Below are 72,089 nucleotides of genomic sequence, written 5' to 3'. Positions count from 1 at the left end.
ATTAATGATTTCATAATAAAATGGGTTTTATTTACAGGAATTTGAAAATTGGTTTTCAAAGGTACCATACATTTGAATGCATGCAAATGGAAGGTACATTAAATAGTTTTCCAATCTAGAATTTTGAAAACTAAAATCCCTTTTAAAACGAGTTGAACACCATCCTTTTATACGACACTTAAGTCACTTGTAGACTTGATGTGGAGTAAGGGTCACCTAACCACATTTAAGAAAACTTGTGATCTTAAGTTGATTTTACAATACTTTTGGGATGAGGGTCACCTAACCACTTGTATGTGTAAACTCACTCGTGTGTGTAAGTAGGACGACTTGATTTAGAAACCATGTGAATAGGGTCACTGACACATGGCTTTCAAAGGTGTTGATGGGATTAAACATGCCAACATAACATATGATGTTTAACCGATCCCATAAAACTAGAAGTTGCAAAGGGTTGCAATTGTCAAACGTTGACTACCTTGTTAATTTGAATAAGTAGGATAAAGGTCACCTAACTACTATTTGAATGAAGCGTTGGGTTCTAGATTTTAATCATTAATTGTCTTGGAGACATTAAATGGTATTAAAGATTAAAATTTATTGATATCAAAAATACTAAACTGAAATTTGTTAAATTCTTTTATAGATGGCCACAAACAATCAACAGAACGCTATTATCCCTCACGTGCATAATCTATCACTAAGATCCATTATGGATAAGGATCGTCTAAACTTTAATAACTTTATGGACCGCTATCGAAACTTGAGAATTGTTCTCAAGCAAGAGAAAAAGTCCTATATATTAGACGATCCTATTCTTGATGAACCCGACGTCAATAACTTGGATGCCTATGCGGATTGGCTAAAATACACCGAAGATTCGGTGCAAGTTTCTTGCCTCTTGTTAGGAACAATGATTCTCGAGATCCAAAAGGATTTAGAGAATCATGGGGCGTATGACATGATAACCCAGCTTAATGAAATGTTCCTTATTCAAGCTAGGGTGGAGCGCTTCGAAACGGTTCGAGAACTTCATGCATGTCATATGGAAGAAACCCAATCCGTATCATCTTATGTGCTTAAGATGAAAAGCCACATTGATCGGCTTGAACGGCTTAACTGTCCCGTCTCAAAAGAGTTAGCCATGGATTTGATCCTGAATGGCCTAACTAAAAGGTTTGAGACATTCGTCATGACTATAACATGAACGTATGGGACAAAAGCATTGGTGAGCTTCACGCAATGCTTAAGACAGCCAAAGCCGGCATGGGTAAAAAGGTTTTACCCGTACTCATGATCAATGAGGGTGGCTTGAAAAATAGGCATCACCCGGAACCAAAGACAAAGGTTGTCGTTGGTAAGGGGCAAGTCAAGAAGGGATTCAAAGGAAAGGCAAAGGCAGAACCAAAACCCAAGAAGCTAAAGGTTAGCGCTGAGGAACCGTGCTTTGGTTGTGGGGAGATAGGTCACTGGATGAGAAACTGTCCGACCTATCTCAAAGAGTTGAAAGCTAAGAGGGATGCGGGGCAAACCTCAGGTACAACTTTCATTTTCCATATTGATCTTAATATTGTTTCTTCTAACACATGGGTATTGGATACCAGATGTGGATCTCATATATGCAATTCATTGTAGGGGTTCAAAAGAAGAAATGATTTCAAGAAAGGAGATATAAGTGTCTTCATGGGCAATGGAGCAAAGGTTGACGTCCAAGCCCGAGGAGATTATGTTTTGAAGCTTCCAAATGGTTTGGAAGTTATTTTGAAAAACATTATGTATTCTCCTAGTTTGACTAGGAATATTATCTTTGTTTTTTTATTAAGACAATTTGGTTATGATTTCAAGTTTGTAAACAATGGTTTTTATGTATTCATGAATGATGTATTTTATTTTAAAGCAATGCCGTTTAATGGCATTTATGAATTGGTTCATGATAATACATCCATTGATAACTCGTTGTACCAAGCTAGCACCAAAAGACTCAAATTGGATTTGAGTAAAACATTTCTTTGGCATTGTCGCCTTGGTCATATAAACAAGGATCGCATTCATACACTTCAAAAGAATGGTCTTTTGAAATCAAGTGATGATTCATTTGATGAATGTGAATCTTGTTTATTGGGAAAAATGACCAAAGAAACATTTAGTGGAACTAATGAAAGGGCGAAGGACTTATTAGGTATCATACATTCGGATGTATGTGGTCCTTTTAGGACAATAACAAGGAATGGTGAAAGATACTTCATTACCTTTACCGATGATTATAGTCTCTATGGGTACGTGTTCTTGTTAAGGCACAAAAATGAAGCCTTTGAAATGTTCAAAGTTTTCCAAAAATGAAGTACAAAATCAACTCAACAAAACAATCAAAGTACTGCGTTCCGATAGAGGAGGTAAATACCTCAATGATGCGTTTCTAGAACATCTTAGGAGTTGTGGGATTGTCTCACAACTTACTCCACCTGGAACACCACAACATAATGGTGTGTCTGAAAGGAGGAATCGAACCTTATTGGATATGGTTCGATCTATGATGGCTAGAAGCACATTACTTCTATCATTTTGGGGTTTCGCACTGATCTCTGCTGCCCGTATTTTAAATATGGCACCAACCAAGAAAGTGGAAAGGACACCTTTTGAAATATGACATGGAAAGGTTCCATCACTGTCATATTTAAGGGTATGGGGCTGTGAGGCTTATGTTAAGATCTACACCCCAGACAAAGTTGAAAGCCGATCCACTAAGTGTATCTTTGTAGGATATCCCGAAGATTCAATGGGATATTACGTCTAGAATCCAAATGAGCATAAAGTGTCTATAGCTCGCAAGACTAAGTTCTTGGAAAGGAGGTTCCTTATGGAAGGAACTAATAGAACTATGGAACTCGAGGAGGATCGAGAACCACAAGCCGATACACGTTTGGTTGACACTAGCGATCAACAAGAGGTTGTTGATAATGATCAATTGGTTGATCAACCCACACAAAACGTTCGCAAATCTTGTAGAATTAGCACCCCACCTGAAAGATATGGATTTTTTATGGATGGATGCTATGTGGTAGATTCTGATGAACCAACCACATACCGAGATTCAATGTCACAATCTGATTGTGAAAAATGGCTGGAAGCCATGAATGTTGAGATGCAATCCATGCATGACAACCAAGTATAGGACCTGGCTGCTCCACCTCTTAATTCCAAACTAGTTGGAAGTAAGTGGGTTTTCAAGAAGAAAACTGATATGCATGGAAACTTGGATACTTATAAAGCTAGACTTATAGCAAAGTGTTTTACTCAAACTCAAGGGGTTGATTATGATAAAACTTTCTCGCCTGTGGCGATGCTGAAGTCTATAAGGATATTGTTTGCCATAGCCGCATATTATGACTATGAGATATGGAAAATGGATGTCAAAACTGCTTTTCTAAATGGGCATCTTAATGAAGATGTCTATATGGTTCAGCCTGAAGGTTTTGTCGATCCACAACATTCTAACAAAGTATGCAAGTTGAAGAAATCAATCTATGGATTGAAACAAGCCTCTAGAAGTTGGAATCACCGTTTTGATGATGAAGTTAAAAAATTTGGATTCATCAAAAACGTTGATGAAGCGTGTGTGTGTGTATAAGAAAGCTAGTGGGAGCATCATTACCTTTCTGGTATTATATGTCGATGACATATTACTGTTTGAAAATGACATTCCAACCTTGGAAGGTGTAAAAACCTGGCTTGGAAACTGTTTTTCCATTAAGGATCTTGGTGAGGCCACCTATATTCTGGGAATAAGGATCTATAGGGATAGATCAAGGCGGTTGATAGGTTTGAATCAAAGTGCATACATTGACCAAAATCTTGAAAAGGTTCAAGATGGACAACACTAAGAAAGGTTTCGTACCCATTCAAAGAGGAACAATATTGAGTGCTTTTCAATGTCCAAGCTCAAAGGATGAGCAAGACAAAATGAATAGAATCCCATATGCGTCTGCTATAGGATCCATCATGTATGCCATGATTTGTACCAGACCGGATGTGTCATGCGCTTTGAGCATGACAAGTAGATACCAACAAAATACGAGAACCAGCCATTAGATGGCTGTAAAGAGCGTATTGAAATACCTTAGGAGGACTAAGGATATGTTTTTGATATATGGCTCTAGTGAGGAGGAACTCGTTGTAAAGGGTTACACTGATGCGAGTTTCCAAACTGATCGAGATGATTCTCGATCACAATCGGGATATGTCTTCATTCTAAATGGTGTTGCTGTATCTTGGGAGAGCGCAAAACAAGAAATGGTAGCCTTGTACACCACTGAATCATAATACATCGCCACCTCCTTGACAGCTCAAGAAGCTGCGTGGATTAGAAAGTTCATTGCTGATCTAGGGGTAGTCCCTACCATTCAGGTTCCTCTAGAAACCTTTTGTGACAACGAGGGTGCGATTGCTCAAATCAAGGAACCCCATGCACATCAAAAGACTAGGCACATTGAGCGGAGATTCAACTACATAAGGGATGAAGTTGAAAAGGGAAAGATATTTATTCGCAAAGTTCAGACTGATCAAAACATTGCAGATTCACTCACGAAGCTCCTTGAAAGGCCCAAGCATGAGGGTCATACTTGCGCCTTAGGACTTCGATATTCTAGTGATTGGATTTGATCTATTTTGTATTTGGATATCGGAACAATTGTTATTTTGGCTCATTCATATGATTATGGTTTATGATTATGCTTTTGAGTTATGTTCCATTTTAGCATGTTTAAATCCGTGAATAATTAGATTATTCTAAATGTCTGTAATAGATCATACTTGTGGGAACAAATATGAAAGTAAGACTATTATGAACTTGGATTGGTAGATATTCATAAGGTATGGATATAGCAAAGGGTTTGCTGCCAAGGTTCATAGATATTTATGGGATAAATATTGGATTGACCCGCCCTCAAATTTTACTGCATGGAATCCTTGTGATTTGTGATCATAAGTAAATTTGAGCAAAGGCGAACATCATAGTATCCTCCGACCTGAGATACATATTGGGTCTTGATATTCGCCGACTATTATACTTTGACTTAGTTATTCGCTGCTATGAAATATGTCAGTACATAAAGCTAAGCTTAAGTATAGTACAAGGTGATAGTGAGAGACATATGTAGTTAATAGGGGATTTGTCCCTCTTATTTGTTGAGAGTTAAATGTCTAAGGCCTGATTAGTTAAATAAACAGAGAATGATCACTCTGTGTCTCTGGATTTAACATGACATTTGTGGCAAAAGGATAAATGATAGTTTCACCTATATCATTTTCAAGTATGGGACTTGAAGGGGATGATGTTATTGAATGACACTTCGTCATGCATATTAGGGATAGTAAACCGTTGTTACGCGGTATTTTCTATTTGCATCAATCTTATATGTACCTTGTGCAAGTGGGAGATTGTTCGAATCGATCTGCCCAAGACACATATTAGAGTTGATGTGGCTAGTACGTATTGATCCAAGTCGGGTCATACCCAATAACAAGCTAGACAAACGCCACTATAATTATTATTAGATATGATCTATGATTATCAACACTTATAATATTTGGAAATTGGGTTTTCTAAATATTTGCATTTGTGTGTTAAATAAATTATATGGATAATTTATATTTTGAGAGATGTTATTTAAATTGGTTAAATAACATATTGCATGTTACTTATGCTATGTTTTATAACATAAACATTATTAGTAAATAAATTGTAAGTAATTAAAAGGGGATTTGAATTTTTGGGTGGGAAAAACCTTTTCCCTCTTCTCTCTCCTCCTTTTATTTTTTTCAAGACATGCAAGAGAAGGGATTGGAAGATCATTATTCTTGGGTGAATAATAATTTACACCTTCTCTCACACACACATCTCTTTCTCTCTCTCTCTTTTCTCCCTTTGAGGCCGAGAACAAGAAGAAGAAAAGGAACAAAGGTTGTTCTTGCATCAAGTGTTAGGACCCTAGCAACCAAGGTGTTTGTTAGAGCTCGTTGGGTATACAAGCTTGAGGTTTCCTCCATTGGAAGATAGCCGTTCATATCTTTCATCCTCTTTATCTTTTGGACTTGAAGGAATGATTCATGCAACACTCTATGGTTGTTTGATAGCATGTATTTTGTATATGGATCCGGGCATTGGATTAATCTATATAAGATTGGTTTTATATTTATCACTAACAAGATTTAAAACTTTATTATCCGCTACGTTTTAACATATAATGGGTTATATGGACTTTGATAATCTTGTTAAAACCCAACACTTTGACTTAGCCCTAGAAGCCACTTAGACCTATCTCGGTAGATCTTGATTCCCAGAATATAAGCAGCTTCACGAAGATCTTTCATTGTGAAACAAGATCCCAACCAGTGCTTAACTTCCTTAATCATATGAATGTTGTTTCCAATGATCAGTATATCATCCACATACATGATGAGGAATGATATAGTGCTCCTACTAGCCTTTCTGTAAACACAAGGCTCATGTTTATTTTTGATAAAACCAAACTCTTTGATTTTCTTATCAAAGTGAAGATTTCAGCTGCGAGATGCTTGTTTAAGTCCATAAATGGACTTATTCAATTTGCAAACCCTATTAGGATATTTTGGATCGACAAAACCTTCAGGCTGAACCATATAAACATCTTCAGAAAGATATCCTTTAAGAAAAGTGGTTTTGACATCCATTTGCCATATCTCGTAGTCATAGTACACGGCTATAACAAGCAATATCCTTATTGACTTAGTCATAGCAACGGGCGAAAAGGTTTCATCATTGTCAACTCTGTGAGTTTCAGTAAAACTTTTCTCTACTAGCCTTGCTTTATAGGTCAGTACATTTCCATGCATGTCGATTTTCTTTTGAAAATCCACTTGCTCCCTACTGCCCAACCATCATGGGGTAACTCAACCAAGTTCCAGACTTGATTGTCATACATAGATTGCATCTCTGCGTTCATGGCTTCTTGCTATTTCTCAGATTCCGTATCTAAGATAGCAGATTTGTAGTTAGTAGGTTTGTCATTTGACTCGGCTACTAATAGGACTTCGGGACCATCCAGATGCCATAGGTATCTAGGATTTGGTATGGGAGTCCTAGTACTTTTGCGAATGCTCGTGTTTATGTCTGATGTATCAACAACACCTTGTTGATCAGACGCTCCAACTTCCTCAGCGGTTGTTTGTGGTTCTGGAATTTCTTCAAGATCGACAATATTATTCCCATTTCCTCGATCGAGAATTTCTTTCTCGAGGAAGTGGCCCTTCCTTTTGATAGAAATCAAATTTGTATCAGAGTGGAAGAAATAATATCCGCTTTGGTTATAGTATCCGACAAAAATAACTTTTACGCCGAGGGGATCGAGTTTGTCATCAGAATCACTGGTGACATATGCATCGCATCCCCGTACTCCAAGAAAAGAAAATTTGAGTTTACGCCCATGCCATATTTCATATGGGGTTTTGTTTACATTTTAGTTGAAACCAGATTAACAATGCGGGTGGCGGTCATAAGGGCAAAGCATCAAAAGGAGTTAGGCAAGTTAGTTCTACACATCATCGATCGGGCCATGTTTAGCAAGGTTCGATTTCCCCTCTCACTCACGCCATTATGTTGGGGTGTGCCGGGTGGAGTGAGCTGTGAAACAATTCCATGCTCTTTTAGATGGTTGATGAATTCAGAGCTGAGATATTCTCCATCTCGATCTGATCGAAGCAATTTAATGGTTTTTCTGAGTTGGTTTTCCACTTTGTTTTGAAACTCTTTGAACTTTTCAAAAGTTTCATGTTTGTGTTTCGTAAGATACACATAAGAATATCGACTATAATCGTCAATAAAGGAAACGAAGTATTTTTCATGGTTTCTAGACATGGTTCTGAAAGGGCTGTATACATCTGTATGTATAAGTCCTAACAGATCCTTTGCTAGTTCACTTTTATGAGTGAATGAGTCCTTGGTGAGTTTTCCAGCTAAACAAGACTCACAGTCATCAAAAGAGTCGGGTCCTGTGGATTCAAGAATCCCTTCGGATTGGAGTCTTTTAACTCGTTTCTTGCTTAAGTGGCCAAGTCGACAAAGCCGTAGAAACATATAATTGATGCCAGATCTGATACGTTTAGAAAGATTAACTACGTTATTGTTATTTTGAACATCAATCTCGTAAATACCATTTCGAGGTTTAGCCTCAAAATAAAAAATATCATTCAAGTCGGCGAAAATAGCAATACCATTAAAAGCGTACTTAAATCGTTGTTCAAAAAGTAAAGAAACCGAAATAATGTTCCTAGTCAAACCAGGTGAAAACAAACAGTTATTCAAAGTAACTACAAGGCCAGACGGACAACCAAAATGATATATGCCAGTTGCAAGAACTGGGACTCTCTTCCCATCACCAACGATGTGTTCCATGCTGCCTTGTTTCAGTTTCTTCCAGTTCTCAGGCTCCTGCAAGACATTAACGATGTGGTAACCACATCCGGTATCAAATACCCATGTGTTGCTAGAAACAGTGAAAAGTTCAATAACGTATATGGAAATACCTTTAGAGGAGCCTTCACCATTGGCCTTCCTCTTTGCTAGCTCAGATAGATGCTCGGGGCAGTTACGCATCCAGTGCCTCATCTTGTTGCACTTGAAGCACTGGCGTTCCTCAGAAGGCGGCGGTGGTGCATGTGCAACATTTCTGTTGGTGGCATGCTTGGCAGCAACAGTAACCTTCTTCTTTCCTTTACCGTTATAACCCCGGTTATTAGGTTTAGGCGTTTTGACACCGGCAGACCGAATCATCAGAACTTGATTAGTTTTAGCAGCAACGTTCATCTCAGCCATTTTGAGCATACCATGAAGCTCCGGCACTGTCTTCACCCAGGCATTCAAGTTAAAATTCATTACGAACTGGTCGTAAGAGCTGGGAAGAGAGTTCAAGATGAAGTTTGCTGCCATTTCATCTGACAGGGGATAATCAAGTTTCTTCTGTTGGTAGATGTACCCTTTCATCTTGACGACATGCAAACTAACAGGGGATCCGTGTTCCATCTTGCAGCTGATAAGTTGTTTCATGGTGTTGAAACGTTCTTGATGGGTTTGTTTCTGAAACATGGCCGTGAGTTGCTCAAGCATCTCATAGGCACCAAGATCTTCTAAGCCTTTAGTAAGCTCAGATGACATGGTGGCTAGCATAATGCAAGCGACTTTACTGGAGTCGTCATTATACTTATCAAGAACCCTTCTGGCAGCAGCTGTATTGTTTTCAGGCTCTAATGGAACCGGTCCATCGAGAACATAGAGCTTCTTAGCCATTTTGAGAACAAGTCTCAAATTGCTGTGCCACTCAAGAAAGTTAGTGCCATTCAGCTTTTCTTCTCAAGAATAGTCTTGAGGGTGAATGAAGATTTATTTTCGGTTGACATCTGCTTAAATAAGCAAAAGTAATTTAATTAGTATTTTCGATGTTATTATCCTATTATTAATGACCCAATTAACATTAATAAAAAAGGATTTGAGAATCTGGCTTCAAGTTAGTAATGGCAGCTGTAGCACACAACATTAGTAACTGGTTAGGCAGACTGACAACGATTGCCAGTTGAGAATAAAGCACAACTCCCGGTTATAAGGACTATTAAGACAACAATTGCCTAAGTAAATACGTTTAGTCTCATCTGTGCCCACTTTAGTCTCCCTAGTACAGACACGTGTGAAAGGATCAGATGTGTCAACGAAACCCTATCACCTTGAAATGATAGGCTAGAAAACAAGTTCAGTGTTGTAGCTCCAAACACTTGAAATTTCGCAGTATGCCTTAGGCATTAACTATTGATTTTAAAATTGGGATTAATATTAGAATTTACCGAAAAGAGTAAAAGTCCAGTTTTACTGTATTAATCGGGACAACTTGATGAACCCTTTCATCTCTCAGGACACATAGTTTTAAATAACCTATTAAAACTAAGTTCGTCGCGATATGACTAACCAATTTTAAGTTAATAGTTAAACTATTAAGTTATAAGGTTTTGGAAAATCAAATTTAGTTTAATTTTGCAAAAACTTAATCGGTTAATTAGAATTTTATTTTAATATATTTGGTATTAGGTTGGTGGTATTATAACCTATTATAATCAAGCAAGCAACCACAATAGCATACAAGAATATGTAAATCTTAAATGGCCAAATGTGATTGGTCTTGCTAGAGCCTATTAGAAAGACTAATCGGGTCAAGGGGTCACAACATAAACAACCACAAGGATGGACTCTTGGTGCATCCCATCATCTTTGCTAACTTCCACTGACTTCAAGAACTTCGGAAGCTCGTCCTCGGTTTTCCTTCAGGTCTTCTTCATTACAATATTACAAATATATATATATATATATATATTTATATATATATATATAATGAAAAACCAAACCCTATCTATTACAATTTTGAACCATCAAAGTGGCCAAAAACAATAAAATAAAACCAAAAAATAAAGTACAACTTTGAACCATCCATATGGCCAAAATCAAAACCAAACAACCAATCACACAAGGTCGGGTTAGATTTACATATTCAATAAAATAAAAATTGAGCAATATTTTGGTCAAATAAAATAAATAAAAATAGAGAAAACCAAGATTGCTCTAATAACTTATCTAGATCAAAATCTTCAACTAGCTTGAAGTTTATGATGTAGATCCAGTGAAAAGACCGGATTCGACTCGTATGTTGTAACCAAGGCTCTGATACCACTGTTGGGTTCTAGTGGTGATCAGTCAACGATTTAACAATTAAACCCGGTTTTAATTGGTTTCATAATTATTTATCAAATTAATAATAGACAAGAAAACGCATCGGAATATAAAATCGAGAAATCACCATAGAACAGAACCGTACAAGATCCGGTTACATACAATACGAGTACGATTCGAAACAACCAAAGAAACATAAATATTTAAACGACAATACTTAAGTTTACCTCGGTTAATAAATAACCGGTTGAGACACCGAAAGCTAACGAACAACGCTATGTGACCGAACGAGACAACAACCGACGATGGCGGTGCACAATGACAACTGGCAGCAACGGTGGTGGCTGGGCAGTTGGCAGACAACAGCGGCAGCAGCAACGCAGCGGCGGTGGTGGCCAGAACAGACAGTGGCTGCAGCGGCTACGGCGGTAGCACGGGACAGTGGGGGCGGCAGTTCTCCGGCGACCAGAGTGTGGTCGGCGGCTAGGGTGGAGTGCAAGAGAGAGTTTGGACTTGAGGTGGCAAGGGTTCTATCTCACTTAGGTTTATGATAATAATAAATATTATATAAAGCTAATTAGGTTTAAACCAACTAGTTAAACCCAACGGGCCACCAAGTCCATCTCTAACCCCAAAGCCCGTTCCATCCATTTATCTCGTTATTTAATCACTCTCGGTTAACTAACTTAAGCGGGTGTTTTAGGTCGTTACCCACGGTGTAACTCTCACGGGTCATAACCCGGTTGGTCGCGTTGACTTACCCGAACTGGTCCATACTTCCAACATTAATTTCGAACCGGTGGCATGTAAATAGTACTATTGGTTTGACAAACCCAATTGACATGGCTATTGGAGAGTACCGGAACATTACCCAGTTGCACAAGACCATATAACTATACAAGCATACATGCTATGTGGTGTTAACATAGTACTACTTGGGGAATGTGGCAGTTGAGGCCACGAGGAGCACGTGGGCAACGAGGGGCCACGTGATAAAAGCACGTCAAGGGTTGACTTTTGGCTTAGTATAATTACATCTTATACATAAAAAACATAAATACTATGATTTCGTATACTGGTTCCGTTTAAACTTTTGAAACTCACCAACAATTCATAGTTGACGCTTTTTAACATGCTTTAAAGGTATACCAAAATTGTAGTAATGTGTTTATATGCTACATGTGTTGGAAGTAGATAAGACAACTATAGATAGAAGCAAGTATATTAATAAAGGATCAAACTGTTGCGAACTTGTTAATATTGTGTAACGCCTAGTTTGTAAACAAATTTAGAATGATGTAATATAATGTATATTAGTTTGTTAATATTTCTTTATAAACAATGTGGTTGATACCAGAGGTGTCTATTACATTCCCGTATTACGTTTCCGCTATCATAGTCGGGGTGTGACAATCATACTCAACTATATTTCAAGATTTTTTTAATGCAAAATTCCACCATACCTTTTTTGCAAGGATTTTAACCGACAACCTTATATTTGTGAAAGAAAATACTAAACCACTAGACCAATAAATCATGGTGATTCTATCAACGAAATACTCCTCTCTTCCTCTCCCTTTCCATCTAAATTAAATAATAATTTAATATTATTAAAACTAGCATAATATAAAAATTTAAGTATATAAAATGACACTAAATTCATTGAAAAATTTATAAAATAATTAAAAATAAGTGGTACATAAATTAAGTTTTAAGAAGACTAAAAATAAAATAAAGAGTACATAAACTAAAAATAAAATAACTAAAATGAAACCACTTACACTCGTGTATGTTTTTCATCCATGACACTGATGCCCGCCATCAGGATTCTAATATCATCCTTCGTCACAGCATTCCATCCCGCTTCTTCATCTCATCTATCATTGTCTCCCTCATATGAACTTTCCGCTTCTAACTATATAGTTGATGTTTAAAGCATCTAATATGGTGAACAAATCTTCCAATGTTTCGGCTGTTAGATTTGATGAAGAACTTTCACACCATTCTCTTTTGTCCCTCCTAATAGGTCGGATTGGTCCGGTGAGGCCGGAATGTCATGTCCTTCACATTGATATCTTGTGAACAACAAGCATCAAAGTCTAACTGAGACACACTCATATTCATCCTATATATTTGGGCGTTTTCAACCACCCGAAATTTTAAAAAAAACGTCGGGCACCACATGCCATTTTGACTTATCCTTCACAACGTGCTAAAACGAAAAATGGTTAAAACTTGCTCCCTCGATTCTTCGTATATTTGTTGTGCCTTTTTTATTATACCGCTTTCACTCCAACAATTTTTCAGTTATTGTAGATATCGTTAATTCTCCGGGCTCTCTTAGTAACATCACACCACTTTGAGTTGATTTGACGATAGACTTCTATGTGTTTCACGATTTTGAACTACATGAAAATGCTCGGTAACTCGCTTGTATAAAGCACCTCATTTTTGTGAGGTTCCTTTAATCAAACAAAAATAAAACTAATATTAGCCAAACACCATAAATATAAAATACAAAAGTTATTTAACGTAAATCTTACTATATTAATAAAAAAAATGTTGAAACTTAGGTGTCAAGCACACATTTCTCGTAATTCCTAATTTTTAATCTCGTTCATTCTAAGTATTCATGGATCTTGGGTCAAAACCATTTTCTTAATGGAGTTATAAAATAGTGTGGATGTTATTCATTATTGAGTTAAGTGACATTTTCATACATGACGTTTGACCAACTACGCAACTTTAGTACATTTTTAAAAGTTTTGCAAATCAACCTCTGACGTTTCCAAAGTCATGTTATTTTATTACTTTTCGTTAACCCTGTTTGTTTTTCAATTAAGCTATGGATAAAATAGTATTTTTTTATTTCTCATTTACTTAACCTTGTGGTCGAAAATAAATTAGTAGAACTACTTTTTTAACAAAACTAAATGAAACGGAGTACTTTTTTTAACAAAATAAATGAACCGACCTACTTTTTTTTAACAAAAGTAAACTAATCGAACCAGTTTTTAACAAACATAAATGAACTACTTTTTTAACAAAAATAAACGAACCGAACCACATTTTTAACATAAATAAACGTACCAACTACGTTTTAAAAAAACAAACAAACGGAACAACTTTTTCTATCAAAAATAAATGAACCGAGCCACTTTTTTTTGCAAAAATAAACAACCCGAACCACTTATTTTAACAGAATAATAAGCGAACAGAACTACTTTGTTAGAAAAAAAAAGTGGTCCAGTCGTATATTTTTGCTAAAAGAAGTGGCTCGGTTCATGTATTTTTGTTAATAAAAGTGGTTTGGTTTGTTTGTTTTTTTAATAGTAGTTCAGTTCTTTATTTTTGTTAAAAAAATGTGGTCATGTTCATTTATTATTGTTAAAAAAAGCAATTCGGTTTGTTTATTTTTGTAAAAAAACTGGTTCGGGTCATTTACTTTTGTTAAAAAAATTGATTCGTTTATTTTTGTTAAAAAAAGTAGTTTGATTTGTTTCATCAGTTTGTTAAAAAAGATGTTTGACTCATTTATTTTTGGAAAATTGGCCTCATATAATCTAAACTGTGCCCAATTGGCGAATATAAGTCCCCACTATTGAAATGGCAAAATATAATCCCAACTACGCATGTGGGTGCAAAGTTAACGGAAACTTAACCAGCCGTTAGTTTGGTGACGTGGTCGTTGACTTGTCATTAATCAGCTAACGGGGACGATGACTTGTTAATAACTTTTATATTTACAAAACCATTTACTTAAAAAAAACATTTTAATTTAATATACATATATATATTAAAAACAATATACCCAACACCACCTCCCCTCAACCTTTGTTCTGTCCACCACTGCCACAGAGGCTTCCTCTTCGACAAGCCGCCACCACCACCACCATCTCTGACTGTAACTGTCGTGGACCACCTATATCATAGCAGAAAACAACCACAGCTTCCCACCCCATCTCCTCCTCTATTGTTGGCACCCACGCCCATCTGCAAATCGTCGTCAACCCCACCAAAACATCACCATCACTTGCCATAACAGTCTTCCGGATTGTTGGGTTTCAACGGTGGTAAAAGAAACGGTTTAACGATTTAAACCCGGTTTTAATATTCGTTTAATATTTATTAATCGTATTAACAAATAAACGAGATCTAAACAACCAAATAGCGTTAAACATAAATAACGGTATTTAAATTGAACCTCGATTATACATAGCCGGTAGAGACAAATGAGTAAGAAACGGAGCTAGAAAGCAACACAACGAGATCCAACCAAAATTCCGGGATGTCACAGCGGTGGCACAGCAGCGGAGGGTGGCTGTCGGTGGTGATCAGAAACGGACAGCAACAACAGCGACAAGAAAAAGCCGGAAAACCGGGCTGCCGGAAAACGGAGGCGGCCGGAGGTGGCGGTGCCGGAGCTGAGTGGCGGCCGGAGGACGGCGGCCCCAGTAGTGGTGGCGGCAGTGGCGGCTAAAGTGGTGGTGGTGGCTAGGGTTTATTTTTGGTAAGTCTCACTCCATATTATAATAATAAGGGGTATATATAGGAGGATTAGTGTTTAATCCTTCATTAAACCCAATGGGCTTTAACTCCAATCACCACATAAAAGCCTTAGTCCACCAATAATCTCATGCTAATTGTGTCTAGCACAATTAACCTTTTTAGTGGACTTGAAGTTCGTTATCCTCGGTGTAACTCTTCTCAGGTCATAATCGGGTCGGCCCACGTTGACTTGACCCGAACCATTCATATATCCAATAGTCTCCCACTTGGACGGTTTTGGATCAAGTAGCACAACGCTGATAGCTAGAGGTGTTCTAACTACACGTAGTTGTCCCCTGTTGGTACATGATGTCAGTAGTTCAGTATATTGTGTCTGTAATCGTGTTAGTTGGTTTTGTTATGTTTTAGAGAAGTTATCTCACAAGTTCGCCTCTTATAAGCGAACTTGAGGAACAAGCGAAGTTATCAACAACTTCGCCTAGCCTGTAAGGCGAAGTTGTCGATAACTATATATGTTTGATGTACGGGTTATTTTAAAGTAGTTGATTAGTACGTGTAATTTGATTTGCATATCACGTGTTAAAGGAGTTGCAATACAACGTGTCTTTTAAGTATTGTAACGTGTATTTGTACTTGGGTTTAACGTATATCGCATCCTACGCTCGTATCGTCTTACGTAGGGATTCCGCACCTACGTAGTACGAGATACTTCCGTGTAGATCCGGCTGGGAACATACAATTGGTATCAGAGCATTTGCTCATGATTGTGTGGTTCGGGATTATCACACGAGTGTAGAAATCGTTCTGTTCGACTATTCACGGGACGAGTTTACGTTAAAATACCGGGTTTTTGTGTCCTAACCATCTCCCACTATCAAATACAACCCATTACATCTCCACATACCTCGAAATACGTCAAATTAAAACCTGCAAAAATCTTTTGTTCATCAGGCGAAGTTGCCGCCACTGTTTGTAGGGTTTAGGCGAAGATATAAGTTTAAGCGAAGTTATCTTTAACTTCGCCTGTCTCACAAGTTCGCTTGAATTAAGCGAAGTTGTCATTAAGCGAAGTTGTCATTAACCGAAGTTAACAACAGGCGAAGTTAAGAAGTAAGCGAAGTTAAGGTTTTAGCGAAGTTGAGTATAAGCGAAGTTAAGCTTAAGCGAAGTTAAGCATAACTTCGCCTACTGGGTACTGTTCAGAATAATAAAATATTATTTTTGGGTTTCTTTGTGTTTTCGAGTCGTATTTTCAAAGATGACTTCTATAAACATTACGGAACTGGTGAAAATGGAGGTGGAAGCAGGTTCAGCTACTAAGGCTCCGAAAATGCTTAAGGGTACCGATTTTGTTGCTTGGAAAGATCGGTTTGAGCAGTATGTTAAATACCAAGATGCTAAGATGTGGGTGTGCATACAAGATGGATACATTCCACCAATGGCCTTGTTTGAGGGTCGTGATCAAATAAAGAAGTACAGTAAGATGGATGAGGAGGAGAGGAAAATGTATGAGGCAGAGAGTAAAGCTCATGCGGCGATCACTATGGCTCTTCCACAAGAGATTCTTCACACCTTCCGGAAATACAAAACCGCTAGAGAGCTATGGGAAGCGCTAGAAAATCGATATGAAGGTAATGTAGGGATACGTGCATCCAAAATTAAGCTACTAAAAACCCAATTCTCGGTGTTCAAATATTTAAAAAATGAATCACTTGATGATATCATCACAAGATATTATCACCTAATGACTGAACTCAGCAATTACTCCATTGTATACAAAGAAGAGGAGATAGTAGAGAAACTCCTTGATGCTCTTCCACCGAAATGGGAAATGTACACGGTTTTGATGAGAGAAGATAAAGAGTTTGCCGGTTTTGATTTGGAAACAACAGTCAATAAATTACGAACTTTTGAACTTAACATGGTTCGGAAAGAGACACCAACTGATCAGGTTCAGGATCCGGGTATGTACGGTGCAAAATTTAGTTCAAGTTCAAGTTCAAGATCAGTATCATCTGCTTACTACTCAAAGGGAGACTCAAGCTCAAACTCAACTCATGATGGTCATGTGACTCGCAACATGAATGGTGATGTATGTTTTGTAGATGGAGGAAGTAATTCTTCAAAACCTCAAGCCACTACTGGTAACTTCTCATCAAATGCTCAAATCAACAAATACTCACAGATGCCCATGAGTGTTAAATCAGCTGAAAAGCAGTTTGCCCTCTATGCATCTTTCATTGCATCTTATGAGAATTACATCAAAGGTAAAATAGTCGATCCCGAAACTTTGGATGAAGACTATGATCAGATTGATGCTGATGATCTGGAAGAGATGGATCTGCAGTGGCAGATGGCGATGATAGTAAGAAGAGTTAAAAGGTTCATGAAGAAAACGGGTAGAAAGTTCGTTGGCGAAAGACCAGGGTTTGATAAGTCAAAGGTTCGATGTTATAACTGTCAACAGAATGGTCACTTTGCTAAGGAATGCACAAATGAAAGAGTCGAACGTAGTCAGAACAGGACTACACAACAGAATGGGGGAGGTAGTGAGAATAGGGCGATGGTATCCAGACAGAATGGGGGATACAGCTGGAATTTGCAAGTTGAGGAAGTGTTCGAACAAGCCAACTTGGTAAACATCAAAACTGGAGGGAGCGACAGAGAGACGGGAGAAGATCAAGCTTATATGGCAGAAGTGAATGATCAGCTCTCTGAGGTAAGTTCTGAACTCCATTGTATACAATGTGAAAATCTGTCTGAACAAATAAAAACAGTAACTGATCAGTTTGTTAGTTTGGACGCTCAATTTAAAATGTTAAAAGAAGATCAGCATTACACAAAAACTAGAGAAAACAGTTACACGGTAAAAATAAAAGCTAGTGAAAAGGATATCAGAAGTCTTAAAGCCAGTCTAGCTGAAAAAATACAAGTAATTGATCTTAGTTATGAAGTGTTAGAAGAGAAAACCAAACTAATTGCTGAAAGGGATAAACAGATAGCTGATTACCAGGTAAAAGTGGTGGAACTAAACAGAAAAATTGAACAGTTTAGAAATTCCTCAGCAATGCTTGATCACATCGTAAGTGTTCAACGTTCCCCAGTTAAAAAAAGGGGAATTGGATATTCTGAAGTTCCACCACCATATAACCATAACTATACATATGATCCTAGTAATCAAAAATCTGTTGATGTTCAAATTAGTCTGACAGTTCCTGTCAAAGTTTCGATTAAAGAACCTGAAGTTAGTAAAAGCGAAACATGTAAGCCTGTTTCGAATGTTAAGATTTCTGCTTCTAGTTCTGTCTCATCAAATTCGGACAAGACATCCGAATCTAGTGAGATAAAAGAAGAGGTAGTGTTACTAAAACGTGGGGAGGAATATAAGCCAACTGAAAAGAATTCTCCCCTAAACCCGTTTGTCCCACCATATGTTAGACAAACGGGTAGTAATGCAACCTCAACATCTGAAACAACTGTTGAGACGAAAGTTGAACACAGGAGGTGTTTCAGATGCAATCGAATAGGACACCTGATTGCTGATTGCCCTCTAATTCAGAGATTCAGAGGTATGAGGACTCAGAAAAATGAGAATAAATCGAATGGTAATTACTATACTAATAGGAATGCAAACTCACCAAAGTTCAGACATTGGACTAATCCTAGATTTCAAAGAAATCGATCTCAGTTTTTCCCTGTTAACAACCAAACCACTAGTTATAATTCATTTAATTCACGAATGTTTGGTTGGCCTCATAGTCAATCCACAAGAAGGTATCCTTTCAGAACTTACAGAAGTCATTCTCAAACTGACTTTAGACAATCAATGTACGGGATACCGTTTAACAGGTTTAATCGTCCCAAGACCAATAGGTCTTGGGTCCCCAGATTTTAATCCTTTGTTTTAATCGTGCAGGAACAATTGAACAGGACTGTAAACAATCTGTGGGTTGTGGATAGTGGCTGTTCCCGGCACATGACTGGTAACAAGGATTTGTTACATGAATGGAAACCTGTTCAAGGAGGAAGAGTAAGTTTCGCTGGAGAGAGCGGTGGTAGGATTACGGGTATTGGAACTGTGACAAATGGTAAAATGAAACTAGAGAAGGTGAATTTTGTTGAGGAGTTGAAGCATAATTTGTTGAGTGTGTCTCAGATTTGTGACAAAGAGTACACGGTGCACTTTGCTAAGAATGAAGCAATAGTTCTGTATCCTGGTTTCAAGATACCAGAGGCATGGGTGGTGATGAAAGGTCCAAGAGAGAAGAACACATATGTAATGGATATGAAGTCAACCGAGATGGCAACAGAAGAGTCATGTCTTCTGTCAAAGGAAACTGAATCTGAGTCCGAATTATGGCATCGGAGAATGGGACATATACATCTTCGAAAAATGAATTATATTGTCAAGAATGGGCTAGTGCTTGGTGTTCCCCTGAAGAATTTCAACTTTGAAGATCAATGCTTATCGTGCAAGAAGGGAAAACAACACAAGAAACCTCATCACTCCAAGAAGGTTAACTCAATTGTCAGTATACTAGACCTACTTCACATGGATCTCTTCGGTCCCGTGAATATAAAGAGTCTAGGTGGAACGACATACTGCTAGGTAGTAACCGATGATTACTGTCGATACTCTTGGGTTTATTTTCTGAAGGCAAAGGATGAGACGGTTCATTTGGTAATTAACTTGATTACCAAGGTCGAAAACATTGTTGGGAGAAAGGTCAAGTACATCAGAAGTGATAATGGGACGGAGTTCAAGAACTACCAGATGGAGATGTTCTGTTTATAGAAAGGGATAGACCATCAACACAGCGCCCCGTATACTCCGCAACAAAATGGGGTGGCTGAGAGGAAGAACAAGACGCTAATTAAAGGAGCCAGAACCATGCTGGCTGATGCTAAACTTCCCGTGGTGTTTTGGGCTGAAGCAGTTGCCACAGCCAGTTATATCCTTAATCGTGTTTTAACTGTTAAAAGGCTAAATAAAACTTGTTATGAACTTATGCATGGTCGAAAGCCAAACTTGAATGGTCTCGAACCATTCGGGTCCCCATGTACGATATTAAAGACAAACTCAAAATTTGGTGAGAAAGCCGACGAAGGTATTTTAGTCGGATATGTAGTTGGGACACCCAACAGAAGAGTCTTTAATTTATCGACCAGCATGGTTGAAGTGGTATGTAACACTGACATCACGAGTTACAAACCACCAAAGCCTAGCGTGGGACCCGCTGAGGCTTTTGACTATGATAGACTGTTCAAATCTTTTAATGTGCCTTACTTGGATTTAGCAGAAGTTGATGAGAAAATTGCTTCACAGATCATGTACGACGAGGAGGAAAATATTGTGCAACGTCCACGATACGAAGAAAGTCAACCTTCCACGTCAAGTGCCGTTAATACTCCTGCCGCTTCTACTGAAGAAGAATTTTACAACCCTTTTCACTCTCAACATCAATCAGCCATTGAAGAACTCTCTTCGAATTTGGAAAATAATCTGGAAGTCGGTCCGGTTCAGACTACTGCTATTCACAAAATCACCCTTTGGAGAACGTGATAGGTGATCTGTCTGACGGTGTTCAAACAAGAAGAAGTGTGAATGAGCACACTTGTGTTTACGCAAGCATTAAAGAAACGGGTATCATAAATGAATGCTTGTACACCTGCTTCATCAGCCAGATTGAACCAAAGAATTATCAAATGGCTCTCAAGGATAGCTCGTGGGTAGAAGCCATGCAAGAAGAGTTAGCTCAGTTTGAGAAGATGGAAGTCTGGAAGTTAGTAGCAAAACCGAAGAATGTACATACTATTGGCACAAAGTGGGTCTTTAAGTGTAAGAGAGATGAGAAAGGAATAATCATTAGAAACAAGGCGAGGATGGTAGTTAAAGGGTTTAATCAACAGGAAGGAATCGACTACAATGAAGTGTTTGCTCCTGTGGCAAGATTGGAAGCGATTCGACTATTTTTGGCATTTGCTGCACACAATGAGATGAAGGTGTTCCAATTAGACGTGAAAAGTGCTTTTCTTAGTGGTAAAGTCGATGAGGTAGTTTACGTTGAACAGCCTCCGGGTTTTCCTGACCCAGACTTTCCTGATCATGTGTACAAGCTAAGTAAAGCGCTATATGGACTACATCAGGCCCCTCGTGCCTGGTATGCAACCTTGTCTGATTACTTACTTGAGAATGGGTTCGAAAGAGGAAAGATCGACAGCACGCTGTTTGTCAAGAGAAAGAGGGGAGATTTTCTTCTTGTTCAAATCTACGTGGACGACATCATATTTGCTGCATCAAAAGTCGCAATGTGTCAGGAATTTGAAGAAGTCATGAAAAGGAGGTTTGAAATGAGTGCAATGGGTGAATTAACTTTCTTTTTAGGATTGCAGGTTGATCAGAAGAAGGAGGGGATGTTCATCCATCAAACTAAATATGTCCAACACGTTCTCAAACGCTTCAAGATGGAGGACAGCACTCCATTTGACACTCCGGTTTGCGTCAACCACAAACTGGGTGCTGATTCAGACAGTGATGCAGATGTGGACCCCACCCAATATCGAGCAATCATAGGTTCTTTAATGTATTTAACTGCATCTAGACCTGATATTATGTTTGCTGTTTGTCTCTGTGCTCGATTTTAGGCAAGCCCAAAGGAATCTCACATGAAGGGAGTAAAGAGGATATTACGGTATCTCAAAGGCAAGCCTAAGCTGGGATTGTGGTACACGAAAGGGGGATACTTGGATTTGGTCGCTTACACGGATTCTGACTATGGAGAATGCAATCAGAACCGGAAATCGACAACCTGTGGATGCCAGTTTCTGGGAGGATGATTGGTGTCATGGCAGTGCAAGAAGCAGACTTCTATAGCCATTTCAACCTGTGAAGCAGAGTACATGGCAGCATCAAACTGCTGCTCCCAGGTTCTTTGGATACAACAGCAATTGCGCGATTACGGTCTGAATTTCACTCAAACTCCTATTTGCATTGATAACACTGCAGCGATCTCAGTAACTAACAATCCCGTAAAGCACAGCAAAACTAACCACATTGACATCCGTCATCACTTTATACGGGAATGTGCTGAGAAGAAATTAATAGTGCTCAAAAAGGTTGATTCGTTAGATATTTTCGCTGATCTTTTTACTAAAGCGTTTGACAGAACTCGTTTTCAAAACCTTGTTGAGTTTAATGGGATGATCAATCCCGAGTAACCGTATTTTTCGATTTTACTTAAAAAAAAAAACGTCACTACCGCTTAGAATTATGTCGGTTGCTTCTGTTTGAAGGACATATCTTCGGATGTGTTTGGTCCTCACTTCTACCAGTAGATTATGAGGATAGCCATTAACCAGATGACTGAAAGCGACTGGGGCGGTTTATGATGTGTTTTTATTCTTTCGCAGAAAAGTAGTTGTTCATACTTAGTTAAAAGGACGCATATTCGTATGTGGTCGGTCCAGCTGATCCATTGGATCTTCAGGATAGCCGTTTACCTGATAACTTTGACTTGATCGGGGCGATAGAATTTGGTTTTTTTTTAAGGGAGATGAAATAATTTTTCAAGTCTACTACTTCATAAGAAGTTTCTATACAATGTTTCTATGAAAATTGATCCAACCCTGGAAAGTGATACACAAACTATTTCTATGTGCTTAACTAGTGAAATTATTAGGCCTAAAAGACTCTAGAACAGTCATTGTATGTTATGGTAGCTTTTTATGGTGCATAAAAGTAGAAGTGATACTAACTAAATATTCTCGATTTAAAGGGACAACTCATTAAGAGTTGCATATGTCTCCATATATATCTTTCCGAATGATAGGCAGAAAAGTGATTACCTAGTCATACACGAGCCCGTGAGTGTTCTGATTCCCGAGGAGATAATGTGTCAAGAAACTGCAGTGATCCAGATTCGGGACTTGCAGTAGTCTACTGTTTGAAGCTATGTAAATCCTTAGCATTAAAAAAATAATAAAAAATAAAAAAAATTGAAATCATTACAAAAAAAAATTAAGCCTTCTGAAGCCTATTATATTATACTTATCAATCAAGAAGAAAGAAAGAGAACGGGAAGAAGATTCTAAAGATCGAAGTGTACTTACTGTTTAATCAGACACTACGGGTCGAGGTCAACTCGAGGTGGCTTGGGAAAAGCCAAATACGCTTTGAGAATAGATAGGAGGCATCACAATCTCTGATGTGTTGTCCATTTATATTTTGAGCTTAATTGAACCTAACCCGTATCACAGAAACGATGAAAACCATACTAAGTTGTTTATCTGCTTATAACCTGTTTCTTTATGTCATAATACAGCTGAACATGGATCTATGTGACAGCCATCTAATTAGTATGATTCCTGTTGGGATCTTTTCTAAAACATACTAGTCCCTGTCAAGACTGAAATTTGATCCCGTGTATTTTATTTCTAAAATTTTCATTTCATATGACGTTTTATGGCTTAAAACTTGGTTAGTTGGGTCATTGATTGTAACATTTAACTCTTTAAAGAAAGTTTTAAGAGACAAGTGCATTATGTTCAAATTTATGAGGGACTGTTTTGTAAGTTTAATATTAAGCGAAGTTGTGCAGGGGGCGAAGTTGTTAAGGGGCGAAGTTAAGGATAAGCGAAGTTAACCTTAACTTCGCCTGAGCAAAGTCAGACCTATATAGGGGTTAATTTGGTCAAACTCTTTATTATTTTCAAAAACCCAGCGAAGTTATTCCAGCGAACTTATCATAATATAACCCTCGGCGAACTTGTCAAACGAATCAACACTTGTTATCTTTTCTCAATTTCAATCCGAATTAAAGGTGTGTAGGGACGGGATAATGCATAATTCGTGTCGATCACGTTAATTAGATGTCGTTTTGGTCCGATTAGTGACCCGTTCATGCAAACCTTAAACACCCGCTTTCCAAACTCATTTTAACATGGTCGTAACCAACTTGTTCGTCTAGATCTCCATAAAAACATGTTTTTAAGAGTCTACAATCTTCAAATTATCCAAAAGACATCTCGTTTGGCCGTCTAAACCTTTGGCGTTTCAGTTCAGACGAAGTTATAGTTTAGGCGAAGTTGTTCTCAACTTCGCCTAAGGCTTAACTTCACCTGTTACTTTAAATTTTGATTAATCAGGGGCGAAGTTGTTCAAGGAGCGAAGTTATGATTAGGCGAAGTTATCCTTAACTTCGCCTTAGGCTTAACTTCGCCTGATGCTTTAAATATTATTTAAAAGTTAATCTGTTGTCAGGCGAAGTTATTGTATAGGCGAAGTTGTGCTCAATGTCTAACTTCGCTTGCACACTAATGTTTATCTTAACTTCGCTCATGGTAATAAGCGAAGTTACGATCTGCCTTGACGATTCTCTAACTTAGACCGTTTGTGGTGCAGATATGGCAGCTGTAGCAGGAGCCAGTGGTGCCGGTGGTAACGAAGGTGGTGATAACAACCGCCAATTCATTCCGGGGCACAATATGTACATAACACTGGACCCGGATGCTAGCGGTGTTGATGATTATAGCGAGATCATCAACTTTCTGATTCGCTCGCGTATCTTCCATGCAATTTCTACAACTCTGCCCATCTCTCTGCCGAACATAGAAGACTTCTGGCAAACGGTTGAATACGATTGCAGAGTCGAGCCCCCGGTAACGCGCGCCATCGTTAACAATCAGGTGGTGCAGTTCTCATCGGAACAGATAAGGGTCGCTTTGCAGTTTGGGAACGAAATGAGAGATGACCCTATGTACTTTGTTGCTCTATTCAGAGACGGTGCATTTTTAAGAATGGGCTATTCTGGTCCATTGGGTGACACTCAGAGATGTAAAGGATTCTTGTTGGATCAATGGCGTTTTCTCATGCACGTGATGATCGTGTGCATGTCGGGTAGAAAGGCTGGTACGGACGGGATGGGTGCGACGATGCAGTCGGCAATGACAGCACTGACATACAACAAGCGTTACAGCTTCACTCAGATGGTGTTTTATGAGATAGACCGTCAGAGACGAGCGGTGGCTCGTGAAAGATTCTTGATGTATCCAAGATTCTTACAAATAATCTTAAATCACGTGGCTCCTACGCTACCTCAGCGCCGTCCGATTCGTTATGTAGAGAGTGTCAGCAAGAGGATATTCGCACAGTGCAGAGCGTCGAGTGCTCGAAGTAAACCAGAGCTTCGTCCACGACATACTCCGCTATTTGGTTATTTGATCAACCCAGCGTATGTTGCTCCTCGTGGGGACGAGTTTCGGGATCCGGCACCACAACAGGTTGAAGCACCTCAACCACCATCTATGGTACAACAAGCTTTGCCTGCTGCCCCTGTTGTGGCACCGGAGGAACACGTAGACCTTGAAGCTGCTTTTGGTGGCCAAGGATTTTTCGACATGGAACGAGTTGATCCTGAGGAAGAAGTTCAGGTCTCAGTTGCGCAGGTTTCTAGTGCTGATGTGTCGTTGGTAGCTACGTCGGTAGCTGATTCTGAAAGAACCGACTCTGACTCCTCAGCTGACGATGTTGCTGAAGCAAGACAGATACTGGTCACTCAAGAAAGAATTCATGGAAAAAGAAAGAAAGATACAGATGACAGTGAGTTTGATTTTGAGGAGGAGTTGGGTCGTTTGATTCGTCGATCTAAAAGGGCAAGAACGGGTGAAGGATCGGGAGCTGGTGAAAGCTAGAGGGTGGTTCGTTTCTCTCCACCCGCTTTATCTGGAATGACTATGGTCCCTGCGTCCATGACTGTGACAGGACCAATCACCTCGGATGTTCCCGTGGTATCTACATCATCTTCATTTGGCATTCCACTGACTACATTCCAGTTTTCGACTCCAGAAATTGTCTCCTTGCCACCTCCTACACTTACTCCATCGGTGGTTGTTGCAAGATTCCTAGAGTCGACTTTGGTTGCCACTGCAGGGTTATCTGTTTCGATACCACCTGCGGTTACTGTTATGCCTGTTTCTGATGTACCGGCTTCTTTGGGAATCCCTCTACCATATGCTCAAGACACTTCTCATATAAGGTTTGATTTTGATGCAACCTTATCTGACTCAGGCAGGATAGCAGCTCTTGAAAGGGTCGTGGCAGAACAGTCGAGAATAAACTTGATCCAGACTCACGCTATCCAGCGCCTTGTTGCCGAAAATCAAATTCAGTCGTCCCTCCTGATTGAGCACGGTAAACTTTTTGATGCTTTACAACAGTTCTTAGCATCTCAGGGGGAGACGAGCTGCAAGGGCGATGAGTTGAGGAAGAAGAAGAGGAATGATCGAGACGATGATCCCAATGCATCGGAAGGTGCAGGTGGTGAGTTGCCAAGAACTGAACAAGCTCTTGGGACTTCCACATCTCAGGGGTAGTCAACGGGTGCAACTGGTGGATCAGGGGGTGATGATGTGGTGGTAGTGGATGCTGAGGAGGTATTGGATGATGATACTGTGGGTGACGACGATGTGTTACCAAGTGAAGAGATTAAGAAGATAGGGGCTGATATTGTAATTGATAGTGAGATTGAAGAGGGAGAGATTGTGGAAGAAAACGTTGAGCATGAAATTCCCGAAGTTGATAAGTCAGATATGGGTCAAGATATGGGAAGCGATGAGACTGAATGGGAAGAGCAGCCGAGATGGAAAGAAGGCTACGCTCAATGGTTCATAAAGACAAAGAAACCGGCGGTTCCTACTATGTTCAAGAAGAGTTACAACATCAAAGGATATGCTGAATCGAAGAAGGGGATTATATGCTGGTTATACGATGAGCAGTTGAGGCTGTTTGTGATTAAACGTTTTGACGGAGTTCAGTATTTCAAGAGATTGTTGAGATCGCTGAATACCTTGCCGGAGTGTGAGGTGAAGGACTTAGCCAAGTTGAGGTTGATAAACAGGAGTGATGACAATATGGCTAGGATTATTGGAAAGATCGTGTGGAAAGAAAGCATCAAAGAGAAAAGGTTCGAGTTATTAAAGCCGCAGAAAGGAAAGCTCGTTGAAGATAAAGACAGAGGTATGAGAGCTGATGGCAAACCTTGGATGATAATGAAGTATAAGTCGATCCGGTGTTTAAAAGAAGTGCCGATGAAACAGATGCCCAAGGACGTCCTAAAGAATCTGAAATGGTGGTATGTCGATAGTGAAACAGCTGAAGCGGTGATAGAGGATGAAGATGAACAAGAGTTGCTGAGAGTGTATGATCCTATGCACTTGGTGAATTTGTCTCAAGCTGACTTGCAGGTGCTGAACGAGAAAAAGATATTCTATATTCCAACATGGAAAGAAGAAGCCATGAAATACCAGAGAGTCGTCTCTGTCTGTGTAAGACATGGAGTTCATGCTTGAAGACGAGAGAGACAAGAGTTTTGGGATAACAAGACACGTGATTGGAGTTAGAGATATGAAGCTACTGCCAAGGGGGAGTCTGTTGGTACATGATGTCAGTAGTTCAGTATATAGTGTCTGTAATCGTGTTAGTTGGTTTTGTTATGGTTTAGCGAAGTTGTCTCACAAGTTCGCCTCTTATAAGCGAACTTGAGGAACAAGCGAAGTTATCAACAACTTCGCCAAGCCTGTTAGGCGAAGTTGTCGATAACTATATATGTTTGATGTACGGGTTATTTTGAAGTAGTTGATTAGTACGTGTAATTGTGATTTGCATATCACGTGTTAAACGAGTTGCAATACAACGTGTCTTTTGAGTATTGTAACGTGTATTTGTACTTGGGTTTAACGTATATCGCATCCTACGCTCGTATCGTCTTACGTAGGGATTCCGCACCTACATAGTACGAGATACTTCCGTGTAGATCCGGCTGGGAACATACATCCCCAACTATTTATGACATTTTTAAATTCATAAACAAAATATCTTGAAATTCATTATTGCAAGATAATGAACTTATAGTAATCATTGTCATCTATCCTTTCTGTATGAGACATCAATTGAACAATGAGACATGGATCAAAACAATCTCACATAGTGTTCAATTATTGTAGTTCTCAATGTTGAGTCAAAGTGATCCAATCAGACACACAGTAAGTTTGGGTGAGGCCTCACACTTTACCAGTTTGAATCAACGAGGGCGCCAAGATGTCTAACTGTTACATTTCATGTAAGAGTACAGAATCCCATCTTGATTACATACAACTCCAACTGAACTCCAGAATATTCTCAATCAATGCCTTTTTGACTGGCAGTTACGCAACAGCGGTTAACATGATCAAAGAATATCTCTCGGTAAACGAAAGTTCCAATATGTATCTTAGGTCTAAGGATAATAAATAAGTATACCATATCAAAACATCTTATGATCAAGATCCATGAAGTTGATTTGATGCGAGTAACATCCAACGTCATTCATAATGAGGTCTGTGAGCTTGGAAGTCAACTCCTTGTGTCCAAAGTCATATTAGTCTTAATTCAGAATCGTTCCCACAAATCTGACCAACTGCGGATAATTTAGAATATAATATTCATGGATTAAAAGTATTAAAAGGAACACAGTTGTATCATTCAACGTTGCATTTAACCATTAAATCTAAAGAGAACTGAAATGTACAACTGCTTAAACGTTCATACATTCAAATACTAAATCAAAATAAATCACTAGCAAATCTAATCCGATAGCATCTCTATGCTGATCATGCTTGTCCTAAGTCATCGGCTTAGTGAACGAGTCTGCTAAATTTTGATATGTGTCTACTTTGCTTATCACAATGTCACCTCGTTCCAATATTTCTCGAATAAGGTTGAACTTCCTTAGGATATGCTTGGTTCTATGATGAGACCTTGAATCTTTGGCTTGAGAAATAGCACCTGTGTTATCACAGAACACCTCGATTAGTTTGTTGATACTCGGAACCACATCAAGGTCGGTGATGAACTTCTTCATCCAAGCAGCCTCCTTAGCAGCATCTGATGTAGCTATATACTCGGATTCGGTGATTGAATCCGCCACTGCACTCTGTTTGGAGCTCTTCCAATAAATAGCTCCTCCATTGAGAGAGAAAACAAAACCTGACTGTGAGCGAGAATCATCTTGGTCAGTTTGGAAGCTAGCATCAGTGTAACACTTTACGTTGAGCTCCTCTTCCACTCCCCCAAACACCAAGAACATATCCTTGGTCATATTCAAGTACCTTAGAATGTTCTTTACAGCAGTCCAATGGGCAATGCCAGGTCTCTGTTGAAAACGACTGGCCATGCTCAAGGCATACGAGATGTCAGGTCTAGTACATGACATAGCATACATGATAGAACCAACCGCAAAAGCATTTGGAATTCCTTGAATATGCTTAACTTGAATGTCCGTTGCAGGAGATTGCGATTTGCTCAACACGGTTCCTTTAGTCATTGGAACAGCTCCTTTCTTAGAATTTTTCATTGAGAAGCATGCCATTACTTTGTCTATGTAAGTACTTTGACTTAGCCCTAGAAGCCGCTTAGATCTATCTTGGTAGATATTTATTCCCAGAATATATGCGGCTTCTTCAAGATCCTTCATTGCAAAACAAAATTCCAACCAGTGCTTAACTTCCTTAAGCATAGGAATATTGTTTCCAATGATCAGTATATCATCCACATACAAGATGAGTAATGATATAGTGCTCCCACTAGCCTTTCTGTAAACACAAGGCTCATCTTCATTTTTGATAAAACCAAACTCTTTGATTTTCTCATCAAAGTGAAGATTTCAGCTGCGAGATGCTTGTTTAAGTCCATAAATGGACTTATTCAATTTGAAAACCCTATTAGGAAATTTTGGACCGACAAAACCTTCAGGCTGAACCATATTAACATCTTCGAAAAGATGTCCTTTAAGAAAAGCGGTTTTGACATCCATTTGCCATATCTCGTAGTCATAGTACGCGGCTATGACAAGCAATATCCTTATTGACTTAGTCATAGCAATGGGCGAAAAAGGTTTCATCATAGTCAACACCTTGAGTTTCAGTAAAACCTTTCGCGACTAGCCGTGCTTTATAGGTTTGTACATTTCCATGCGTGTCAGCTTTTCTTTTGAAAATCCACTTGCTCCCTACTGCCCGACTATCGGGGATAGCTAAACCAAGTTCCAAACTTGGTTATCATGCATAGACTGCATCTCGGCGTTCAATGCGTCTCGCCATTTCTCAGATTCCGGATCCAAGATAGCAGATTTTTAGTTAGTAGGTTCGTCGTTTGACTCGGCTACTAATAAGACTTTAGGACCATCTAAATGCCATAAGTATCAAGAATTTGGTACGGGAATCCTACTACTTCTACGAACGCTTGTGTTTATGTCTGATTTATCGGCAACAACAACTTGTTGATCAGACACTCCAACTTCCTCAGCGGTTGTTTGTGGTTCTTAAATTTCTTTAAGTTCGACAATGTTATCTCCAGTTCCTCGATCGAGAAATTCGTTCTTGAGGAAGTGGCCTTTCCTCTCGATAGAAATCAAATTTGTATCAGGATGAAAGAAGTAATAACCACTTTGGTTATAGTATCCGACGAAAACAACTTTTACGCCGCGGGGATCGAGTTTGTCATCAGATTAACTTGTGACATAATCATCGCATTCCCATACTCTATGTAACACCCCGGCTTTAGCAGAATACGCCCGGGTGTGACGTACAGATTGCCCAAAACACATGTGACACTATTAAGTGACAGTAATAACATTCATTGATTCAAATCCCAAGTACACAAGTTGTTCAATAAGACAAATATAAAGGAAAAACAATAAAACCCATCTTCTTGTTTATTCTTTAAATAATCCTAACTTCTAGTGTCTTTCGCCATTTCATCCTCTAATGTAAGTAGATGTAGCATATATATAAAATAAAGTCAACTAATTGAATAGTTGGTGAGTTCACACAAGTTTGATACGAGTACATAAAACCATACAATTCCATGAAAACTTGGTGTAGTAATAGCGCAAATAATGTCTTTTCCATTTGGTAACAACCAAATGTACTCGGATTGGGGGTCCCTATTCCACTCATAACATCGAGGTCCTGAGTACATAGGGGGGCGTATGATCATACTTATTGAGGAAACCATGAGCACGTAGTCTTTGAGCAAGTAAGCAAATAAGCACACAAGTCCATGTAACGAATTGCAGTTTGTAATAATAAATGAACGAAATTAAATTGTTAATAGCAATGTTTTCAGACCCGGACCGGAGATTGACCCGGACTGCTTACTGGGTCACAGGTCGGACCGACCCGGGAGGTCGGACCGGCCATTAACCCGGATGACGTCATAAATAATATATATACTTTTCATATATAAAACAATTGATGTTGAAGGACTTTTACTGTTTACTGAAATTTTAGAGGACCAAATATGTAAAACAGATATAATAATATACTAAATGGCAATTATTCACACTAAAAATGGACACCCCTTATTGTTCTCCATCTCTCTCTGCGATATTTTATAAATTTTCTTTCAAACCTAAATTAGATAACACACAGCCATCAACATCGTCGGCCGCCGCCGTCCATGGAAATAGAGCCGCTCACATCCACCTTTGTTCACCACCACTAGTGATAATAACGACCTTAGATCCGGCTATATTAAAGCTCGTAACATCTTCTTTTTCTTCTATTTTGTTCTCAATTCACAGATCTAGCAACTTCTACTGCCATCTCGGCGGTGTGTTAGAAGCTGCGGTGCATAAGGAGCGACGTTGGTGGAGTGAATAGGGTTGTAGTAACTTTGGTTGGTGTGTTTGGTATATGATATAATATGCAGATCTGATTAATTTTCATTGAAAAGGAAAAGATAAAAATTGTCGGGCTGACCGCCGGGTCACCGGGTCCGGTTCAACCGGCTCCCGTGAAGACCGGCCGGTTCATTAGAAAATGGGTCATATACTAAGACCCGGACCGGTATTAGCACCGGGTCCCGGGCCGGGTTTCAAAACACTGGTTAATAGGATATATATGCTACCCCCAAAATAGTAAAAAAGGTAAAAAGGGGGTGTGAGAAACTCACCTTTGAATTGGGATGATAAACTTGACAATGAAACGAAAGCGCGTTATATGAAACCGAACGATCGAATCTCACGAGCTAAAATAATAAAAACACAAGAATTACTAACTAATTTTATGGAAAAAATAAATGGCTGGTTTTAAGGTTCATGCATTATTAATTATAAGTATTTTGTTACACACTTTTAAGTATGTTAATATTTAAGTTAACGAGTTTTTATTACTTATTATTATAATATTACTTATGAGTTTTATATTAAATTTGTATATAATAATGTTACGGGTTTCTAGCGTTACCGGTGTATTTTATTTTAGTATAATTGTTGTCGGTATGCTTTATTTTTTAATAAACATTTGTCGGTTTAGGATTTATTATATATATTATTTATATAAATATTCTTCGAGTTTTAACGAGTTGTTTGGTTTGTAATAGTTGATTCTTGAACGGAAATTGTTAACGGTAATCAAAACATCTTTTATTTAACTATGAAACTAATTTTATTTATTTTGTATGATTTATAAATATATATTTAATTTATTAAAGCTAATAAAAAATGGTTTTCAAAAATATTAAAACAGGTTTGCTATGACCCGGGTTCGAACCCTGGTCTTCACAACCAAACAACACATACACAACACCCTGGACCTGTTGAGCCTTTTGTCTAAAAGATGAAAAGAATTAATTTTAAACACCAACCCAACTTCATCTTCTTCACATAAACCCTAGATTTCAATTCTTCCAATCCATTACATGTTTAATAGATTTAGGTTAGGGGTTTTGTTAAATGGATCAAACCAATGAAAACCCGCCTATCAATTACCTCTATTGATGCCGTAAAGTGGGTGAACGACGAGTTGGCCGGAATGTTTCTTGGACGAACGAATCAGGGATACTAACGAGTTTGTTTGTGTAAAACTATGTTTGTAGCATGTTTAGAAGATGATCGAGATGCTATTTATAGCCTCAATTGTTCCATTGGTGTGTTTAATTAGAGTTATTATGTTTTAATAATAATTCCGACGGGTTTAGCGATTATTATTAGTTAATTAGGGGTTAAATGGCAAAATAACTCGCGAATTAATGTTAATAATTAGTGAAGGAGTCGTTTGGTGGAATTAACGGATCAAAACGGAGTAAATATGAGTGTAATAAGGGTTGCCGGCGCCAAGATTCCGGCGGCCGGACTTTGGTCGGAAAGACGTAGGGGACAAGGGGCTGGGCTGGGTTTTTTTATTTATTTATTATATTATAATTTAAATCATATTTACACATTTAACCCCTGAACTTCTACAATATATATAAACTGTTTTAACTTTATTTTCACTTGAACCTTGAACTTTATAAACATAGTTAACTAAGTTAAACCTTGTCATATTTTCAATATCCTTAAATTGTTTACGTTTTATACCCGTACAGATTTAAACTTCGATTATTTAATTGACCTTTATAGCTTAGAGATTCGTTGATTAAACTAAACAGATAGAAAAATGAACGGATAACTACCATAAATCATCGTAATTAATATTAAATGATAAAAGAAAAACACGAATTTATTGAAACGACACAACGGGTCAGTTTAACAAATACAAATACAAATACGGATACGAATAAAATTTGACAAATGTCACACTCTAAGGAAAGACAAATTGCGCTTTCGCCCATGCCATATCTCATATGGCGTTTTGTTCACTTTCTTTCTTGGAGCCAGATTGACAATGCGGGTAGCGGTCATAAGGGCGAACCCCCAAAAGGAGTGAGGCAAGTTAGTTCTACACATCATCAATCGAACCATGTTTAGCAAAGTTCGATTTCTCCTCTCGCTCACGCCATTATGTTGGGATGTGTCAGGTGGAGTAAGCCATTTCACCATATAAGACAACCGACATTGATAAGTTATTACTCCATTTTCAAGCTTCTTCATAAAAGATTATCAAACATAATGGCTTTCATATATTTTTATAAAATGCAGTTTCATATATTACACGAAGAAGAACTTCCATTATACTATATGATTTCACTATATTTTGTTGCTTAATGTTTTTCAATATTATATTCTAATTGTTCATACAAATTTTTACGTCAAACGATTATTTGATATTCTAATCTTATACACATAATAAATTTACTAGCAAGTACGCTACATTGCAATTCTCATAACTTTCTATTCATCCAATTTATTTTAATTACAAAAATAAAAAAAAACATAATATTAATCACGTAAAATCATTTTTACACATAAATTCATAATTTTTATATTTATTCAAATAAACAATCATGCATGTTTACCTTTTACCTTACGAAAATATTAATTTTCATATGTGTGATACACGGCCACTAACATAGTAAACATTTTTAGAGTCTTCTTGTTTTTTTAATAATTTAATTACAAACATTTTTCTTACGAAAGTGAAATAAAGAGAATATTTATAGCATTTGATTGCTGAAAGCATATCCATTGAAAACATGGTCTGAAATTTGTAGTTTGCTTGACGCCACAGCAATCGTATGATAGGCAACCTGCCAAAACATTGCTTTAAACACCCACCCTTAGATTGTTAACAAACTAAGCCTTCTCCACACGCACACCTAATCATGCGGAAATTACTATACGAATACCATATCTTCCTCTTCTGGATATTGTTTTATGTACGGCCTCACCGTGCGTCAGTGGATTTTGTACGTCAACCACCACGGCCCTTGGTTTTCACCCCTCATAATCGTCCTCCATCACATCCTCAACAGGTATATATATGTAGCTCTGATCTATTTTCCTACCGGAAATTACTACAGCATTAATTTATTGTGTAACATACGTCTTAAGCCGTCATAATTCGGAATGCGCTCCACCTTAACAAATAGCTTGATACAGTCGGGCTAAAAAATCACGGATATCATGTGCGACAACATATAATCTAGCCTGATTTAATTATTATATATATATCTTCTTGTACTTAACTACTAGTATTATTATTTTAATTGTTTATTATATATAATTAAGGTTGTCTACACCTCTATATAAGAATTCATGCTTGATTAATATCTAAAAAGTCTTCAAAACACCTGTAGGTACATGTGTCTTTGGTAGGAAACAATTATATGAAGGTTTCATGGGTGACCGATGAAAGTCGTGTACCCTCCACAGTTGATTATGGAACAACTCCCGGGAAATATGATTCATCTGCCACCGGAGAACACACATCGTACCACTATTTCTTCTATAGTTCTAGCAAAATCCACCATGTCACCATTGGACCACTTCATCCAGCCACCACATATTACTACCGGTGTGGTGGCTCCGGCCCAGAGTTTAACTTTCGTACACCACCTGCTAGCTTTCCCATTGAGTTTGCGGTTGCTGGTGAGTACCATCTGAGACTCGTATGCTTTTTAATTTTATTGCCGGTGCTTTAATTAAGTATTCCTACATGTAGAGTTTTATTATTGCGTGTGAAGTTTTTCCATAACTGGGACGTTTTAAAAATTGTTTGCAAAGTGCTTTTTTCTAGTTATGTTCCGGTATTTTTATCTATCTTTGAAAAACGTGAACCTCGGTGCCTGGAATTTGAAAACCAGGCGGCGCCCGGTACATTGCGGTTGGCAAACGGCGCCGACGACAAACATTCTTGGCAGGTTTTATGAACATGTGGCGTTCACTTTTTGGTGTAGAATAACTAAGCGGACCAGTTGATTTTGGCCGGAACATGATGTAGCCCGTGGGTCCGGTTTTGGATGTTGATTTGTGGAATTAGAATGATCAGAGTGGCCATTGTGATCATTTTCCGAATTTTATTTCTATATAATATTTTTCTATTTAACAGATAAAGTAAGTTTGTCTCTAATCATACATCTAATGTTGAAATTTAAAGAAATATAAATGCACAAAGTTATGGTATTTTTATCTGCAAATTCTATTAACAAACATAATATAATATCAATAATATATATACAAGTTTTTATCCCCGTATTACAGGGTTGTTTTATATTATTTGTTTTTAATATTTATTTATTTTTTAAATTTTTATTTTTTTTATTATATGAAAGTTAATAATATACTTATTGGTTGATGATACATTTTTCACAAATAAATGAGATGTTATTACCCGGTTTAAAAACTATATGGGTTTTATGAGACTCAAGACATGTTTATTTTTTTTTTACTATAAAATCGGTTTTTTAGTTATAAATTATATATATCTTTTTTCAAATAAATCATATATTAATTTTTAGTATATCTCTACTTTATAGGATTTTTATATCAAATATTTGGTGAGATTAGTTTTTAATTTAATGAGATGTAATAACCCGTTTAAGAAAATATCTGGGTTTGATAAGACCCGTACCCGTGAATTCGGGTCATATGCATGAGAAGCCTCCATTTTAAAATTAAGTAAATCTGGTCACTCCAAAAAAAGTGGAGTGACCACATCGCGCCACGTAGGATTTTTATGTTTTCGTTTATATATATATACAGAGAGAGAGAGAGAATTATAGATATTATCCTTTATGTTTGTACCAGATTTCATTGGTTGTCCGTTATCTTTAAAATTAACATATTTGTACTTTACGTTTCCAAATGTTACACCGTTTGTCCTTTGTCCCTAGCCCAGTTAGTTTTTCTCGTTAAGTCTGGTCATGTGCATTGCACATGAGGGTACATTAGTCATTTTACCATTTTAATTATATAACCATTTTAATAATTAAAATATAGATAAAGATAAAGTAAATCTGTCACACCCTCAAAATCCACTAACGGAGTTTTACCGTCAGAGGGTGTGAACTAACAGGATCGGATTCATTAGTTATAATCAAACCATAAAAACGTTTACGAGTAATTAAATGCGGAAGTGTAAAAACCATAAAATAAATGTTGCGTCACGCAGAACGACTTAAACCCAATGATAACAGTTTTAAATAGTTTGCATACACAAAAGCGTTTCAGATAATGCATGATCCTATACCGCGCGCCCGCCTCGGCTACCTGAGAATAACATACTAAAAGTGTCAACACGGGGTTGGTGAGTTCACAAGTTTATATAAAATAAAGCGTTTGCGTTCAGCGTTTTGCGTTCAGCGTTTTGCGTTCAGCGTTTTGCGTTACCAGATAGTGTTATGTCAATTATATCTATAGGTAGCTAGCCTATAAAACAAGTATTACTAAGTGTTCGACACTGAAGCTGACTGTTTATCATTTGCCTTGCCACCAGGTCTATCCCGACCATGGTATGTGTTTAGCCAAGATTACACCCACTCGACCTCCAGTCGAGTTTAGCGTTGGGTGGGGTTTGTAAAACCCAGTAGTACTACTCAACAATGACTCGCTATTATCCAATATTAAACGGTTCGATGTGAATGAAGGACTTTAGTTATTGCGTTTGCCACTTAGTCTTTACAAGTGATATATAATCTATATTAACAAAATCTTAAATGCGTTTTCGGAGTATGTTATCTCCCCAAGTGAAAAGCGTTTGAAAACAGTTTAAAAGGGGTAAGTGAACTCACTGTTTGCGAAGAATTTCCCAAAATAATTCACCAAAGGATGTGCGTCACCGACAAAAACTCTCTCTAGCGTTCTAAAACAACAAAGAGATTTTCTAAGTGTCGGAACTATTATCGAGTCTCTAGACTCGGCACATAATACCTATGCACACAACATGTTTCGTGTTTCGTTTGTGAATCGTGTGTGACTTTAACAAGTGTATTTGTGATACGTTACATGTGGGAGCAATTATTTACGTGTCATGTATTCATAATGTACATCACTAGCAATTACTTCCCGTAAAGGCAATTTGGTCAACACATAACAATTAACTAGCAATTATTCCCCGCAAGGGCAATTTGATCAAAACACGACAACTATTTAGCAAGTATTCCCCGCAGGGACAAATTGGTCAAAACATAACAATTAACTAGCAATTATCATGTTTCATGCATTTTCACAAAATTCAGCAGCTAGTTTCAACGAGACAGAAATTCTACTTGAAAGATTGTACTATTCCACCGATCATAGCATCTCAATTAATTTACCAAAAATCATCACTAAAGCATGCATTTGTTAGGTTTCCAGAACATATTTTATTTTATTTTTATTCCACATAGATTTCTCATAATGATCAAAACACTACAGCAAGCTCATAACAGTCAAATTCATGCGCAACAGAATGTTATTTGAAATTCCCGTTAAATGAAAAATCCAATAATTGCATGACCACTTGGGTTAGGTTCCTAACTCAACATGTCAACTTCCAGAAGTGGAACCAACCCAATTGGTCTCATACTTCATGAGATATAATATTTACAAAACAACCTAACAGCAGGTCTAACAACTCAGCTTTGCACAACGTTTTTGTAAAATCATAAAGGTTAACTTTCACACGTCAAAAAATTGCAAATTTATATTCTTTAGAAACTAGACTCAACCTAGTTTACTGTAGTATCAATAATCTCAACCAATTTTCACAGTTACACCCCGATATAGTCAATTGAACATCAACAACACAATCTGTCCAGAAACTGTTTGCATCCAAACTCAACATATTAACTATCTATGGACCATAATCCGTTCATATAACATTCTAGACACCATAACCATCATCCATGCATATCAATTACACCATACATACATGGTTAGGGTTTTATTTGATCTCAAAATCAAAGACACAACAATTAACATGTAATAATATCAATTTTAGTTATCAAATCATCATCAATACATCATCAAATCAAACAAAGATCATATGAATACATCATATGAAATTTCCAGATTTTAGGGTTTATAATTATACCTTCAAAAGCACAAATATAAGCAAGAGGAAGGTAGAAGATGACTAGAATCGGGTGTAGGAGGCTTAAATTGTGAAAAACAATATCATAAACCAAGAGATATGTGTGTGTGTGTGAGCCGATCGTGAGGAGGGGGAAGGGGGGGCTGGCCGTCGGTTTTGGGAAGAGGGAGAGGGAGGAGAGGTTAGGGTTTATATTTATTAATAATAATAACATGTTACACTTTAGTCCCTCAACTTCTAGTTTGTACTTTTCTAGCTTAATTAACTAGTTCTAGCACATTGAGTTAACGTTTATAATAATGTTATCACATAACACATAAGTCTAACACATAATTATCACATAATTATTGTTTTGACGTTTTTCGTTTATTCACCAATTGTTTGCGTCAACTCGTTTGCGTTTCGGTGCAATTCCCGAAAGACTACACATGTAGTAAGTGTCAAGCGTCATTTAAACCCTTGTTTAAATGTAATGAGGTGTGCGTTATAGATTCAGTGATCTTTAAGTTTGAATTGACGGAGTTGAGTTAACGGAGTTAACCTGAAATTGACGAATGTCACATCATTCCCATGTTAAAGAATTTTCGTCCCGAAAATTTGAGTCAAGTCGTGATGAGTGTCTGAAAAAGTAAGAAAAATTTTTCAGTTTGTCATATAATCTTACAAACTCTTTCCCTGTTTATCTATGTTCTGCACTTTTCTTTCTACACCACCACCACCACAATCCAACCACCAACAACATAATCTCCGACCACCATAATCAATTGAACCGTCGGCCACCACTATCAAAAGATTCGACCACGAACATCAACAGAACCGTCGTCTACCACCATCAACAGAACCGCTAGCCGCCACCATCAATAGATCTGATCACCATTTCAACATATTCGTGACATTTAAGGTTTCTAATCAACGACTCTTCGTCTTCATACCGGTGTCGATCTATTATCTGGTCAGATTTGGAGGGGTTTAGCAATTAAAGGTACTTATCTATATTTGTGGCAAGATTATGGGCAAATCATTGCCATAGCAGAAGCCACCACCATCAACTTTAGCAGCGGCTACAGAGGTTTGCAGATTAGTAGTAAGAAGAACCGTTCCGGTGAATGACAAAGCCCGATGGAAATTCGAACCATGGTTGAAGATTTGCCGGTAAATATTGCGGATTGGGTTTTCTCGTACTTATGTCGTTGTAGAAGCACCATGAATCTCTTTTAACACTCCCATTGTCATTGATTGTTGGCTCAAAGTTATTAGGTCTTTAGATCCAAAGAGAAGAAGAGAGGGTGTTACATGTGGGGGAGGCAATCAGTGGTATTCTTGATTGGCGATGGGTAGTGGTGACTGATTTGGTGAACGAGTGAAGGAGATGGTGGTTGTTGGATGGTAGAAGGTGGTGGTGTAGGGGTGGGGTTGGGTGATGATGGTGGGTGACCTGAATTACAAAATATCTTTTATTATCAATTTTTTAATTATTAAAATGGTTATATAATTAAAAGGGTAAAATGACTAATGTGCCTTCATGTGCAATGCACATGACAAGACTTAACGAGAAAAAATAACTGGGTTAGGGTCAAATGACAAACGGTGTAACAATTGAAAACGTAAAGTACAAATTATGTAAATTTTAAAGATAAATGACAACCAATGAAATCTGGTACAAACATAAAGGACAATATCTATAATTCTGTCATATATATATATATATATATGATTGATTTCTTTTGAGAACCACTTTGAGTTTTAAGAACTCGACAGAACTCAACGTAACAAAAAAATTTTGAATTTTTTTACACGTATGTAATAGTAAGTGTAAGTAACGTAAAAAAATTACAGTAGTTTTTTACACACTGGATCAACTTATTATACATGTGTAACTAACTTTTAAACTTGTGTAATCATCAAAAAAAATTATTCACTCTCCTGATTCATTTTTTAATTAGATTTATTCTCAGCCACATATTTCATACTCATTTAATTAAATGTGTGATTCATATTGAGTTCTTAAAGCTCTTACAATGACAAAATTACAGAAATTGTCCTTTATGTATATCTGATTTCACTCGTTGTCCTTTATCTTCTAAATTGATATGTTTTGTCCTTTACTTTTCAAAATCCAACAGTGTTTATCCTTTAGCCCTAACTGCGTTAAATTTCATTGTTAAGTCTGAACATGTGCTTTGCACATGAGGGTAAATTGGTAATTTACTTATTTAATTAAAAAAACATTTTAATTTAATAGTTAAAACAAAAATATTTAATTGTTAAATCTAAAAGAGATATATATCTATATATTTAAAGAACACTCTCCATCTAGATCTACAACGCATCAAGAACCACCATCAATCCACCACCACCACCACCCTAGCACCACCAAACCTGCCGCCACCAAACAAACCTCCACCGCCACCACATCTGACACAGCCGCCACCATAGCAGCAACGGCCACCACCTATTACCCACTATCACCTAACCCCACACCACCGTACCACCCCAACACCAACCGCCGACGTCAAAAGAAGTCATGGAGCAGCACTTGTCCCCGTCAAAAACCCCTAAAAATCGCCCCATGATTTGGAGATTTATGCACTCTTCCACCATTGTATCTAACAAAGCCACCCTTATTTTAACATAAACCCTAAGAAAACCACAATTTGGGGATTTATGAAGTGAACAACAAAATGTATGCTTGTTTCCTTAAGAACAGTAGCAAATCCCACGTCTACAACACCTTATGGAATAGACGTTCCGTTTCACATTCAATTGGAGCTCTAATTACCTGACCCCAATTTCAACAAGCTAATGCTTCCTACTTCCCATTTCCATAAAAACAGAAAGAGATTGAGGATTCCGTTTGCTGCGAAGGATGTGTCACGGTTTTGGCGGTGCTATGGTGGTGGTGGTGGATTGATGTTGGTGATTGATGAGTTGCAGATCAAGATACAGGGAGAGAGAGAGTGAGAGAGAATTATATATATATATATATATATATATATATATATATATATCTTTTAGATTTAATAATTAAATAATTTAGTTTTAACTATTAAAATTAAAATGTTTTTTAATTAAATAAGTAAATTACCAATTTACCCTCACATGCAAAGAACATGACCAGACTTAACGATGAAAATTAACACAGTTAGGGCTAAAGGACAAACATTGTTGAATTTTGAAACGTAAAAGAGAAAACATATCAATTTAGAAGATAAAGGACAACGAGTAAAATCTGATACATACTGTATGTGACATACATAAATGACAATTTCTGTAAGTCTATCTTCTTACAACTCATCAAGGTTATCAAAATATTCATCCCCTATATATATATGACAAAAGAGCAAAAGACGTCCTTTATGTGTGGTTTGATTTTCATTATACGTCCTTTATCGAAACAAATAGCAGAAGACATAATTCATGTATCAAATTCCTTTCAACTTACATCCTTTGGCACTAACCCAGTTAAAATTTTCCGTTAACATTGGTTATGTGCTTTGCACATGAGGCCTGTGTTGTCATTTTACATGTTTATTTAATAACTAAAAATAAATATAAAAATGGATAAAATATCCCCCCCCCCTCTCTCTCTCTCTCCTACAAATCATTACCATCTTTCTTTTCTCTCTCTATTATATCCACAATCAAGAATTAAACAACCATAACCACTTTGACCACCTCCACTCCCCACCTACCGATCACCCCACCCATCACATGCCGTCGTTACAATTAGGGTCCAAACAACCATAAACTCAAATATATACGTATATCGAACCCCCAATTTCCATCGTCGCTAGAGGGGTTGCTGAAGTAGATGATGTCGAACCCCCAATTTCAGGTCCGATTTTGGCTCTCTTATGTCTAGTTCATCAAATATACTTTGACTTGTTCTGATTCAGGTTTGATTTGGTGTGAGTCATCCCTTTAGATCTAGGGTTTTAAACTTGATTCGTCTTCATTTCTAACCAATGATGGTTCAGTTTCATTGTTTCCCTTGATGGTGGTGGTGGCGGCGGGTGGTTGGGAGTTGGTCGTTGCCGGGAAACGTGTTTTGGTATGTGTTGGGTGGCTGGGAGTTGGTGGTTGTGGGTGGGGGTTGGTCTAATCCGATGTGGGTGGGAGTTGGTCGCCGGAAACGGGTTTTGGTGGTGATGGGTTGGATGGTGATGAAGAAAACGATTATAGGGAGGGGATGATAGGGGTGAGAGAGAGAGAGAGATGGGGGGAATTTATTTTATGTATTTTTATATTTATTTTTAGTTATTAAATAAATATGTAAAATGACTACACTACCCTCATGTGCAAAGCACATGACCAAGGTTAATGGAAAATTTTAACAAGGTTAGTGCCGAAGGACATAAGTTGAAAGGAATTTGATACATGAATAATGTCTTCTGCTATTTGTTTCGATAAAGGGCGTCTAATGAAAATCGGACCAAACATAAAGGACGTTTTTTGCTATTTTGTCTATATATATAAGGTAAGGATCCTAAGAGAATCATTTGAAAATTGAGAACTTTGAGAACCATTTTGGAACACTAAAAAAACATCTGAAAAAATATTTAAAAAAATTATAAAACAAAAAAAAACAAAACTTTTTAAAAAGTAAAAAAAACCAAAATTCTTATATTTTATCCCAGTTTCATAAAAAAACTTCGTATTATACAGATGTGTATAATTTCATTTAATCTCTAGTTACGTAATGTACACATATGTATACCTTAAATTGTACATATGTGTCTGTGAGAGAGAGAGATGGGGGAAATTTATTTTATGTATTTTTATATTTATTTTTAGTTATTAAATAAATATGTAAAATGACTACACTACCCTCATGTGCAAAGCACATGACCAAGGTTAATGGAAAATTTTAACAAGGTTAGTGCCGAAGGACATAAGTTGAAAGGAATTTGATACATGAATTATGTCTTCTGCTATTTGTTTCGATAAAGGGCGTCTAATGAAAATCGGACCATACATAAAGCACGTTTTTTGCTATTTTGTCTATATATATAAGGTAAGGATCCTAAGAGAATCATTTGAAAATTGAGAACTTTGAAAACCATTTTAGAACACTAAAAAAACATCTGAAAAAATATTTAAAAAAATTATAAAACAAAAAAACAAAACTTTTTAAAAAGTAAAAAAAACCAAAATTCTTATATTTTATCCCGGTTTCAGAAAAAAACTTCGTATTATACAGATGTGTATAATTTCATTTAATCTCTAGTTACGTAATGTACACATATGTATACCTTAAATTGTACATATGTGTATAAGAAAAACATGTAAGTATATATGTATATATTATACATATATGTAAAATTTAGCTAAACTGAGATGGGTTTTTTTATTAAACATGGATGATAAATAATACTTTTGGTTTTTTTACTTTTTTCATTATTGCGGTTTTTTTTGTTTGATGATTTTTTTTTATTTTTGGGTTTTTTGTGATTCAAAATGGTTCTCAATTTTTAGATGGTTCTCACATTATCCTGATAATATAATATATATATATATATATATATATATATATATATATATATATATATATATATATATATATATATAAAATGTTTAAGTTCAAGAGAGAAATGAGATTACTACGAGAAGTCATCTCAACCAATCAAAATTTTTCCTTTTATTTTTTCTTTTAATTAATTACAATGGTACAATGGTAAATATTCAAATTTATTTATATTTGAAAACAATTAACTTGCATTAATATTAGCATAATAAACTACACCAATCATAATAATAATCTACACATTATTCATATCAATCTACACAGATCATACTATAATCTATATCGATCATAATAATAACTTACACATTATTCATATTAACCTACACAGACCATAATATTAACCTACACTGATAATAATATTAACCTACACATTATTCATATTAAGCTACATATTATTCACATTTTAGTCAAACGTGATTTTATGGGTAACAAAACTCTATTTACAACACGTATACATACGCAGTTAAAAATATCCCTACACAGATTGATTGTAACATACTTAAATTAATAATCCTTGTAAAAAGATGAAATTTGTACATACACAATCTTACATTCCACCTACACACAATTAATCATACATAGTTTTGTATATATTTTATACATAAAATATGAACATTATTATTTATATAATTAAGCTAAATTTGGGAAATTGTCATATTAATTAATTAATCTAATTATGTTTGTTTAATTAAATTTAGTAGGTTACATAACAAAAATTTATCATTATATCTTTCATCATTAATACTTTCCATATCAGTTTCAATTTATTACACAATTGCCACTATAAATCTGGATCATTGATTTGACCAAATCAATGGTTCATGATCACTTCTCGTAATAATCTCATTTATCTCCTGAACCATCTCAAATATATATATATATATATATATATATATATATATATATTTATATATATATATATATATTGCAACTTTTTTATGTTCAACAAGTGTATATACAATGTGCTTAGTCAATGTCTCATTGACTTCTCTATTTGAGTAGTCACACCCTCAAAATCCACTAACAGAGTTTTACCGTCAGATGGTGTGAACTAACAGGACCAGAATCATTAGTTATATCAAACACCACAATTAAAGTTTTAAAAACAACCAAGACATCAAGTCTTAAGTATAAAGTGCGGAAGCGTAAATTGTAAAGCATAAAGTTGTGTCACACAGGACGACTAAAAAACACAGTTTTCATAATAAAACTCAAAAGAAGTTTAAAGCATAATAGTTCAATAAATACATGTCCTATACCACTCGACCGCCTCGTCTACCTGAGATAAACATATTAAAAGTGTCAACACAGGGTTGGTAAGTTCACAGGTTTATATAAATAAAGCGTTGCGTTTTAGCGTTACCAGATAGTGTTATGTCGATTATATATCAATAGGTAGCTAATCTATCAAGCATATATTACTAAGTGTTTGATACCGAAGCTGACTGTTTAGTTATTGCCATGCCACCATGTCAACCACGACCATGGTAAATGTGTTAGCCAAAATTACACCCACTCGACCTACAGCCGAGTTTAGAGTTGGGTGGGGTTTGTCAAACCCAGTAGTACTATTCAAAGGTGACTCGGTATTATCCAATATTAACCGGTTCGATGTTCAGAAGGACTTTAGTTGGTTTGTTTGCCACTTAGCCTTACTAGTGATATATAAAAATAACAAAATCCACACCGTTGGGGTATATTATCTCCCCCTAATATAAGCGTTAAAAAGAGTAAATGGGCCGTGAAACTCACTGTTTGCGAAGATAACAAAAGATCCGAGAAAAGTGTGCGTCACTGAAAATTCTAACTAATGCTCTAAAAACAAAACGAGATTTTCTAAGTATTTGTACTAAGAGTGAGTTCCTAGACTCGATACATGAAACTTATGCATGAGATGTGTTCGTGTTACTTTGTGAAACATGTGTGACTCGACAAACACGTTAGTGATGGTTACATGTGTGAAAAAGTATTAATTGTTAAGTGTTACTATTGTACATTACTAGTAAACTATCTCCCACGAGGGCAAATAAGTCAAACACGTAGCAAACATCGATCAACAATACGTAGAAATAGAACCAACCCATTTGGTCTTGTCGTTTATGAGATATACTAATTACAAAACAGCCTACAAGCAGGCTTCCCGAATCATACTTGCACAACATATTTGTAAATTAATAAAAACTAACTTTTACACGTCCAAAAATTACAAACTCAAACTCTTTAGAAAATAGACTCGACCTACTACATCATAGAGTCAATAATCACTTCCAAACACAACATTAATATCAAGTTACAGTCATTAAAACACGAATTTAAGAATCTGTTCAGCATCAGTTTTCACCAAAATTCAACAAACTATTACCTATGAGCTAGAAATCATGCATACAACCCTTTAGATACATAATCCACCAACCATGCATCTCAATTTCACTTTACATGCACATTTAAGGTTTTACTTCAAAATTCAATTTCAAGAAACATGTGATTAACAATCAATAACAATACAACTAGTTATCAATTCACTAGTATTCATCAACAAACATACAAATAAACCCTAATGCATCTTAAATCATCACTTTCAAGATTTAGGGTTTTGATTAACATGTTCAATAGCATATTTAAATTCATAGAATGACTAAAGAGGATGTTAATTACCTATCTAGCACCTTGAATCCTCCAACCAAACTTGAAAAACACTTTATATGTGTGTGTGTGTGGATTTACGGTCGCCAAGAGGGAGAGAGAGAGAGGGAGGCCGATCGCAGGGGGGGGGGGGGAATTAGGGTTGGGTAATAATTTGTTTATATAATTAATAATGTTACACTTAACCCCCTAATCTTCTAGTTAATCAATTTCTAGCACAAAATAGTTTATTTTCTCATGAATTAACGTTATGCATATAAACACCAAGTAGCACATAAACGTAACACATAATTATCAAATACTTTATGATATTTATTTTCTGTTCACCAACGTTTTGAGTCGACTCGTGTGTGTTTCGGTGAAACTCCGAAAGACTACTTGTGTAATGATTGTCATGTGTCATTTAAACCCTAATTTAAATGTAATGGGATATGCGTTACAGTTCGTGTGATCTTGCGTTTTGAATTAATGTAGTTCGGATTAACGGAGTTAACCAGAAATTGGCGAGTGTCGCATCATTCCCATGTTGAAAGAATTTTCGTCCCGAAAATTTGCGTCATGTCGCGGTGGCTGTCTGAAAAAGGCAAAAATTTTCAGTTTGTCACATCATCCCCTTGTAGAAAGAAATTTTGTCCCGAAATATAATTCAAACCTCTGATATATTCTGACGGTTTGTCGGATTTCGCGGTTTTCGGTGCTTGGTCAACCCTTCAAAAAGATGAGGATATTTTTTCATCATTTGATCCTCGCGTTCCCATGTGAACTCTGGTCCACGTCTCAAGTTCCAACGAACTTTAACGATGGGAATCTTGCTGTGTTTGAGTGTTTTGGTTTCCCAATCCAAGACTTCGACTGGTTCTTCGATGAAGCGTAACTGTTCATCAACTTGCAACTCGCCTAAAGGGACTACTTGTTTTTCATCAGAAAGGCATTTCTTCAAGTTGGATACATGAAATATATTGTGTACGGCACTGAGTTCTGCCGGTAGATCCAATCGGTACGCTACCGGACCAATACGCTCAATTATCCGATATGGGCCAACGTATCATGGATTGAAGTTTGTTTCGCTTTCCAAAATGAACTACACCTTTCCAATGTGAGACTTTCAGTAAAACCTTGTCATCCACTTGGAATTCAAGAGGTTTTCGGCGCTTGTCGGCGTAACTCTTTTGGCAATCCCGTGCTGCTGCCATGCGATTTCGGATTTGGACAATCTTCTCTGAGGTTTTGAGCACTAACTCTGGACCAGTGATTTGGCTATCACTCACTTCGGCCCAGCAAAGAGGCCATCGACACTTTCGTCCGTACAACGCTTCAAACGGCGCTGCTTTAATACTAGCGTGGTAGCTGTTATTATACGTAAACTGTACCAGGGGTAAGTGGGGTTCCCAGCTCTTTCCGAAGTCCAACACGCATGCACGCAACATGTCTTCCAAAGTCTTGATGGTGCATTCACTTTGCCCATCCGTCTGAGGATGGTACGCTGTGCTCATATCAAGGCGGGTGCCTAGTGCGCCCTGTAATGACTTCCAAAAGTGCGAAGGGAAACGGTAATCTTGATCAGATATGATTGAGACAGGCACTCCGTGTCAAGACACTACCTCTTTCATGTAGATGCGAGTCAGACTTTCCATTTTGTCTTATTCCTTAATCGCTAGGAAATGGGCAGACTTAGTTAACCGGTCAATGATCACCCAGATGGTATCGCATCCCATCGGTGTTTTGGGTAAGCCTTTGATGAAGTCCATGGAAATGTGTTCCCATTTCCACGTTGGGATTTCCGGTTGCTGTAACAGTCCGGATGGTTTCTAATATTCCACCTTGACTCTTGCACAGGTTAAACATTTGCTCACGTAGGTGGCAATATCGGCTTTCATGTTTGGCCACCAGTAAAGTTTCGTTAGGTCATGGTACATTTTATCTGAGTCACGGTGAATGGAATATCGGGACTTGTGTGCCACGTCCATCACCAGATTTCTCAAGTTTCTGTATCGAGGGACCCAATTCCAGTTTTCGAAGTATCGGACCCCGTCCGATTTGGTTTCAAGCTACTTCTCCATGCCCCGCATGGATTCGGATGGAACGTTATCGTCTTTCAAAGCTTCGAGTTGAGGATCACGAATCTGATCAGGTAAGTTGGCATGAATCGTGAGTTGTAATGCTCACACTCGTCTAGGCTTATCAGTTTCCTTTCTGCTGAGAGCATCGGCCACTACATTGGCCTTGCCAGGGTGGTTTTTGATGGCACAATCATAATCCTTAAGTAGCTCGACCCAACGACGCTGTCGCATGTTCAACTCCTTTTGATCGTAGATATGTTGGAGACTCTTATGGTCGGTGTAAATGGTGAATTTGGTACCGTACAAGTAATGTCTCCATATCTTAAGGACAAACACCACAGCTCCGAGTTCCAAGTCGTGGGTCGTATATTTCTTCTCGTGTACTCGCAGTTTTCGAGAGGAATAGGCTATAACTTTCTCAAGTTGCATCAACACGCAACCGAGACCCTGTATCGATGCGTCACAGTGTACCTCGAAATTTTATGTTCCCACAGGGAGGGCTAGGATAGGCGCGTTACAGAGTTTGGTTTTCAAGAGTTGGAAGGCAGTCTCCTGCGCGTCACCCCAATTGTACTTAGTACCCTTGTGTGTCAGTGTGGTGAGAGGTTGAGCAATATTCAAAATTCCCTCGATGAAACGTCGATAGTAGCCAGCCAGTCCTAGGAATTGTCGCACCTCAGTCGGAGTCTTAGGTGCTTCCCAGTTTTTGATGGCCTCTACCTTGCCTGGATCGACATGGATACCACTCTCATTGATCACATGTCCTAAGAAGTGAACCTCGCGAAGCAAAAATTCGCATTTCGATAGCTTAGCGTATAGTTATTCCTTCTTTAGCAATTCCAGGACTAACCTCAGGTGTTCTTCATGTTCGGCCATGTTCTTGGAGTAGACAAGGATATCATCGATAAAGACAATAACAAACTTGTCGAGGTACGCCTTGCATTCTCTGTTCATGAGGTCCATGAATACGGCTGGTGCATTGGTTAAGTTAAAAGGCATAACCGAAAACTCATAGTGACCATACCGGGCTCTGAATGTCGTCTTCGAAATGTCTTCTTCGCGCACTCTTAATTGATGGTAACCAGATCTTAGATCGATCGTCAAATAGTAACTCGATACTTGAAGCTGGTCGAAAAGATCATCAATTCGGGGTAGGGGATAACGGTTTTTGACCGTCACCTTATTCATCTCCCGGTAGTCGATGCACATGCGGAAAGTCCCGTCTTTCTTTCTAACAAATAGGACAGGGGCTTCCCATGGTGATGAGCTGGGTCGGATGAAACCTTTATCCAAAAAGTCTTGCAACTGAGAGGACAACTCTTGAAGCTCCGCCGGTGCGAGCCGATACGGGGCTCGTGCTATAGGTGCAGCACCAGGTGCTAAGTCGATTTGGAACTCGACTTGCCGAATGGGTGGGAGTCCTGGCAAATCTTCCAGGAAGACTTCGAGAAAATCTCGCACAATCGGTATATCTTCGATCCGCTATTCTCCCGCGGGTTTCTCAATAACATAAGCTAAAATCTCCAGATGACCCTTCCGTAAATATTTCTGCGCCTTTATGAGGGTGATGATTCTAGTGGTCATGCCGCTCTTCTCACCCTGTACCGAGATGATATCGCCGAAAGGAGTAGTGATATGAACTATCTTATCATGGCATATAATCTCAGCTCTATTCTCGAATAACCAGTCCATGCCGACAACAACGTCGAAACTACAAAGTGTAAAGGGTATGAGGTCGATATCGAAAGTATGACCCGACAGTTTCAACTTACATCCCGCTAGTACATGAGTTGTTTCTATAGACTTACCGTCAGCTAATTCAACAGGAAACTTAGCATCTAACGGGGTTGGGGTTAAGTCTAAGAGTTCACTTAAGGCTTTCAACACAAAACTCCTATAAGCTCCAGTGTCAAACAATATATAAGCAAAACAGTCGTTTACGGGAAACTTACCGGTAACCACTTTCAGATCTCTACGGGCATGGCCAGATCCAATGACAAAGGCTTTACCCTTAGTACCTCCTCCGTTACTTCTATTGCCTCTGTTTCTCTCATTCTGCTTCAGCTTAGGACAGTCCTTCCTGAAGTGACCCTCCTGACCACACTCAAAACACCCTTTCATTGTTGTAGGTTGTTTAGGAGCACCCTTACCTGCGAGTTCACCCCTACAGTCCTTGGCCTGATGACCCATTTTACTGCATCACAGACACTTTGCATGGGCCAGCATGGTGATAGTTGCACTTGTTGCACTTTGGGTACTTGCCAGCATAGCCACTTGAAACCTGTCCGCCACCGCTGTTGTTGTTGAAACCCTGGTTATTGAAGTTCCGGGTGGGTTCGGGTTTACGGTGTTATTGTTGTGGGGGGAGTTCGATGATGAGGACCTTGTGTTGTCAAACTTCCTCTTTCCATTCCCAGAGTTGTTGTTGTCATTGCTCGAGTTGTCACGAGTTTTAGAGGTGGAACCTCTAGGTGGTAACGCACCTTGTGCCAGTGCTTGATTCGTCAGCTTGTGGGCTATTCGGATCGCTTGCTGAATAGTGGTTGGTTTAGAAGACGTCACCATACCTTGAATCTGGGGCACAAAACCATCGATATACATCTCGATTCTCTTACTTGGCGGATCTACCATCCGCGAGCACATCACCGCCAGTTCGTGGGAACGGGTGGTGTAGGCTTCAATCTCGGAACCCACCATCTTTAACGCCCAAATTTCGACTCCAACTTCGAGATTTCCTCTCTAGGACAATACTCTTCTCGCATCATGTTCTTGAATTCTTCCCAATTCATGGCATTTGCCAATTCCAAACCAAGAATCTGCACATTAGAATTCCACCAGGTGAGGGCGGAATCTTGCAGTGTTCCGGCAGCAAACTTGACCCTGCTGGCTGGTGGACAGTTACACATCTCAAAAGTTGACTCTGCCTTCTCGGCCCAAAGTAGGAAACCTATGGCTCCCTCGGTGCTGTCGAACGAACTGGGTTTACAGTCTAATTAATTCTTGAAAGTACAGACTCCGGCTTGAGCTCCGGCTAGATTCTGAACATGAGCAGCAAGAGCCGCCACCGCATGGTCGTTTAGTAATGCTTGGAGTTCTGCTGCGGTCATGTTGATGTTACCACGACCAGGGTTTCTTCCAAACATCTCCTAGAATCACAGCATAAAATGTTAAACATGAACTCTCGATTTCATATGCAACACACCATACATGTAATAAAGGGTAGAAAAAGAAATAAAACATCGCATCACAACCATATAATAATCCAAACAATAATTCATGATTAAAACCATTGTATCCTCAGCAAAGTATTTAAAATCAATCCTTAAAATTATAGAATACATAAGTTTGGATAGAGACAACCCCTCCATCTAGGTGTTATCATCCTTAGATGTCATCGTCTGAGGACACGTCCGAGTGTGCCTCCTCCTCAGCCAGCTCTTCCTCTGGTTCCTCTTCAGGATCTTCCTATGGATCTTCATCGGGATCCCCTTCCTGTCCAGCTGCGTTCTGTGACACCCGGTAATTTTCCATATTCTTTAATCTTTATAATTGATCAAAATTACGTGTCATTTATATAATTTATATGAGGTATAAACCATAGTATACTTGAAATGTGGACGAGAACAGTCGTTAATGCCTATAGGATTGTATAAAGTGCCGATGACAACGGCTATATGATAAAGATAGCCCAGTAATAGTTTAGAGGTGACAAATATATCAAGCTAAATATATATCTATGATACAATATAAAGGGTAATGGTAAGACCATGCCCAGTAATGTCCTAATTCCCTAATTTGGACCAAAACGCCATAAACGTTTAAATAATAGAATATAGTCGCTGAACCGGCCAAATTAATGACACATTATACAGTGAGACGATCAAGATATGAAACTATGAAGTGTTTAAAGGTATACTAGTCGGAATAATATGAAGATAATAATTTAAACAATCCATGAAAGATTACAATATGGAGCACTATTTAACCGAATATAACTCCGGGCTAAATTTAAATATACATCATACCGGGAACCGAAATAAATACCGGGTTCCATACCATCTATAATACTTTATAGGTGACTAAATAAATTAAGAGAAGCTCATAATACCCAAGTCCAATATAAATTCCATAACTTGTTTACTCGATGATCAACTCGTCCTAACGACTATCCACTTAAGACCCGAACCAAGATTGAACTTAGCACTACATTTGGACAACCAATATATTTATTAAATGACCATAATACCTTCCCTTTGCAGCCCAAAGCCGAACCCCAACCTCTTCCCATTCAGTTTTAATGTACAAGGAACAAACACCACATTAAATCTTATAAACCATTATCCATGCACCCATATGTATCATGATCATGTATCATCATCATCACCAACATCATCATAATCTTGGTTACTTGCAAGATCAACCAAAGTCCCTAAAAGGCTTCACAAAATCTGCTCACATTATAATATTACAAAGACCATACCTTTGACCATTTCACTTGACAAGATCTTGAGGAGTTAGCAGGATTTCAATCCCTAAACTTAAGGGATGATGTCCCCTACACTATTATTTATATACACCATCAGATCTTCAGCTGAAATTCACCACAAACATTCAAGAACACAATCCAAATCTCCCTTGTTCCTCTCTCGGCCGAAGAACAGCAGCAGGCCACCAAACAACCGCCTCTTTGCAACCCGTTTTCTCTATAATGCTGCTCTGAACATCTTGAACCCTATATATCGTTGGAAAGCTAGAATAAATCCTTAAACCGTGGTAGAAAGCCTTGAACGGATCTCTGCCCGGAAGACTCGGTAAGAAGCTTTGAACCTTCAAAGGTCACTACTGGAAACTGCATTTTCCAGCAGTACCCCCCTCTCTTCTTTTGTTCATATCTCACAAACCACTTGGTATTTTTGGGTGATTCTTGTTTAGGAATCCAAGGAAACTCGCAAGGATCACGAACCACCTTTTGAACGTCCATTTCCGGCTTCGTTTCAGCACTAGGTGAGCCAAAACGTGAATTGTAACAGTTTATAGTGGCTGGAAAATCATAAATTCTGTCCCGCCATGGTCTCATCATTTTACTTGACCCTAATCCACCTATTTCATGTTATTTGAACATAATGTAGACTCTTAACATCGTGGTTAACGTCAAGGAACTTGGATCTCGTCTTAAATCGCTCAAAAACCGACATTCCCAAGGTACTAATGCCATAAAATGTTTAGTAGAAAAACATGGACTAAGCCTAAGATACGTATACATAATGAGGTGATTAGACATAAACATAAACTTGAAGTGTGTTGAAATGACATATAATTAAGGATAAATCATGTTAAGTAAAAGATATAAAGGATTTAAAGGGTGTTTAAGGAAGGTTAAGGTTAATAGAACACCTAGTTAAGGTAAAAATGATCTTGAGTAGTAAAACCCACTTTTAAATAAACAAGATGATATAAATGTAAAGATGGAACTTTGGTTATGTTAAACTTTAAAAAGGGTATAACTAACGTATTAAAAACCGTATCGAGTTTGTCATAAAAGTAAAAATAATAATAGTAATAATAATAATAATAATAATAATAATAATAATAAAAAAAAAATAGGAACACTAGTAATAAAAAAATGAAAGTATAAATGAAAGTGAACCTTAAACATAAAGTGCAACCCTTGCACCAAAACATGGAAATAAATATAACGACAATGGTACGGGTAAAAATCCAAGGTACACGTATATTCCTATATACGCAAATGAAAATACCCATGTATAATGTTATAAAAACAAAGGATGTGTATAAGAGTTATAAAAGTAAAAGATAACTATATGTTACGAAGACGAAAATACTAATAATACTTATCATATACATGAAGAAATGATATATACAATTAATACACATATGTTCCTATATACGCAAATGAAAATACCCATGTATAATGATATAAAAACAAAGGATGTGTATAAGAGTTATAAAAGTAAAAGATAACTATATGTTACGAAGACGAAAATACTAATAATACTTATCATATACATGAAGAAATGATATATACAATTAATACACATATATTCCTATATATGTGCCACAAGTATAAATATAAAATACGGGTTTTTGTGATGGACATTGCGAGTAACTGGAAGGGTGGAGGTGCCGGTAGTCGGGACGTCCTGTCTAGGCTGGTAACTGAATATATCATAGATGGGCCCGTTACCTACCTGGGGACTAACGATGAGAGCTCCAAAACCTATTAGGCTAAAGCATGTCACGAACGTCATGATTACCGACGAATAATTTGTATCGAGCATTCCCTAATGCTCGGAGGATATATATATAAAGAGGATATAACGGAAATACATAACAAGTATAAGACGTTGTCTAACGTCCGTATCGCTAATGTATAAAAAGTATACATATATACCGTCACCTCATAAGTATGTATCGGGCTAAGTATTAATAGTTATATATTATGTACTGAAGTGCATACGTATACGATATAATACAGGAAACTCACCAAGTATAACGGAACATTATTCCTCATTTAAGGTGAGTCTCACAGCCCCTATTTTCACTATTTTCACTATGTTTTAAACTGTTTTCGGGGCGAGGGACACATGTTTAAATATGTTTTATCATGGTGTATATCTTGATTTACAATGTGCGTGTACATGAGATATTTGGCGCGCTCATGGTACATAAAGTCCCCGGTATATATTGTAACCATAAACTATAGGCAACTATAGCCGAGGAACTCTACGGGTAGTACTACTGGTCTGACCAACCCACTCGTAAGTGGTCGCGCCACTTTATAAAACGGGTGCTTAGTTTTCCGATTTATTTATTCCCTCGTGGACTCGTGGGATGTTATGTGGGGCTTTATGGTGTATATATATAGTCAAGGAATGGTTACGAACTCATGTATTCACGTTACACTGCAAGTCATGGATACTGCATTCATGACGTTATGAGAATTATATTATAAAGCATTTTATCGAGTCACAAAACTTGTGAACTCACTCAGTTTATACTGATTAAATTATTTTACGTGTCTTTCAGGTATTTAGCTACGTGGAGAGGTCACGGTGTCTCACTACGATTTTATGTTTAACTATGGAAATTTCATGTATGAGGATTTTATATTTTGGAGTTTTCACGGTTATACCTCCCTTCGGCAGGACATAACTGTGAAATCTCAATATGTTATATGTAAACCTTTTTATGGATATTTTTGTAAAACTTATATTATGAATAAAATCCTCATGTATTTTATCATATAGTTGTTGCTTAACCGCGCTCTCGAAAACTTTTCATGAGTCGCACACCGGTTGTTTCCGCCTATGGACCGGGTGTGACAGACTGGTATCAGAGCCAAGGTTATAGCGAACTAGGATTCAACCCTGAGTCTAGGCTATAACCCCTTAGATTCCCTCATGAAAACGTTTTTCATGCATGACATGTTTTCAAAACTTGCATTACACGAGAGTGCACGTGTCTTCACGACACCTTTATCGCAACTAATGGTCTAGTATAGGAATGACCAAAATAAGGGATAGAAAAAAAAAGCGATATTATCACTAATTAAACCTTAATCCTTTCAGCGATGGCCTTCCCGAACAATGATCCATATCATGGCCTAGCCATCACTGACTCCGACTCCGGCTCTGACTCTAACACTGATAGTAGCAGTGTCCATATGAGCGACGTTGTTCCAATTCCTGATGATCCTATAGAGATCTCCGATGACGAGCCTACCGAGGTAATCAGGCTCGATGAGGACGACAAGGTAACTTATGACGACGACGACCTTGAGGAGATGGAGGAGCTGGCTGTAGTGCCCTCCGAGGAGATACGAGCCGCCGGGCTGAAAAGGTATGCCACGGACTCCGACGATGAGGTGCCCCGGACTATACATGAGGTAGGCGAGTCCTCACGCCCCCAAGGGCGCGCTACCTCCGATGATACAGAGGTCCCCGTACCACCGACCGCAGCAGCCGCCGAGGCTGAGAGAAAGGCCCTTGAGGAATGGCTCATGGATTGGGAGAAGAGGGTCGAGGTGTTTATGGAGAGCGTGAAAGGCAAGGCCTGTGAGACCAGTCTTCGCCTTGATAACCACTATGACTTGATCTCGGACGCAAGGATGAGAGTGCTAAAGTTGGAGCATATGGTAAGAGATGCATTGCACTTAGCTGATGTGGGAGCGAGGCGGGCCGCTGCCGCCGAACGAAGGGTGATGAAATTGGAGAATGAGGTTAAGACAATTCAAGCCTTTTTGGGAGACGTGTTTCCACCACCGCCACCACCGATGCCATGAAGCGACTATAGACTAGTATTAGCGGGTAGTAATCATATGTATGGGAAGTAATATATTACGGACTACGATCCGATCTTTTGGCAAAACGCTTGTATGTTGTAGGAGTTTGTAGTAGACTTAAACATAAACTTATGTAATCAAATCTTTTGATGTAATGAAGTTATGTTTATGATATATGAATATGAGTATACGATGTGGTATAATGAGATGTAATAATAAAATCTATGTATGCGAGTATATGATTAATAAGTATGACTATAAGCAAATATATGGGTGTGAATGTAATAAGTATCGAACCCTACAACTACTTACATACAAGCGTGATGCCAATACTAACCGATCCTTCTTATTCTCAACTTGAAGGAAAATGCCAAGGAGAAGGAACGACAGTTTACCTAATACACCTGCGCAATTACAAGAAGTCATAGCGCAAGCGATAGCCGCCTACGAAGCCAGTAGGGGCGACTCAAGTCAAGAACGAAGGAATTCCGCAAACACTGAAAATGTAGCTCCAGAGACTGGCGGTGAGGAACGAGGATGTTCCTACAAAACTTTCATGACATGCAAACCGTGGTCCTTTAAGGGAACGGAATGAGCCATAGGAGTTATCCGTTGGATCGAGAAGACAGAATCTGTGATAGCGATCAGTGGATGCACAGAAAAACAGAAAGTGTTGTACGTGACATGTATGTTTCAAGATGAAGCCCTATCGTGGTGGAGTTTACAAGTACAAACCCTAGGCCGAGACGTGGCCTATGGCAAGACCTGGAAAGAGTTAAAGGAGATGATGGAAAAGAAATATTGCCCAAGGACTGAGATGCAGAAGTTGGAAAATGAGTTCTGGACGCTCACCATGAAGGGAGCCGACATCACAGCATATAACACGCGATTTCACGAGCTATGCCGAATAGTTCCTCATATGGCCACCACTGAAGAAAAGAGAGTTGAAAGGTACATCTGGGGATTAGCAACAGTTATCAGGGGACCAATCACGGCCACTAGGCCTGCGACCATGGCCGAGGCTGTTGAACTAGGTCTGAGTCTGACAGAAGATGCAGTACGAGCTGGCACCCTAGGAAAGCCAACTCAGAAGGAAGCAAGCCAACCATTCTCCCAACGCGGCAACAGCCGCCATAACAATCACAAGAGGAGCTGGGCCTCTCGTAATCAAGGGTCAAGTTCCAAAGAACCCCCTATCAAGAAACAAGAAACTGTGAAAGTGTATGCCGCCCAGACCACGGATCAACCACGGAAGACGTATAGCGGGTCAAACCCGTGGTGTGACAAATGCAAGTATTATCATGTTGGTGACTGCTCAAGTATTGTGTGTAAGCATTGTCACAAGAGAGGGCATGTGGAAGCTAAGTGTAGAATTAAGAATGGTGCAGTAGTTGTGAAGCAAGAACCGGGGAAAACGACACCACGAGCTTGTTATGGGTGCGGAAATACGGGTCATTTTATCAAGAACTGTCCACAGATGAAGAATACAGCTCAAGCTAGGGCTTTTGTTATCGGGGCGGGTGAAGCTAAGGAACCCAAATGTCGTCACTGGTACGTTCCTACTTAACAACCACTATGCGTCTGTGTTATTTGATACTGGTGCGGATTTAAGTTTTATATCCACTGAATTTAAAGACCTACTTGGTTTAGCACCTAGTAAATTAGCAACGCCCTATACTATAGAATTAGCTAATGGCAAACAGTTAATATCAGACGATATAGTGGAAAGTTGCGTACTAGTGATGGGAGAACATGAATTTAACGTAGATCTGTTGCCGATAGATTTAGGAAGTTTTGATGTCGTTTTAGGCATGGATTGGTTAGCAAAGAACCATGCTGAAGTTAATTGTTATGACAAGCAAATCCGCATACCCTTGGCAAGTGGTGAAACGCTGACTATTCAAGGAGAAAGACCTGGCACTGTGATGAAGTTAATTTCGTGTATGAAAGCACGAAAGTGCTTGCGAAAGAAGTGTCAAGCTTTCTTAGCCCACGTGGTGGAGAAGAAGAATGAAGAAAGGAAGATAGAAAGTATACCTATAGTAAGAGATTTCCCCGATATCTTTCCAGAAGATCTACCAGGGTTACCACTTCAAAGACAAGTGGAGTTTCGAATCGATCTAGTACCAGGAGCTGTACCAGTAGCGCGAGCACCTTATCGATTAGCTCCCTCGGAAATGGGAGAACTATCGAATCAATTAAAGGAGCTACTAGACAAGGGTTTCATACGCCCGAGCTACTCACCTTGGGGAGCCCCGGTACTATTTGTTAAGAAGAAAGACGGTTCGTTCCGTATGTGTATTGATTACAGGGAACTTAACAAACTGACCATCAAAAATCGGTACCTTTTACCGAGGATTGATGATATGTTTGACCAATTACAGGGATCTCGTTTCTATTCCAAGATAGATCTACGATCCGGGTACCATCAGCTGAAGATACACGAGGACGATGTACCAAAGACTGCGTTCCGAACGAGGTATGGTCATTATGAATTTCTAGTCATGCCTTTTGGGCTAACGAACGCACCTGCCGTGTTCATGGACTTAATGAATCGAGTGTGCAAACCTTACCTTGACATGTTCCTGATAGTGTTTATAGATGACATATTAATTTATTCCCGAACCGAAGAAGAGCACGAGCAACACCTTCGATTGATTTTAGAATTGTTGAGAAAGGAGAAGTTGTATGCAAAGTTTTCAAAGTGTGATTTTTGGCTAAGAGAAGTACACTTTTTAGGCCATGTCGTCAACGAGAAGGGAATTCATGTTGACCCTTCAAAAGTAGAGGCCATTAAAAACTGGGAAGTGCCGAAGACGCCGACGGAAATACGACAATTTTTAGGTCTGGCAGGCTACTATCGACGGTTTATTGATTTCTCGAAGATAGCACAACCCCTTACTGCGCTCACACAGAAAGATAAATCGTTTAATTGGGGAGATAAACAAGAAAAGGCGTTCCAGTTGCTAAAACAGAAACTTTGCAGTGCACCTATTCTAGCCTTACCAGAAGGGATGGATGACTTCGTAGTTTATTGCGATGCTTCGCATCAAGGACTTGGTTGTGTCCTTATGCAAAGAAATCAAGTCATCGCGTATGCGTCACGACAACTCAAAGTGCACGAGAAAAATTACACCACTCACGATTTGGAATTGGGCGCAGTGGTGTTTGCACTTAAGATATGGCATCATTACTTATACGGCACCCATTGCACAATCTACACCGATCATAAAAGCCCACAACATATATTTGATCAAAAAGAATTAAACATGAGGCAACGACGGTGGGTTGAATTATTGAATGATTATGATTGTGTAATCAAGTACCACCTGGAAAGGCGAACGTTGTAGCAGACGCTTTAAGCAGGAAAGAAAGGGTGAAGACATCACGTGTTAAAGTCTTAGGGCTAACTATAAGTACGAACCTCACCACCCTTATCCACGAAGCCCAACGAGAAGCTTTGAAGCCTGATAATATCAAAGACGAGGTTCTCCGTGGTATGGTTGACAACTTAGAATCCAAAGAAGACGGTACCCTGTACTTTGTCAACCGAATATGGGTTCCTCTCAAGGGAGGATTACGTGAAAGAATACTTGATGAAGCCCACAAGACGAAGTATTCCGTGCACCCCGGTGCAGATAAAATGTATAAAGATGTAAAGGGATACTACTGGTGGCCTAATCTTAAGGGTGATATAGCAAATTATGTGGGAAAATGTTTAACTTGCGCAAAAGTCAAGGCGGAATATCAGAAACCATCCGGATTATTACAACAGCCCGAGATTCCCATGTGGAAATGGGAACAAATCTCGATGGATTTCATTACGAAGTTACCTAGGACTCCAGGTGGTTATGACACCATATGGGTGATAGTCGACCGGCTAACCAAATCCGCGCATTTCTTAGCTATCAAAGAAACGGATAAGATGGAGCGGTTAGCTAGACTATATATAAAAGAGATCGTGTCAAGACATGGAGTCCCAGTCTCGATTATTTCCGACCGCGACAGTCGATTTACGTCTCATTTTTGGAAGTCGTTACAAAAAGCTTTGGGCACGCGATTAGATATGAGTACCGCCTACCATCCCCAGACTGACGGCCAAAGCGAGCGAACTATACAAACATTGGAAGATATGCTAAGAGCGTGTGCAATTGATTTTGGTGGTAGCTGGGATGTTCACCTTCCTTTGGTGGAATTTTCATATAATAATAGCTACCACACGAGCATAAAGGCTGCACCGTTCGAAGCATTGTATGGTCGTAAGTGTAGGTCGCCCTTGTGCTGGGCGGAAATAGGCGATAGACAAATGACGGGTCCCGAACTAATTCAAGAAACTACTGACAAGATATTTCAAATAAAAGAACGATTGAAAACGGCCCGCGATCGACAGAAAAGTTATGCGGATGTGAGACGCAAGCCTTTGGAATTCCAAGTGGGAGATAAAGTTCTTTTAAAGGTCTCGCCATGGAAAGGAGTTCCGAGGTTTGGAAAGCGGGGCAAGCTCAGCCCAAGATATACCGGACCATTTGAGATCTTGGAAAGGATAGGTCCCGTGGCCTATAAGTTGAAGCTACCTGAAGAACTTAGCGGGGTACATGACACATTCCATGTGTCGAACCTTAAAAAGTGTCTATCCGATGAATCTTTAGTCGTACCCCTAGACGAAGTGCATATTGACGAACAATTACATTTTGTTGAAGAACCGATAGCCGTTACCGACTGGAAAGAACAAAAACTACGAAGAAGTCGGATTAAGTTAGTGAAGGTACAGTGGAAATCTAAAAGAGGACCCGAGTTTACCTGGGAAAGAGAAGATCAAATTCGAAAGAAGTACCCACACCTTTTCCCGGACCCAACTATAACGGATAACTAACAACAAATTTCGGGACGAAATTCTTCCAACAGGGGGAGAATGTGACACCCGGTAATTTTCCATATTCTTTAATCTTTATAATTGATCAAAATTACGTGTCATTTATATAATTTATATGAGGTATAAACCATAGTATACTTGAAATGTGGACGAGAACAGTCGTTAATGCCTATAGGATTGTATAAAGTGCCGATGAGAACGGCTATATGATGAAGATAGCCCAGTAATAGTTTAGAGGTGACAAATATATCAAGCTAAATATATATCTATGATACAATATAAAGGGTAATGGTAAGACCATGCCCAGTAATGTCCTAATTCCCTAATTTGGACCAAAACGCCATAAACGTTTAAATAATAGAATATAGTCGCTGAACCGGCCAAATTGATGACACATTATACAGTGAGACGATCAAGATATGAAACTATGAAGTGTTTAAAGGTATACTAGTCGGAATAATATGAAGATAATAATTTAAACAATCCATGAAAGATTACAATATGGAGCACTATTTAACCGAATATAACTCCGGGCTAAATTTAAATATACATCATACCGGGAACCGAAATAAATACCGGGTTCCATACCATCTATAATACTTTATAGGTGACCAAATAAATTAAGAGAAGCTCATAATACCCAAGTCCAATATAAATTCCATAACTTGTTTACTCGATGATCAACTCGTCCTAACGACTATCCACTTAAGACCCGAACCAAGATTGAACTTAGCACTACATTTGGACAACCAATATATTTATTAAATGACCATAATACCTTCCCTTTGCAGCCCAAAGCCGAACCCCAACCTCTTCCCATTCAGTTTTAATGTACAAGGAACAAACACCACATTAAATCTTATAAACCATTATCCATGCACCCATATGTATCATGATCATGTATCATCATCATCACCAACATCATCATAATCTTGGTTACTTGCAAGATCAACCAAAGTCCCTAAAAGGCTTCACAAAATCTGCTCACATTATAATATTACAAAGACCATACCTTTGACCATTTCACTTGACAAGATCTTGAGGAGTTAGCAAGATTTCAATCCCTAAACTTAAGGGATGATGTCCCCTACACTATTATTTATATACACCATCAGATCTTCAGCTGAAATTCACCACAAACATTCAAAAACACAATCCAAATCTCCCTTGTTCCTCTCTCGGCCGAAGAACAGCAGCAGGCCACCAAACAGCCGCCTCTTTGCAACCCGTTTTCTCTATAATGCTGCTCTGAACATCTTGAACCCTATATATCGTTGGAAAGCTAGAAGAAATCCTTAAACCGTGGTAGAAAGCCTTGAACGGATCTCTGCCTGGAAGACTCGGTAAGAAGCTTTGAACCTTAAAAGGTCACTACTGGAAACTGCATTTTCCAGCAGTACCCCACTCTCTTCTTTTGTTCATATCTAACAAACCACTTGGTATTTTTGGGTGATTCTTGTTTAGGAATCCAAGGAAACTCGCAAGTATCACGAACCACCTTTTGAACGTCCATTTCCGGCTTCGTTTCAGCACTAGGTGAGCCAAAACGTGAATTGTAACAGTTTATAGTGGCTGGAAAATCATAAATTCTGTCCAGCCACGGTCTCATCATTTTACTTGACCCTAATCCACCTATTTCATGTTATTTGAACATCATGTAGACTCTTAACATAGTGGTTAACGTCAAGGAACTTGGATCTCGTCTTAAATCGCTCAAAAACCGACATTCCCAAGGTACTAATGCCATAAAATGTTTAGTAGAAAAACATGGACTAAGCCTAAGATACGTATACATAATGAGGTGATTAGACATAAACATAAACTTGAAGTGTGTTGAAATGACATATAATTAAGGATAAATCATGTTAAGTAAAAGATATAAAGGATTTAAAGGGTGTTTAAGGAAGGTTAAGGTTAATAGAACACCTAGTTAAGGTAAAAATGATCTTGAGTAGTAAAACCCACTTTTAAATAAACAAGATGATATAAATGTAAAGATGGAATTTTGGTTATGTTAAACTTTAAAAAGGGTATAACTAACGTATTAAAAACCGTATCGAGTTTGTCATAAAAGTAAAAATAATAATAGTAATAATAATAATAATAATAATAATAATAATAATAATAAAAATAGGAACACTAGTAATAAAAAAATGAAAGTATAAATGAAAGTGAACCTTAAACATAAAGTGCAACCCTTGCACCAAAACATGGAAATAAATATAACGACAATGGTACGGGTAAAAATCCAAGGTACACGTATATTCCTATATACGCAAATGAAAATACCCATGTATAATGTTATAAAAACAAAGGATGTGTATAAGAGTTATAAAAGTAAAAGATAACTATATGTTACGAAGACGAAAATACTAATAATACTTATCATATACATGAAGAAATGATATATACAATTAATACACATATATTCCTATATACGCAAATGAAAATACCCATGTATAATGTTATAAAAACAAAGGATGTGTATAAGAGTTATAAAAGTAAAAGATAACTATATGTTACGGAGACGAAAATACTAATAATACTTATCATATACATGAAGAAATGATATATACAATTAATACACATATATTCCTATATATGTGCCACAAGTATAAATATAAAATACGGGTTTTTGTGATGGACATTGCGAGTAACTGGAAGGGTGGAGGTGCCGGTAGTCGGGACGTACTGTCTAGGCTGGTAACTGAATATATCATAGATGGGCCCGTTACCTACCTGGGGACTAACGATGAGAGCTCCAAAACCTATTAGGCTAAAGCATGTCACGAACGTCATGATTACCGACGAATAATTTGTATCGAGCATTCCCTAATGCTCGGAGGATATATATATAAAGAGGATATAACGGAAATACATAACAAGTATAAGACGTTGTCTAACGTCCGTATCGCTAATGTATAAAAAGTATACATATATACCGTCACCTCATAAGTATGTATCGGGCTAAGTATTAATAGTTATATATTATGTACTGAAGTGCATACGTATACGATATAATACAGGAAACTCACCAAGTATAACGGAACATTATTCCTCATTTAAGGTGAGTCTCACAGCCCCTATTTTCACTATTTTCACTATGTTTTAAACTGTTTTCGGGGCGAGGGACACGTGTTTAAATATGTTTTATCATGGTGTATATCTTGATTTACAATGTGCGTGTACATGAGATATTTGGCGCGCTCATGGTACATAAAGTCCCCGGTATATATTGTAACCATAAACTATAGGCAACTATAGCCGAGGAACTCTACGGGTAGTACTACTGGTCTGACCAACCCACTCGTAAGTGGTCGCGCCACTTTATAAGACGGGTGCTTAGTTTTCCGATTTATTTATTCCCTCGTGGACTCGTGGGATGTTATGTGGGGCTTTATGGTGTATATATATAGTCAAGGAATGGTTACGAACTCATGTATTCACGTTACACTGCAAGTCATGGATACTGCATTCATGACGTTATGAGAATTATATTATAAAGCATTTTATCGAGTCACAAAACTTGTGAACTCACTCAGTTTATACTGATTAAATTATTTTACGTGTCTTTCAGGTATTTAGCTACGTGGAGAGGTCACGGTGTCTCAATACGATTTTATGTTTAACTATGGAAATTTCATGTATGAGGATTTTATATTTTGGAGTTTTCACGGTTATACCTCCCTTCGGCAGGACATAACTGTGAAATCTCAATATGTTATATGTAAACCTTTTTATGGATATTTTTGTAAAACTTATATTATGAATAAAATCCTCATGTATTTTATCATATAGTTGTTGCTTAACCGCGCTCTCGAAAACCTTTCATGAGTCGCACACCGGTTGTTTCCGCCTATGGACCGGGTGTGACACGTTCGGGGCAATTCGCGCCTATAGTGTCTCGCAACGAGCTAGAGCTACTGCTGCAAGGCTTCTTGCTTTCCCAACTTCTTCCTGCAAGTCTATCATTTCTGCTTGCATTTTGTTCACTGTCTTCACTTGCTGAACATGAGCATCCTGAACTTCTTTCATGGCTTCAGTCAGGTAGGTAAGTCTCCTCCAAGCATCAGCTCCATCCTCTTTCAGTTCAATAATCTTCGCTCTCGCGGAGTGCATAAAGCCAACTTCACGCTCTAAACAGGAAGTGAGAGCTGCGAAAGCGCGCTCCGTCGGGAGTGTTAGAGGTGGTAGTGTATTGAAGGATGAAAGACAGCCCGGGAGAGGTAGTGGGGGGAACCTGCTCTTGGTAGACAATCCATTCAATCAATCTTCGGTACCAATCCCAGTTACTGTTGCACTCGTAAATGCCTCCAGATGGGCGGTGCCTCTTCGGTGCGGGGGCTGCTAGTGTTGGGACCTCCCGAGGTGGTGATGATTTGAGTAGCTGCGGTTCCTTCCTAGGGCATGGACACCGGGTCGGATGATGATGATGACGTTGACATCCCTACAGGCTAAGGGGCTGTTTGGTTCATTCAGATCTGAATGAGTCAGATCTGAATGAGCCTCTGTCCCATTCAGCAACAACAACTCTGAATGATTCAGACCTATTTTTAACCATTCAGATATTTTCTGTTTGAAACCAAACAGTCTGAAGTCTGAATGAATCAGATATTTACATCTTAATGGTTCCATTCAGATGTAAACAAACAGCCCCTAAGTCGTGTATGGGTTACGCGCGTGTGAGTGAATAAGGAAAAAGAAGTGAAGAAAATAAGCAGTCAAATATATATCATATATATAACTACTTATATGTAGTGCAAAAGATCATAACTAATGGGTTGTTGCGGTTATAGTCTAGTATGAATGCAATTTCTAGTTCGCTATAACCAATGGCTCTGATACCAATCTGTCACACCCACAAAATCCACTAACGGAATTTTACCGTCAGAGGGTGTGAACTAACAGGATCGGAATTATTAGCTATATCAAACACCACAATTAAAGTTTTAAAAACAACCAAGACATCAAGTCTTAAGTATAAAGTGCGTAAGCGTAAATTGTAAAGCATAAAGTTGCGCCACACAGGACGACTTAAAAACACATTTTTCATAATAAAACTCAAAAGAAGTTTAAAGCATAATAGTTCAATGAATGCATGTCTCATACCGCTCGCCCGCCTCGGCTACCTGAGATAAACATACTAAAAGTGTCAACACAGGGTTGGTGAGTTCACAGGTTTATATAGATAAAGCGTTGCGTTTTAGCGTTACCGGATAGTGTTATGTCGATTATATATCAATAGGTAGCTAACCTATCAAGCATGCATTACTAAGTGTTCGACACCGAAGCTTACTGTTTAGTTATTGCCTTGCCACCATGTCAACCACGACCATGGTAAATTGTTAGCCAAAATTACACCCACTCGACCTACAGCCGAGTTTAGAGTTGGGTGGGGTTTGTCAAACCCAGTAGTACTACTCAAAGGTGACTCGCTATTATCCAATATTAACTGGTTTGATGTTCAGAAGGACTTTGGATGGTTATTTGCCACTTAGCCTTACAAGTGATATATAAAAGTAACAAAATCTACATCATTGGGATATATTATCTCCCCCTAATATAAGCGTTAAAAAGAGTAAAAGGGGCCGTGAAACTCAGTGTTTGCGAAGATAACAAAAGATCCAAGAAAAGTGTGCATCATAGAAAATCCTCACCAGTGCTCTAAAAACAAAACTAGATTTTCTAAGTATTTGTACTACAAGTGAGTCCCTAGACTCGATACATGAAACTTATGCATGAGATGTAGTCGTGTTACTTTGTGAAACAGGGGTGACTCGACAAACACTGGTTACTTGTGTGAACAAGTATTAAGTGTTAAGTGTTACTATTGTACATTACAAGTAAACTATCTCCCACTAGGAACATAAGTCAAACACGTAGCAAACATCGATCAACAATACACTTTCCATGTTAACTTAAATAATTCAGCAGCTAATTTATCGAGACAGATTTTAACCCGAAAAAATTACTCTATTTAATAGATTCTAACAAGTCAATAAACTCACCAAAAATCATCACAGAAGTAAACATGAGTTAGGTTTCTAAAATTATTTTTATTATATTTTTATCACATACGGTTTTCTCACAATGATCAAAACAATACAGTAAACACACAACAGTTATTATCATGCGCAACAAAATGTTATTTGTTATTGCCGTTACATGGCTAATCCAATTAATGCAAGACCAATTGGGTCAGATTCCTAACTCAAATTATTAACTTTCAGAAGTAGAACCAACCCATTTGGTCTTGTCGTTTATGAGATATACTAATTACAAAACAGCCTACAAGCAGGCTTCCCGAATCATACTTGCACAACATATTTGTAAATTAATAAAAACTAACTTTTACACGTCCAAAAATTACAAACTCAGACTCTTTAGAAAATAGACTCGACCTACTACATCATAGAGTCAATAATCACTTCCAAAAACAACATTAATATCAAGTTACAGTCATTAAAACACGAATTTAAGAATCTGTTCAGCATCAGTTTTCACCAAAATTCAACAAACTAATAACCTATGAGCTAGAAATCATGCATACAACCCTCTAGATACATAATCCACCAACCATGCATCTCAATTTCACTTTACATGCACATTTAAGGTTTTACTTCAAAATTCAATTTCAAGAAACATGTGATTAACAATCAATAACAATACAACTAGTTATCAATTCATTAGTATTCATCAACAAACATACAAATAAACCCTAACTCATCTTAAATCATCACTTTCAAAATTTAGGGTTTTGATTAACATGTTCAATAGCATATTTAAATTCATAGAATGACTAAAGAGGATGTTAATTACCTATCTAGCACCTTGAATCCTCCAACCAAACTTGAAAAACACTTTGTATGTGTGTGTGTGTGGGTTTACGGTCGCCAAGAGGGAGAGAGAGGGAGGCCGATCGCAAGGGGGCGGGGGAATTAGGTTTGGGTAATAATTTGTTTATATAATTAATCATGTTACACTTAACCCCCTAATCTTCTAGTTAATCAATTTCTAGCACAAAATAGTTTATTTTCTCATGAATTAACGTTATGCATGTAAACACCAAGTAGCACGTAAACGTAACACATAATTATCAAATACTTAATGATATTTATTGTCTATTCACCAACGGTTTGAGTCGACTCATGTGTGTTTCGGTGAAACTCCGAAAGACTACTTGTGTAATGATTGTCATGTGTCATTTAAACCCTAATGTAAATGTAATGAGATATGCGTTACAGTTCGTGTGATCTTGCGTTTTGAATTAACGGAGTTCGGATTAACGGAGTTAACCTGAAATTGACGAATGCACAGTAGTTCTCTACAACTATCTTGTACTCAATGTCTGGCATTTTTCTTTGGACATCATTTCTTTGCAATTTCCCTCTTCTTCTCTACATACTCTTTCTTCTTTCATTTCTTCTTCTTTCCTCTCTCCATGTTTTCTTTAAATGAGAGATGAAAGATCTGGTTGTCTCTTTCATTTTTTTGTTCTTTCATGTTTTCTCTACATGTTTGAAAGATGAGAAATCCAATTGTCTATGTGTTGCCGGAATCCATTTTGGAATCCCTAGGCGATGGTCATGACGGTTTGACATTTCGTAGAGAGAGACACGGATGTGTTTCCCCGCTGATGCCTGCGACTTTTCGCCTAACTATGGCAGCGGCGGCGGACGGTGACCGTTCTCCTGGTTAATATATCGTTCATTTCTTCTCTGCTTCATTTGATTGTACATGCTTATGTTGTTATTGTTGCCGAGTTTCATTTTGGAACCCTAGGTGACGACGGTCGTGGCGGAGTTCCGCGTCTGTCGGCCACTGGCCGTTTCCATGGCTGGTCGGCAGATCCGTGACTCTTAATCGAATATGTGACTATGATGATGAATATGGCTAAATATTTCATGTGTAATAAGAATTGCAAACACCAAAATCTAAGCGAGAATATGACTATACTGATTATCTTTATTTGAGTCTACATCTGAGTTATAAAGGTTATGATGATGAGTTTGGCCTCATCTGAGCCTTCATAGGAGTCTCTACATGTTGATGATGATAAGTTTGGTATGTTTAAGGCTGTGATGATGCTTTTTTTTATATATGAGCCTACTTTGAGGTTGATATGTGTTTTTTTTAGCCTTGGTTTGGGTTAGTGATGCCAAACCCTTAATTAGTTATTGTTAGATATGAGGTCATGACGATTTGAGTTTTCATCATTCTATTAAAAGAGTGAGTGAATATGCTACAAATGCTTGATTTTTTACATGTTGGTGCATATGCAGTTGATTAGTACACGCACAACTTTCTTGAACCCGGCCCATGATGAGTATATCTATATTGGTGCAAATATCGGTTTTAGATCGAACATTAGCATGGCTACATGTGCAAACTTTGAATGATGTATACTCAAAATTAAGCAAACTTTATCTAAGATCACATCTTCCCTTTGCAATTTGTGAGTGGGGTTGCACCCCATAATTTTTTGTAGATGCAAATTGTACAAATTTATGTATGAGTTTTATGTACGAGTTTTGGCTGCATTTGAAACTAAACTAAACGACTTATACAATTGTCTAACAACTATGACCCAACTAAATTCAACATCTAATCTAATCAGCTTAATCAATTATATAGGTACTAAACCAAGCGAAACGACTATATTTAGTTTTCAACTTCTTACAAGAAAATGGTGCTTTAAGATTGTAAATTTGGCTTCTTTTGTTGTACATTATGTATGACACATTTTACATTGACTTATAGTTAATATTTATCATCTATATGGATTATGGCACATTTTATATATATGTTATTTTTAATCTATAAACTACTATTTTAAAGTTTTTTAAGTTGAGTAACGAAATTATTTGCAGCATTACTTGAATGCTCAAAGCTTATAGGTGATAAGTTTGTGTATTCGTAACATAAATTTGTATTATTTTCCTAACTTTACGCCACCCGTTGCAACGCGTATTTTTGTATATAGCGTATTTTTTAATAAATTTATATTGAAATGCAGTACAAATCTAAGGGATGCATATTGGAATTATAAAATACTTTTGAAACAACCCACTTACAGAAATATACACTTCTGCTAGTGATTATAATATTATATATTTTGTTATAAATAATTAGGATAATTTAATTTCCTGCTTGTATAATACAACTCCCATGGACACAGGTGACCTCGGACAAACCGGATGGACGACCACAACCTTGGAACATATCAATGCAACAGACTACGACGTTCTACTCCTCCCTGGTGATCTATCTTATGCGGACACCCAACAACCACTTTGGGACTCATTTGGGCGTTTGGTAGAGCCATATGCTAGTCGTAGGCCATGGATGGTGACTCAAGGGAACCATGAACAAGAAACCTTTCCATTCATCTACCCAGATGGATTCAAATCCTACAACTCCCGCTGGCCCATGCCATATCAACAAAGTGGTTCAGTATCAAACCTCTATTATTCATTTGATGTGGTGGGAACTCACGTCATTATGTTGGGGTCTTATGCGGATTTTAGTACGGATTCAGCTCAGTATAAGTGGCTGGCTAATGATCTTTATAAGATTGATAGATCGCGAACGCCATGGGTTGTCGTGATCATTCATGCCCCATGGTATAACTCAAATATGGCTCATCAGGGAGAAGGTGAAAGCATGAG

At 38.0% G+C, this 72,089-nt stretch overlaps 1 protein-coding gene across 1 annotated transcript; it reads left to right on the top strand.

Moving 5' to 3' along the window:
* Positions 1-34,830: 34,830 nt before the first annotated feature.
* LOC143589279 (purple acid phosphatase 22-like) lies at positions 34,831-72,084 on the top strand (the record flags this gene model as incomplete). Its single annotated transcript, XM_077070094.1, has 3 exons — positions 34,831-34,979; positions 35,304-35,595; positions 71,600-72,084. Coding segments are annotated over exons 2-3 (747 nt in total), but the record flags the coding sequence as incomplete, so codon positions are not given.
* Between the last annotated feature and the right edge of the window lie 5 nt (positions 72,085-72,089).

Source organism: Bidens hawaiensis, unplaced genomic scaffold (genome assembly GCF_021521415.1).
Source record: "Bidens hawaiensis isolate Kalapana, Puna unplaced genomic scaffold, B.hawaiensis_p1.1 tig00037321_1, whole genome shotgun sequence".
In the NCBI taxonomy this organism is placed as follows: domain Eukaryota; kingdom Viridiplantae; phylum Streptophyta; class Magnoliopsida; order Asterales; family Asteraceae; genus Bidens; species Bidens hawaiensis.
Note: the sequence above shows the minus strand (reverse complement) of the source record. Positions and strands in the feature narration are given on the sequence as shown.